Source organism: Saimiri boliviensis, chromosome 15 (assembly GCF_048565385.1).
Source record: "Saimiri boliviensis isolate mSaiBol1 chromosome 15, mSaiBol1.pri, whole genome shotgun sequence".
Taxonomy (NCBI): Eukaryota; Metazoa; Chordata; class Mammalia; order Primates; family Cebidae; genus Saimiri; species Saimiri boliviensis.
Genome location: NC_133463.1, coordinates 9,987,910 through 10,059,998, shown reverse-complemented (window position 1 = coordinate 10,059,998; position 72,089 = coordinate 9,987,910). Strand labels below are relative to the sequence as shown.

The 72,089-nt window shown below is 41.0% G+C and overlaps 1 protein-coding gene across 1 annotated transcript; it reads left to right on the top strand.

The window, feature by feature from the left end:
- The first annotated feature begins 64,076 nt into the window (after positions 1–64,076).
- Positions 64,077–69,826, top strand: PENK (proenkephalin). The gene is made up of 4 exons (XM_003935508.4): positions 64,077–64,195; positions 64,282–64,338; positions 64,807–64,947; positions 68,846–69,826. The coding sequence occupies exons 3-4, from the start codon at positions 64,810–64,812 to the stop codon at positions 69,509–69,511; spliced, it is 804 nt and encodes a 267-aa protein (XP_003935557.1). The 5' UTR covers positions 64,077–64,195; positions 64,282–64,338; positions 64,807–64,809; the 3' UTR covers positions 69,512–69,826.
- The last annotated feature ends 2,263 nt before the right edge of the window (positions 69,827–72,089 follow it).

Below are 72,089 nucleotides of genomic sequence, written 5' to 3'. Positions count from 1 at the left end.
GTGAATGACTGATGTTGTTGTTGTTGCCTCTCTGCACACCAGGGTGTGGTTTCCTAGCTCGATTTGCCCAGAAATGGGTCAGAGACTGTACAACAGCTTATGTTCAAGGTCTAACTCACATCAGGCTGATTTGGATGAAAACCTAAATGCGAAATCACACTTTCCAGTAGGAAATCTTGCTGGGACATCAACATTAAGATCTAAAGATATTTGAGGGAGAATGCATAACAGCAATAGTAGTAGTAACAGCAGCAATAGTAGTTAACTGACCTAGAGAAAGAAAAGACCAATATTTGTACTCAGCTTTTAGGGGTTGTGCCCCATTTCCACAGTGAACCTTGGAATGAATTGGTCCCCAGCTTTCTTCATGTCTCTCTTTCTCAGACCCTGAGTTGCCTCACTTTTTCTTCTGACTACAGTAAGCACTACTTCCTTCCAAGAAGACTGCCAAATCTTCCCTTAGAAAAGGCAAAAACAAACATAGATTCAAAAAATCTTAACTGCAAAAATATGCTTCAACTCAGTATTTAAAGTAGTGAAAACTAGAGAATACATGGTAGGCACAATGGAAAGAGAACAAGCTTCAGAAAGCCATCTCATTATTTGGAGTCACACACCCCCATCCAGAATCATACCCCTTGCTCAGAATCACAGCCTGATATGGTTTGGCTCTGTGTCCCCACCCAAATCTCATCTCGAATTGTAATCCCTGCATGTCAAGGGAGGTACCTGGTGGGAGGTGATTGGATCATGGGGCAGGTTCCCCCATACTGTTCCTGTGATAGTAAGGGAGTTCTCCTGAGATCTGATGGTTTTAAAAGTGGCTGTTTCCCCTGTGTGCCCTCTCTCTCCCTCTCTCTCTCTCTCTCTCTCTCTGTCTCTCTCTCTCTCGCCACCATGAGGAGATATGCCTTGCTTCCCCTTCTTGTTCAACCATGATTGTAAGTTTCCTCAGGCCTCCTCAACCATGCAGAACTGTGAGTCAATTAAACCTCCTCTCTTTGTAAATTACCCAATCTCAGGTAGTATCTTTATAGCAGTGTGAGAACAGACTAACAGAAAGGATTGGAGGCTGAGGCAGGAGAATTGCTTGAGGTTAGGCATTCAAGACCAGCCTGGGCAACGTAAGAAGAGCCTGTATCTACAAATAATGCAAAAATTAGCCAGGCATAGTGGTGTGCACCTGTAGTCTCATCTACTCAGGAGGCTGAGGCAGGAGGATCACTTGAGCCCTGACTTTGAAGCCAAGTGAGCTATGAACGTGCCACTGCACTCTGGCCTGGGTGACAGGACAAGACCCTGTCTCAAAAGTACACACACATACATGCATACATGCATTACACACACACACCCACACACACACACACTCACACACATATGTTTAATCTGGTCTTCTCCATCAGTTCTTAACAGGGAGCTTTAAAACTCCTTGGAATTTCCTGAGTGATGTGAGTGTCTTTGTTATGCTAATGAGGTGACTAGTGGTGGGCCCCTGGATAGCTTCAGGAAGGGGAGCTGGTCCCAGAGAGACCACGTAGGTACTAGAGAGCTGGGACTTTCAGCCACCTAACCTTTGGGAAGACGAGCTGGAGACGCAGTTCAATCATGTGGCCAATGGTTTAATAAAAACCCTAATAAAAACTCTGTGCATCAGGGCTCAAAAGAGCCTCCTAGTTGGTGAACCGCTGATGTGCCAGGAGGGCAGTTCTCTGAGGGGAGGGCGTGGAAGCTCTGCCACTCCTCTGAGACCTGGCTCTGTGCTTACCTTTTGTAAAAAGAAAATAAAAATCTTTAGACGCCACGCTTGATAGACCAAAAAGTTAAACTTGGTAACTCAAGTGAAACAAACAAAAACTGCCTCCTTTTGTCACCAGAAAGCTGTGATTCCATGTGCTTACTTTACCTGATTCACATGTAGATCTGCTAAGGGCACGATGCATGCATAACTGACTCTCCCCCCGCCCCCACCCCGCTTCTCTGCTTTGAACAGGTAAAACGTGGATTCAGTGAGCAGTAGTCAAAACCTCACAAGAATGTAGCCACTGGCCTCATTGCCTATCTTCTTTTTCCTATTTTTCTTTCCGATTTCCCCTTCTACCCACTCTTTCCCTTTTAAATAGTGAAGTCCTCCGCCCTCTTTGGAAAAGGCACAGGCCGTAGATCTCACTGTGATTTGTGTTTCTTTTTCCCGGGTGCATCTTCAGCCTTTGCAAACTAAACCTCTATACTGATTGAAATCTGTCTTGGACACTTTTTGGTTTACACCCTTATAATAAACCTATAAGAGTAAATACAATGCTTTTCTGAGTTCTGTGAGGGACTCCTGTGAATTATCCAAACTGAAGGGCTCATCAGGCAGATTGTGGGGGCCCCAGGGAGCCCTGAACTTGCTGCTGGCCTCTGAGGCGAAGGCGGTCTTACAGGAGACTGACCCCTTCACTGTGGGGTCTGACGCTAGTTCTGGATTCTTAGGGTCAGAATTTAATTGCACCACCCCCACAGCTGGGGTGGAAAAGGAGCTAGAACAGTCATACCTGGCTTTAATTATTATATAAATCTCACCCAGGCTCAGGCAAATTCTGTTTCCCCACGTTGTCTCAGAAAATCTCTTCGTGGTTCCAGATTACAAGTCAGGGTGGAAGTCAGGGACGTCCAGCAAAGATAAATGAGAGAGACATCCCCAGCAGGGCAGGGAGGTCGGCATTCAAGGCAAATGTGGACCCTCAGTTTTTCCTAGTGTGATAGAAAGCCACAAGAGTGGCTTTTGAAATCCTCAGGTGTTACAAAATCAAAAAATGACTTTTAGGACAGAATGTCCAGGCCAGTGAGCAGGCCCGTGCCTAACCCTAGAGGACAGGCTGGGGGTGCAAATAGCCTAGCAACATGCAGCTTTCCTTACAAAAGCCAAGGATCGCCGTCCTCAGGAGGGAGCCAGACCTGGGAGGTGCTCGTTTTTCAGATGTGCAAAGAAACAACAGTCTGACTTCCCAGTAATAGGGGAAGTTAATTAAATTATATTAATGATTATATTACATGAATTATATTCATAATTATATCATATAAATCAAATTATAAGACACCATCTAAAGTTAATTAAATTATAAGACATCTAAAGAACACTATGTAGCCATTTACCAATTATGTTGCAAAAGTGAAATCCTGTGGAAAGCTATCCACCATCCATTAAGTAGAAGAACACAAGAGACTGAACAGTGCATTCAAATGAGCCCCGGAGGACGGGGCAGCCCAGACCCTGTCCCACAATCCCTTTCCCTCATTCCAGCACATTCTCCAGGCAGCCCTCCTGTGGCCTCCTGGCCACTATTCCCAGTCTCCCAAATGCTCGTCTTCTCCAGGTCCTCTTCTCTCTACTAGAACAAAGATAAAGGGAAGGAAAGGAGGCAAGGAGGAGGAGATAATTGGTCTTGCTTTCTAAAGCTTCATCTAGGTAACTTGCTACCTTAGTATACTTATAACTGAGGAGCTCCAGGGAGCTGGAATGTTTATCACTCCAGGTAAGATGCTTGATTTTTACTTGAGCCAAGTGAGGGATTCATTTATTCAGCGAATGGAAATTAGGCATCTACGTAGTACCGAAGAATGAGAGGACAGCAAAGAAGACAGACATGGAAAAGACCGTCCAGCCTTCCAGTGAGCAAGGTGACAGCATCACGATCCCATGCGTTCCCAACTTTAGAACAAGGAACAAGCAGCTCTCTGCAGAAGTAAGGAAAAACCTCACAGAGACAAAGTCCCCTAGGATCTGAAAGATTGAGCAGGAATATCATGCAGGAAAGGGCGAATGGAAATTTCAGGAAGGAAAATCAGAAAATGCAATGCTAAGCTCAGCCTGCTTTGGAAACAGGAAGACGTCCAGTATACCAGGAGTATAAAAAGTGGGTGGAAGTGTGTCTTCTTCCCAGCACTTCACTCATTATTCTTTGCTTTTGTAATTTTTTTTTTTTTTTGAGACGGAGTCTCACACTGTTGCCCAGGCTGGAGTGCAGTGGTGCAATGTCGGCTCACTGCAATCTCCGCCTCCTAGGTTCAAGCAATTCTCCTGCCTCAACCTCCCGAGTAGCTGGGACTACAGGCACCGCCCCCCCCACCACCACACCCAGCTAATTTGTTTTTATTTTTAGTAGAGATGGGATTTCACCGTGTTGGCCAGGATGGTCTCCATCTCCTGACCTTGTGATCTGCCTGCCTCGGCCTCCCAAAGTGCTGGGATTACAGGCGTGAGCCACCACACCCGGCTCTTCACTCATTATTTTTAAATCACCAGTTCTTCTGTCTCTCTACCACTTCAGACTGCAAGTTTCCTAGCAGTGTCTTACCCATCTTTATTTTCCCTGTGCCTTGCACACATTAGGTAAACAATAGTGTGTATTGATTTGAACTTAGGCAAGAAGTAAGTGGGGTTGGATGTGAAGGGCTCTGTGACATGTGGAGTTTGGACTTCATCCTTATAGGGCAAGGTTGGAGGCCCTCCTGAAGACTTTGTTAGGGTGAAGGAAGCACATCCATCTTTTGGGGGGAAAATCTGTTGGCTCTGTGTGTGAGTGTACTGGGGACTGCAAAAGTGAGGGATGGGAGGCAGGAAGGACAGCAATGGAACTGTGATGATGTCACGGGTTTAGGATATATATGTTACAGAAGCAATGGTGCCTGGTGACCAATGGACTGCTAAGAAGTTGCAGTCAAAACTAACTCTGTGGCTGCAGGCATCCATCATGACTGGGAAGGGAAAAGGCAGATAAATGTTATGCTTGAGGAGATTAACCTAAATTTTGGATTAACCTAAATTAGCTTTGATATCTATAGCTCTTAGAGGAAGCAATCAGGAGGCAACTGAAAATCTGGGTCTGGGACGAGACAGAAAGTGGAAGCCATGCAGATTTGAGAGAAATCCTGCTAGAATTCGGAAAAAGGGCTAAAGACATGCCCAGAGCCAGCCACATGAAGGTCAGGCCAAGGAGGCTGGACAGGAGGAGAAAAAGGACGATCCGATGTGTACGAGTAGGGAGCGCCGAAAGCCGTCAGGGCATTGTGAAGCTCAGCAGAAGGGGTATCGAAATAACTGCGTAATGAGTTGCCAAGTGTATGAGGAACTGCAGACTCTCATGAAGAAAGTTACAGTAAACCAATCTCTGCATGATACGTTGCTGCAGGAACACGGTCCTGACTTTCCACCATCCCAAAGGCTCTGTTTTGCCTTTCTGCGTCTAACTTGCCTGCCATCTGCCTCCGTCTTCTATAAGCCCAGGCTTGGAAGCAGAATCACAAGGAAATTCCTGCAATTCCCCAGTATGGAAAAGCTTCAAAGGAAAGCCACATCTCCCAGATTAAGGGATAAGAGGCGAAATGCATCCACGTTTTGCTCTTTGCCACGGCTCTTCCCGTACCTGGCTAGTTCCATTTCCAATGCCCAATATTTGTCACTCTGAGCTGAAGCAACACAAAACAAACTGATTCTGAGGACTGTTTCTTTCTCTGCATTTTCTTTTGCTCGTGCGGAGTACAGTTTAGACCCTTTGGGTGCAAGAAAGATAAACCACTTGTGACAGAGTAACATTTTGAAGATCAATTACTTGCCCCCCCCACCATACTTCACAATCATTTACTTGTGTACTTCCACCTCTTTGCTATTTAGTATGCACAGCCTAAAACAGCAATGCTATGAAAAGTAAATTCTGCCTTACTTCTAAAATTATATATATCCATCTATTATAAGTAATAAGACTCTATAATAAGTTTAGAACAGACTCATTGTTCTAACTTAAATATAAGCATAAATTTTCCTTTAACATATTAGGTAATATTTTTGAAAGTTTTAATATTTTTAACTACGTTATTATGAAAGTAACTTCATACTTCAGTTACCACAGTTCAGGAAAAAGGAAAAGAACTGTTACTTCAGAAAAGAATGAAAGCTGTCTGAGTAATAATGCTGTCATACTTTGAAATTGAAAGCAATGCCTTTGCTATCTTTATCAAAAAGTAAAATGCCACCTTATTTTGAAAATTATTCAGAACTTACTGAAAACAACAAAGTAGATGGAAACGGCTTCTCTATAATAAAACAGATTCAATTGATAGATTTTTAGGAGAGAAGGATTATAAACCTTCAAAAGTATGTGATTTCTAGGGACATGCACATTTATTTTCACCACTACTTTTAAAATAAACCTATATTCATGGTCTTGGGTAGAACAGAGGAAAAACAAGAAAAAGCATGCGCACCTGTATCTTTAATCAGATGTTAACATTAAAACTATGTTTTGTTTCTAATTAAAAGCAGCTCCAAGAGAAAAAAACAAAAATAAAGAACAACACAACAGACGACTTAGCATTCTCTTTATCCAGTGCAGGATATTATATTGGAAAATCAGTCCTTCTACTTAGCCACACCTAATATCAAAATCAAGTGGGGATGGGACCAATTATTTCGCACAAAAACAAGCCTCTGAAAGAAAAGTAAGGTAGCTGAAAGATTTACAGTCTCTTCAATGGTGACCCAAATCAGGTTATTCCCAGAGTGGAAAGGGCTTCAGCATCTTTGCAGCTGATGTTTCCTCTGCCAGGAATGCTAGACCTTGGTTCCTCCCACTACGAGTTCCTTCTCATCCTTTGCAATGAGATCTACATCTTCAGAGAGGTCTTCCTGAATCACCTTACCTACATTGTGTCTGAAACAAGTTCTTGTCTCCTGGAATTCTGTTAGTGTCACTATTGCTCTACTCTGTATCTGTCATCGTCTCTATCTTTATCTTATTATTCTCTTGTTTCCTGGCATACTGTCTGCCTCCCACCATAAAATGTCACCTCATCCAGGACAGGAGCTGGCTCAGTCTTACTGTTAAGATCCTCAGGGCCTGAAGCAGGGCCTGGCCCAGAGTGAGCAGGCACTTAGCAAACTTACGGGCTCCACTGAAGTGTAGTCATCACTATAAAAGAATATTTCATGCATTTTACCAAGAAGGTAGGCCTTCTCTGTTCAGTTTCAGACCCTGGAGGCCCATGCTCCTGCCCAGGCTGTGTCTCGTCTCCGCAGGTGGAGCTCAATTGGCAGGAAATACTTCTCTAGAAGCTGAAAAGCTGCCTGGCAAAGGCCTTTCATAAAGTGGTCTGCATTTGGGACCAGAAGACAGAGGACTCCTCAAGAAGAGAAATGGAGCCTTAACCCACTTTAGACTTCCTAATGTCTGAAGCGTATTTCCACCATCCCATTGAGAACCAAAGAAGCGAGCTCCTTGGAGAACTGGCTCCCACCTGGACCTTCTGTTGATTCCATCCAGTAGCAGCTGCCTTTATCCTTCCCGCTGATGACACTTCCAGCCTTCCCTGTTTCAAAGTCTCACGGACTTTTCAAACCATACCCGGTTTATATGGAGCAGATACTACTTTTAACAATCGGCATGTACATTATCATTTCCTCCTAAAGCATACTTAGACAGCAATGTGTGCTGCAGCAAGGCAACTTATCTCACCCTCACAAAGGTCAGACCTTCGGAATTTGAACTTGTTCCTTTAGGGTAAGTTGCATCACCAGCACTCACTAACAAAGTGTATTTTCCAGTGAGGTTTCATTCTGTTTCAGATACTCTGCACTTTCAGTGACAAAATTTTAAGGAAAAGGAGACAAAAGGAACACAAATTATTGTCATCTTTCCCTCCCAGGAAGTGTAGGAATCATCCAAGGTGGTAAAAGAGCAGCGCTTCTAAACTCTGACTTCACATGGAAAATAACTCGACTACTAAAACTGATAACAATAGCAGTCCATGCCATTTGACAGGGGTGTGTAGGAGAGGTGGTGAGCAAGCTGAAATCCCTTCAGGTATTTGCAGAACTTCTGAGCAAAAGCTAAAGCTAAAATTAACATTAAATATGCAAAGTATTTTTAACCCAACATAAATTAACAATGTTCCTATTTCAATTCTGTTGCTCTTGGGATGACTATGTCCTTTGGAAAATGTTTAAATAACTTAAGATTTCCGTCATGAGTTTACTATTTCAAAACTTATTTTTTTAACTGCAAGATACCTTTTATGTGACCAGGAGTGTTGCCAGCTAGCTGCCAAAACCTGGTTGAGGTTCTCCTACTTTATATTCTAAATGACAACATTGTTTATTAGTAATTGTGTCCCCTGTCTACCCACTGGTCCCTTTGGATGGGAAAGTTTCAAAATAACTTCATAAGAAAATGATACAAAAAATGTGGTCACCAGGTTCAGGAGGAACTTCCAGACAGCTCAGCTCAGAAAAGTTGGTTTTAAAGTCCTCGAAAATGTTGCTGTCATAAGCTTCGACTTCTTTAGAGTAGCCTTTGTCCATAGATCCACTACAGAGTAAGATTATACAAATAAAAGTCATTTCAAGAAATTTCCCATTGCTTGGCTGGGTGCAGTGGCTCACACCTGTAATCCCAGCACTTTGGGAGGTCGAGGCAGGTGGATCACGAAGTCAAGAGATCGAGACCATCCTGGTCAACATGGTGAAACCCCGTCTCTACTAAAAATACAAAAAAATTAGCTGGGCATGGTGGCGCGTGCCTGTAATCCCAGCTACTCAGGAGGCTGAGGCAGGAGAATTGCCTGAACCCAGGAGGCGGAGGTTGCGGTGAGCCGAGATCGCGCCATTGCACTCCAGCCTGGGTAACAAGAGCGAAACTCCGTCTCAAAAAAAAGAAAAAAAAAAAAAAAGAAATTTCCCATTGCTTTATTACATGAACAATGAGAGCAAAGAGCAATGGGAACTGAAGGGACAGGAATGAAGGGCCTGCTGGGAGTGATCAGAATATCCGAAGGAAACTTTAAATGCCTGTTGGAAAGCAACACACGGCCTTAGCATTGTCACTAACACAGAATCATCAGATAAAACTGCCCGCCTCCTGGCACCTCTTGTCTCTTCAGGTTAATCGAAGAGAGGCCTGTGTTGCTTTGGAACAAGGTGCAGCCTCCCTCTAAGCTACAGAGAGGCCCCCACCAAGAACCAGCCCCCAGGTTGCAGCTTTGCCCACCCTCCACAGGCTCCAGAGCAGACGGGGTGGCTCTAGAGAGCAAATTGTCAAAACCTCTGGCGCTAAATAGAGCTTTAGTGTGTCTCAGATAATAGCAAAATAGAGAAGCCTCGGATGGCTTTAGATCTGGAAGTATGTTGCTAAAAATGCTAAAAGTTTAACAACCCTCATAAATTCTTATGACATCTTTTTCAGTTTTGTGAAGCACCATGAATTGCCCATGTGTTTCAACTTGCAGTCAGGCAAGAGTTTTGCTTTTTATGTTTAAAAATCCGTACATCTTGGTTCATAATGATAATTTATTTCCAAAATGGTGACTCATACTAGGATTACATATAAAACATCCTATATGTAATAATGTATAAATATAGTATATTAATTATTCTGACATAACCTCAGCAGAGATTTATATTAATTTATTTTATTTCTATTTCATCTAAATTAATATTTTACTTAGGTCTAAAACCTTACATATGTATATATATTGACTTATTTATCATTGTATGTATAAACATTGTATCTATTGAGCTGAGCAATCTGTAGCTTATCTTAAATTCTGATAAACTTTAAAAATGTGGAGGACTACATGTAGTCAAAGGGAATTTTTCATTCAAATAAAAATTGCAAAGAGCCATTCCTAAATGGCAACCTGGTTTTAGCTGCAAACAGTGAAAGTGATAAGAAGAGACCCCAAAAATCTAAGTTATGCAAAATGTCAGCTTATCCCTCGATGGCTAAACTCAGGATTCACTGTCTAGACTTAACAGAGAACGTGATTGCAGAAAAAGAAATGGAGGCCAGGCATGACGGCTCACACCTGTAATCCCAGAACTTTGGGAGGCCGAGGCAGGTGGATCACCTGAGGTCAGGAGTTGGAGACCAGCCTGACCAATATGATGACATCCCATCTCTACTAAAAATACAAAAATTAGCCAGGCATGGTGATGCATGCCTGTAATCCCAGCTATTTGGGAGACTGAGACAGGAGAATCGCTTGAACCCAGGAGGCAGAGGTTGCAGTGAGAGCAACAGAACAAGACTCCGTCTGAAAAAAAAAGAAAGAAAATGGAGCCAAGTTTCATCATCAGGAAAGATCAAATGATGAAACAAATAGAAATGGGAGTCTCTAGATAAAAATTACAAATTCACATAGCATCAATTCTAATTTCAAGTTTGATTGTCTGGTCCCAGCAGCCTCTATCTATAGTTCAATTATGCTGTATGTTGCATGTTGACAAAACCTGAGAAAGGTGCCCTGATGAATGCTTAAATAGGTCTCACACAGAATAAGAAAAAGGAAAAGAAGAAAGAAAAAGGAAGAGGTGGAGAAGGAGGGGGAAGGGAAGGGGGGGGAAGAGAAGGGGGAGGAGGGATGGGGAGAATTAAGCTATCTATTTCATTAAAGCCATCTCAAACAGCAAACTTTTGACTGTGTGTCATCACAATACTAGAAATAGACTATGTCTATACACTAAGTACACTGTAGGAGGTTTCCATTACCAAGCCAACCCCCAAGACCACTGACTTAATTTTCTGCTATTTAAAGTCATGCATAATTGAAAATGATCAAATAATTCTCTAATGCTCTATTCCTATCCCAGATGTAATAGTAATATACCTTTCTATTCCTTGTCGGCTCTTAATAGTAGCACCAAGGATGCAAAGTTGCTAAAAGTGCATCAAAGCAAGAAACAAATTTCTCTTCCCTTTATTTCACAAACACTGTCCTCGCCTGCCTGAGGTTTCCAGCAAGGGAACTGTATTACATCAAGCAGGCGCAGAAATTGTCCCTGGTGTTCAGGATTTGCAATCTAAGAAACAGCATGGTAGCAAAAGTACTCCCCCAAAAAGTCATCTTAGCCTGTTTTGATTAAGTCCATTTCCTTTTTTATTTATAGCGGAAGTGGTCCCAGATAACTCGTATGAAAGCACACTGTATCACTTTCCGTCTGAAGAATGTGCAATTCTTTCCTACCCCTGGATCTGGTTTCTAAATTAACATTTATGGTCCTCCATAATCTATCTCTGCTTTCTTCTGCCCATATTTATCTTCCTGTACTTCTCAAAATGAATCCTAAGTTCTAGCCAGGACAATCCTCTAACCGTTTTTCCTACTTACTCTTGTTTTTTTTTTTTTTTTTTTTTTTTTTGAGACAGAGGCTGGCTGTGTTGCCCAGGCTGGAGTGCAGTGGCATGATCTCTGCTCACTGCAACCTCCGCCTCTCGGGTTCAAGTGATTCTCCAGCCTCACCCTCCCGAGTAGCTGGGATCACATGGGGTGTCACCACACGTGGCTAATTTTTGTGGCCAGGTTGGTCTCCAACGCCTGACCTCAGGTGATTAGCCTAGGCCTCCCAAACTGCTGGGATTACAGGCATGAGCCACCTTGCCCGACCTACTATTGTTCTTGTTCATTTAAACTTCCCACCTCAGGTGCCCCTTGGTCCCGTCCTCACCACCTAACCCACATACTCCCTCTATCCGCATGCCAGACCTAGGAGCCATCCAGACCCCAGGGTGAACTCCAGCTCCTCGCCTTAGGGGTAGGGGAATGGTAACAACTCCAATCTCAATGTCATTAAGGGAAGCGACATGTGAAATGTGCCTGGCACAAAGAAGACCTTCGGTAAATGGCAGTGTTCTGTCCCTTGCTGCCACATATCAAAACTCAGCCACCCTGACCTTGCTTGGGTGAAAATCAGTACTTCTTCCATAATTCTGCTGTGGTTCAAGACATGTTTAGACTGCTTAGGAAATTGTCTTCAGTACTCTGTTAGGAATATAGTTGGTTGTAAAGCACAGACAACTGGGTGATCCGATGCTTAATAAGTCAAAGGCATATTTTGTTTGCGTAACAGGACATCCAGTGATCTGCAGTCTGGGACTAGGATGGCGGTTCTGTGACATTGCCAGAGCCCAGGCCCTCCAATTGTTCTGACCGAGCACCCTGAGGAAGTGGCTTTTGTCCTCAAAGTGTCCTCATGGTTGTAATCCACTTAATACTCCTCCTATATCCCATACACAGTCGTGGAGGATGACCAAATGGCCAAAAAACTTCCTTCTCCAAGGCTTTGTCTTCTAATTAAAGAAGAGAACCTTTCGCAGGAACTTCCACCTAAACATTATTGGCAACCGAAAGCTGACAGACTGAATATTCAGCTTCCCTGTGTCTAAGATAAGGGAAGACAAGGGGCTGGGAGGTTGAAATGCATGTTGAATAAGCCAACCTATAATAATTGCTGTATCTCTGGAGTCAGCTTATAAACCTATACATTTATCAAAGAACCTGCCCCAAATCTACCCTTGAAAAAAATGCATTAACTGTGGATATTCACAAGGACATGTTATGGACTCTGCAGGCAATTCCAAAAGAAATGCAAACATAATTTGGACAATAGCAGCAACATTGGAATAATTATTCGGATTCCAAGAGCAACTAGATTGAAATGGATCACATTCCTCTAAACAGATGTCTTCTTATATGGTTGGGCTTTAAACCAAGTCAGCATGTCACTGCAGAGTGGCATGCTTACTGTATTATTCCCGTAGGATGCATATGCACAGAAACGGGCGTCCTGAAACGGTAGGAAGCTCTTTGAGGGTGGCCTGTGCTCTGTGCCTTTTTGTTACCTCTATTGTACCCAGAAGGGTGCATGATAGAATCCACTGAAGTGTACAATTTTACTCACAAGTGAAGGGTGAGAGGCAGCTACCAATTTTTGCTGGGCACTTAATGCATTTTATTTTATTTTATTTTTGCTTTCTGTTTCATTTTTTCTTTTGAGATGGAGTCTCACTCTGTCGCCCAGGCTGGAGTGCAGTGGCGCAATCTCGGCTCACTGCAACCTCCACTTCCCAGTTTCCAGCGATTCTCCTGCCTCAGCCCCCTGAGTAGCTGGGATTACATGTGCCCGACACCACACCAGGCTAATTTTTGTATTTTTTGTAGAGCAGGGTATCGCCATGTTGGCCAGGCTCGTCTTGAACTCCCAACCTCAAGTGATCTGCTGCTCTCAGCCTCCCAAAGGGTGGAGATTACAGGGACGAGCCACTGCGCCTGGCCCACTCAGGGAATTTTAATGTTATAGTTGCACCTAGCAGAGTTCTGATACGTGGCAACCACTCAATCGGTCTTTTCTATAGGAAACAGGCAATTCATCTGCCGTAGGCCAAACAGGGCTGACCCTTTTGCTATCCATCTGAGAAAGCGCTCTAGAACTGTGTGCTAGACACTTCTGACATTTCTCATTTTCTAGCTATTTGGTTGTCAACTTCTTTGAGTAGGGAATACAGATAAGTAAAAATAGAAAGAGAGCAGCATTGCACAGCTCCACAGACATCATTCTTATCAGAGCTGACGTGAGGGGCATCACAGAGCTGTTCTGTATATGACCCATGTAGCTGCATGCGGCGGGACTTTGGGGCCACTGCAAGGGACGTGGCCTGCACTGTCTTTATGCGTTTAATGATGAATGATGGCTTAGAAAGAAAAAGTATTCTTCAGGATCAAACTTTAATTCAAAGAAGGCTTGCTATTAGATCCATGGCTAATTAGATCCATGTTTTACTCATCATATGGCAAACTAGTGTTCTCCCTTTGATGAAACACCCTGAAAAGCAGACAAATTTTGATGTTTCTCACTGCAACAACCAGGATCGTGAGAGAGACCGGCAACACTGCCCGCAGTGCTGCGCTGTGACGTGCAGGATGAATGTCAGATGTGAATTCGGATTCCACTCAAGGTCTCATGAAAGTTAAATGCCACTCAGGACACCAACTCACCCTAGTGAATTCTGACATCAGTGTGAGACGCCACTGAAGTCCCCTGGTTTCTACTTCTAGAGGAGTCCATTTGCAGTATGTAGGTCGAGCAGCTCAGGAGTGTTGACTGCAAAACTTTCAGGGTTTTTGCGAGCCAGTTCATGTCATGATGGTAGCTCACAGTTGACCGCGGTAAAACTATTTACCCTGAAAGCAGTTGCAGCCTCAGGGTTACCTGGGCAGCAACATACAGGTCACAGTCAAAAAAGCCAGTGTGTGCTAATAGAAAATCATTAAACTCTAGGGAAAAGAGTCAAATGACAATATTCAGCGTCTACAGATGTTCTACCCCATGCAGAGTCCTGCAGAGACGAAATAGAAAGCTCAAAGCCAATTCCCTGACTTTAAAGAGCTCTCTACTGACTTCAAACTACGATCATATCCCTAAGAGCAAACACTCAATGAATCCTGGCTGTGTGCCAGATGTCTGTCACCTTATTTCCTCCTCGAAACCTGATGGCATTGTTTCTGTTATTAGCCTCATTTTGTAGAAGAAGAAATGGAGCTTAGAGAAACTGAGTCTGTCACTCCAGCTTGCACGGAAAGTGGGCAGAGCTGGAGGCCAGCCCCAAGCAGACTGAAGCACCTGATGGTGACCCCCACAACCCAAGAGCACAGGGCGAGTGAGGGCGGGTCCGTGCCAGCGCTGTATGTGTGGATCGAGGGATACCCCAGTGACACAGGAGGACAGGCCTTAGTGAGAGGAGGCAGGAATGGCCGCAGGGATGAAGGCAGAAGAAAAGTACAGAGCTGGGGTGAGCATGGGATGGATGCCGGGCCATCTCGAGGATCTCCTCCAAATGGGCTTTCGGAGGCAGGCGTGACCCCGCCTCCCTGAGAGAAGCTGCCCAGAGGCAATGCTTCAGCAACCAGCCCGCCCACGGAGGACAAAGGAGCGTGCATCTGAACACACTGCCATGAAATTGCCCTTTCCTTAGAAACTCTAAGTCAATGCTCCAAATTCTCATTCCCCACAATTAAAAGTGAACTAAAACGAATGTTTTTTCAGTGTACCAAAGCATATTTTAATAAGATAATTACAAAAACTCTGGTGGTAGAAATTACACTTTGTATTCATGTCATGGTTTAAAGCTGACGAGGCTGAAAATTGTGAGACTCTAGTCTGATATTAATCTAAAAGCCGATTAAGTACTAATTAATGATTTCCTCTCTAGCGAGCCTGACATCTCATTAACTAATTATCATCAATCTTTAACTTTTTCAAAGCATGATGTTCTGCCTGCCTAGGTTCTGTGGGCTGTCTTCTTCTTCCTTTTTTTTTTTTTTTTTTTTTTGAGATGGAGTCTCACTCTGTAGCCCAGGCTGGAGTGCAGTGGCGTGATCTCAGCTCACTGCAACCTCTGCCTCCCTGGTCCCGGTTCAATCAATTCTCCTACCTCAGCCTCGCAAGTAGCTGGGATTACAGGCACATGCCACCATGCCCAGCTAAGTGTTGCATTTTTTAGTAGAGATGGGGTTTCACCATGTTGGCCAGTCTGGTCTTGAACTCCTGACCTTGTGATCCTCCCGCCTCAGCCTCCCAGAGTGCTGAGATTATAGGCATGAGCCACCGTGCCCAGCCTGGGCTGTCTTCTTAACCATGTGGCACATATCTCTACCCTGGCTCCAGCATAGCAAAGCTGTTCTACATGGAATCAGATGCTTTGGAGCCAGGCTATACCCTCTGAGATACATAAACGCCACACAGACAAGCTTTAGTGAAATAGCTACTACAGTAGTTACAGTGCTTTCCCTACCCACAAATGCCAGAACTAACTGGGCTCCACTGGTTCTAGAGAGGCACAGTAGACAGAGAAGAGAGTCCTTTGCCTGTGGAGGGCGGGGACTGTAAGGTGGGAAGGGGCTCTCCCAGCCTCCTTTCCTTCCTCTGACATCAAGCTATTTGGAAAGCAATTCTACTAGCTCACTTTGGAAATAATTTCTTGGCCCAGTTTCAGAAAGACACTAAATTAGAACACAATCATCCCTGCTTTTGACTTATGGAAGAAATGATAATTTAATATTATCGAAGAAACAGACTAAAATCTAAGCTGAAGTTCACTCATTGAAGCATTTTTATAATAATGCATAGAAACAATATAAATGGCTGAAATCAAGTTATAATTCATTTTGATCATAACATGTCATATAGATATTAAAAAGCATGTGTTTGAAGAATATTGAATCTCATGGGGAAAACGTCACAATGTAATGACAGGTAAAAAAAGCAAAATATAAACTTTTAAAAAAATTTATGTGTGTTTCTCTGTATATATGTGCACAGATATGTGTAAACAGTGCTATTTTGTGTATTTTCAGCATTAAATATATTACATATTTTAGCATATAAACATGATATAATCTGTTTGTATATTTACGTACAAATAGTATAACAAATATTTGCAATAATATATATTTAATATACATTTCGTATTGGAAGAACATATATATATTTGCTAGTTATTTCTGAGTAGTTGGTTTACAAAGGATTTTTATATTATTTTTCCTATTTTAAAATAGTTCTTAATGCTCTGTGAGAAGCACATATAATAGTATAGTTAGAAAAAGTAACCAGCACACTCTTCCTAGACATAAGTATCTCATACCTTTGAAAGATCTATTCTCAACTCCTCACTGCAGAAATGAGCACAGGTGTCTACCAAAGTCAGCTGGCCTCCCCACAGTCCTAATTCTAGATGGGGGTGCATGGGCTGCAGCCCAGTCCCGTGACCCCAGAACTGGAAGCAATGAGAAAGGTATAGTAAGCACAAGGTGCATTTAAAATAAACGTTCATGGCCAGGCACTGTGGCACCTGTAATCCCAGCTACTCAGCAGACTGAGATGGGAGAAGTGCTTTAGTCCAGGAGTTTGAGACCAGCCTGGGTAATATAGCAAGACCGTGACTCTATAAAATAATTAATTAATTAAATGTTCTTTGCGGTATTGGGCTTTTATAATAATACGGCCAAGTTAGCCAGAATTAGACACAAGTGGAACACAACCAGATGTGAGTAATGGTGTTCAAGTCGCCTCACTGATAAAGCCCCAGCAGGCACATATTCTCAGCAAAGCTAGTCTGGTCGTTAATCTTTTTGTTGCCCAGACTGGAGTGCAGTGGTGAGATGTTGGCTCGCTATAACCACTACCTCCTGGGTTCAAGCAATTCTACTGCCTCAGCCTCCCGAGTAGCCACCATGCCAGGCTGATTTTTGTAATTTTAGTTGAGATGGGATTTCACCATATTGGTCAGGCTCACTCCTGACCCGAGGTGATCCATCTGCCTTGGCCTCCCAAAGTGCTGGAATTACAGGCATAAGCCATCGTACCTGGCCTGGTCCTTAATCTTTACAACCACAAATCTATCACATGTGAACATAGTACTTTGTATTTAAAAAAAAAATTAATATGTATGATTTCATTTGGTTCACATCACCTGTGAGGGCATTGGTGTTCCCTCCCTGACCTGCCACTGGTAATTACGATACCTAAAACACAGAGAAGCAACCTGCCTGTGGTTAAAAAGCCAATCAGTAAGAGAACCTGGATTCCTTCTTCTGGGTTCCACATTTTCCTGCTAAAATGTCCTGTTTCCTAATTTTTTTTTTTGAGATGGAGTCTCTCTCTGTCGCCCAGACTGGAGTTCCATGGCGATCTTGGCTCAATGTAACCTCCGCCTCCCGGGTTCAAGCGATTCTCCTACCTCAGCCTCCCAAGTAGCTGGGATCATAGGCACACACCACCATGCCCAGCTAATTTTTGTATTTTTAGTAGAGACGGGGTTTCACCATGTTAACCAGGATGATCTCGATCTCTTGACCTTGTAATCCACCTGCCTCAGCCTCCCAAAGTGGTGGGAAGTCAAGTAAGCACAAGGTGCATTTAAAATAAATGTTCATGGCCAGGCACTGTGGCTTGCACCCATAGTCCCAGCTACTCAGCAGGCTGAGATGGGAGGATTGCTTAGGCCAGGAGTTTGAGACCAAACTCCTTACAGGAGTGAGAGACCAAACTCCTTACAGGAGTGAGCCACTGCACCTGGCCTAAAATATGCTACTTCTAAAGTTTACCCTTGATGCTTTCCCACAGCCACAATTCTACTCTTCCAAAATGATGCCAAAAATGTTGACAGACTACAAGAGAGTCACACAGATGATGAGGATGATGCTGATAGTTATGTCTTAGCGGCATGCTTAGTGCACACAAATTGTGGCTCATTTAATTTTTACAATCAACCTGTGAAATGGGAAGCATCATTATGCGAATTTCCCAGATGAAGAAACCAAGGCTCAGAGGCGTTAACTAACACAAGCCCAGCCGGTTTACAAGTATCAGAGAACAGATTCAAACCTAGATCTGGCTCCAAAGCCTGACTTCCACCACCAGCACCTGTTTCCCTCGTCTAGGGAACCCAAGGATCTCAGCCACTTCTTATTTGTCTATATAAGAGTCACACATGAAACAAGCTTCATGAGCACAAGCAGCCTCATGCAACTTTTGTGATCTCTTTTCTGCTTGTTTCATCACACACCTAACAGACCTAATACCACATTTATACAAACTATTTTGTCAAGGTACATGTCATAAATAGACCATGAACACTCATCTCCAAAAGAAATATGTCATTGAGAATTTTCTTGCTGTTCTTTGTTTTTGTTTTTGTTTTTTGAGACAGGGTCTCACTCTGTTGCCCAGGCTGGAGTGCAGTAGCACAATCTCAGCTCACTGCAGCCTCGACTTCCCAAGCTCAAGCAATCCTCCCACCTCAGTCCTCTAAGTAGCTGAGACTATAGGTGGGCTCCACCATGCCCAGATCTTTTTTTTTTTTTTTTTTGTCGTATTTTTAGTAGAGACTAGTAAAGTCATGGGTTTTGCCATGTAGTCCAGTCTGGTCTCAAACTCCTGAGCTCAAGCAATCCACCAGCCTCGGCCTACCACAGTGCTGGGATTACAGGCGTGAACCATAGTGCCCAGTAAGATTTTTCTTTCTGAACTGCATCTTCTGTTACAGTAAGGACAAATTTATGTGATATTATATAAGATAGAATATGAGGAGGATCAATTTAGGGGTTCAGGGGAGTGTTTGGTTACTTGGGATAACTGTGATGTCATGAATGTTTGTTCTATACTGATGGCTTCACAAATAAGGCTGAATACTTTGCCAAAATTACTGCAAAGACCAATTAAGCGTAAAACATCCATCCAATCCCAGGATCCCGACTGATTCCAACTCAGATATTCACTAAATCTGGGAAGGACAGTGGAGAGCCAAAACTAAGCTAGGAAGACACACAAATATGTCCAGAAACCAAGCAATTTCATATGAGCAATGTCAGTGTATTAATAAAGTCACTAAAAGCAATAAATAGGTGACAAACCTTATCATGTAAACAATAGCAGTTTTGATCATGAAAAAGGGTTCTATTAATAACTGTCAGGACAACATAAACTGAGCTGTTCCAAAAAATAATTTGTAATATCACTCTCGTTAGGTAGAAAGAGGGTGGGCTACAGAGAAGCACACATCAAAACAGGTGTGTATAACTAAGAAACAGTTATGAATGAGGAAACGATGGCATGACAGGAAAGTTAAGATGAGTTGCTAGGACAGTCACGAGGCCACGGAAGTCCACAGCAGAAGAGAACCAGTTGAGCTGCTCAGAGACAGAGGCAGATTTGACTAGAAGTTAACCATGCTTAAGCTTCAAGATCCCTTCCAAGATCCTAGCAATTTGTTTGCATCATTCGATAGTTCGTAAATAAGAAAAAGTGGTCGGGCACAGTGGTTCATGCCTGTCATCTCAGCACTTTGGGAAGCTGAGATGGGAGGATTGCTTGAGCCCAGGAGTTCAAGACTGCAGTGATCTATGATTGTACCACTGCACTCCAACCTGGGTGACAGACTGAGACCCTGTTTCTACTTAAAAAAAAAAAAAAAGAAAGAAAGAAAGAAAGAGTAAGAAATGTTTATATTCTTTTACTTAAAGAAGCTCCATTAGGTGGTAGGACCATCAGGCCCCACAACAGCTAGGTGCGTTTGGCTAACAAAGCTGATTCTTCTACATGGTTGCCACTGGGTTCCTCAGCTTCAATGCCAGGCTTAGACCACTAGAAACAAAGGTTTTTAGAAATGCCAACATTACTCCTGTAAATTCTTAAATTTTCCTCAGGCCACAATTATCAGAAGTGGGCTGAACAGTCAACGTTAGAGAGCCCGCAAACTAGCTGCATCCAACTAGCCATAGAAACATCACTGACTGAGTGGTCCATGGAAGAAGGTATGCCCTGAACTTGAAAGAGAGGGTTGCAGGAGCTCTAGGTGAGGATGCATAATGGCTCAATATCCAAGTGATTCTGCTGGTCTTCTCTGTGGATGAAGCTGGATCCTATCCATCAGTTTTGGAAAGTCTCACTTGACTGTCTTAGGACAGGTATTCCCCAGTACCTAAGGGTCAGCTCGTGGGCTTCCTCCCAGTGGTACCCAGCAAGCTCTCCCTTTCACCCACTCCCCCTGAACCACAAAGAGGCTCTGAAGACTGAAGAGCAGGAGAAGAGGATGAAGAGTTGGAACTTTCTAAACAAGATCTTGGGATACTCCAGAATCAAATGTCAGCCTATACTGAAGCCCAAAAAAGACCCATAATCTGCCTTACTTTCCAGTGGAGGGAAAAGGGGAGATGACAATTTCTCCCTCAGAACAATGAACCTCTGAGAGTTGAGTGGGAGGAATTAGTGACAATAACATGATGTCTGTCAACTTTTGAAAAATTGGAATCAGGAAATATAAAAGTAAAGTTGAAAGAAGACAAATTAGGTATATCAAGATTTGACACATTACTGAATACCTGCTAATGAAAAAAAAGATTTCCTTTTAACTTTCTTATTGTCTTTATGCATAATACTTTAAAAAATCACAAAACATTTTCATAAAAGCATGAAGAATATTTTTTAAAACCTTGCTTCTAACATGGAAAAGAATAAAACAGCCGAAGCTCATCCTCTAAAAGAGACAGTAGCTAATTCTTGAGCCTTCATTGCTTCATTTTCTAAAGCTTTCCTAAATAATTCAGATGGAAGCAGAGAGAGAAGCCTTAAACCATGCCAACTGTGAGAGTTGTTGCGCTTCTGGTGGAAGTTTTAAGAAATGATCGCGGTAAAGCCAGAGATGTGACAGGGAAGCAAAAGGGCTGATGATTTTCCAATCTGAGCATCTTTCCCAAGGGATTGAAATATAATTTGTCAGGATAATGGACTGAGTCATTTTCTGTGGTCAACAGATGTGACACGGCTTCTTAAATGTGATTGGACATTTAATAATGCTAATGCCAGTGATGACTTAGAGATAATCAGCAGTTGCTTCAGGAGCAGCCATGTAACCTACACACCCCAGAAGACCTCACTCGAAGATCCTCACTGGCAATGTATGTCCATATGCAAACCAGGGACCTAGTTTGGAGGACTTGGGCCACACAGGAGGCAATCTAAAGATCAACAATCCTCTGTTTCAATTTCCTCTGCATCTTAAGAGTTTCATAACTTTGAGCCAGTTACATAACCCCTCCAGTCTTCAGTTTGCTGTGTTGTGTTGTGTGGAACCAGTGAAGTAAACACTTGGCGTTCAACCCAACACCGCATAAGCCCTAGACTGCTAGGGAAACTTCAAAGAAATGGCTTTCAGGCTTAAGGAGAATGCATGAGAAGAAGGTTTTCTTATCAAGGTTAAGTCTTTTACTCATTCTTCAAGTTGTGCTGGCAAAGGGAATAACATAGGTCAAATGTCTCTGTAAACACGTAGAGTCTTGATAATTAAGTGAGCAATTATCTTGGAAGCATCTACGAAAATGAAGAATCCAAATGTTGGCAGCTAAATGACACACTTCTTTTTTTAAAATTTATTTGCTGCACTTTAAGCGCCGGGGTACGTGTGCAGGTCGTGCAGGTTTGTTACATAGGTATACACGTGCTATGGTGGAGGTTTGCTGCATCCATCGCCCTCTCATCTACATTAGATATTTCTCTGAGTGCTATCCCTCACCAATCCCCCACCCACTGCTATTCCTCCCCTAGGCCCCCGCCCTCCAACATCCAGTGTGCGATGTTCCCCTCCCTGTGTCCGTGTGTTCTCATTGTTCAACACCCATTCATGAGTGAGAACATGTGGTATTTGGTTTTCTGTTCTTGTAAATGGCACATTTCATGTGAACCATAGATACTCAAAGGTCTAACTGTAATTATCAAGATTCCTAGACTCCGTTTGTCTCTCTCATGCTTAATGTTGGGAACTCGGCTCTGCATTTCAGTCTCACATTCTTTCTTTCTAGGAAGGAAGAGGGAAACGTGAGAAAAAGAAGAAAGGGTTCCTGAAACAACCAACTTTATTCTTTGTGAATAGCTTTCTAAAATGCACTAGAGCTACTAATCAATATCGTATTGATGAGTTTGGCCAATGTAATAAGACAAGAGAAGCGATTAGTAGTCTGAGAATTAAAAAGAGGTATTTGTGTGTGATAGAATTTTACATCTATAACATCCCCCTAAAAAATAAATCAGTGGAAAACCATTACCAACAAAAGGTCATTTATTCTAGTGGTTTAAATGGATACTTTTAAAAGTAGCTCTCACATGTAAAACAAAAACCAACTGAAAATTAATGGGAATCGAAAAATATAATGGGAAAGATTTGATTTATATTTAGAAAAGAAAACATTGGGCATAACTTTAATATTAAGATGAAAAAGTATACAAAGCCTAGATGAGGAAAATCATAAAACAGTCCTAAAAACCACAGAGCTTCCTTAGCAGAAAAGTGAAAGACATGCAGTATACCTCAGCAGAAAAACTCATTGCAGTAAAGACGTGAATCATCTCTAAGTTGATTAATATGCTTACTGCCATCTCAGTACAATATCAGCAGTCTTTTATTTCTAGAGCTAGAGAAAGTGGTAACAAAGTTCATTTGGAAGAACAAACAAGCAATGACAACTACCAAAGCCCTGGGAAAAAAGTGCACTGTGGGTTGGTTGGGGTGGGGAACTTTTCCTACCGTATACAAAATGACATCACAAATTATTGTCACGTTAGAAATGATGAAATCTATGTAATTAAAAATAGCATGATATCGGTTCACAGACTAATGTAATAAAACAGAAAATCCAGAAATAGGCATGGTCATATGTGGAAATTTAGTGTATAAAAAAGCAGAATTTCAAGTCAGTGGGGAAAGGATGGAATTCTTAACAGGTAATACCGGGATAACTCAATAGCAATAGGAAAAGTGACAGGGCCGGGCGCGGCGGCTCACGCCTGTGATCCCAGCACTTTGGGAGGCCGAGGCAGGTGGATCACGAGGTCAAGAGATCGAGACCATCCTGGTCAACATGGTGAAACCCCGTCTCTACTAAAAATACAAAAAATTAGCTGGGCATGGTGGCATGTGCCTATAATCCCAGCTACTCAGGAGGCTGAGGCAGGAGAATTGCCTGAACCCAGGAGGCGGAGGTGGCGGTGAGCCGAGATCGCGCCATTGCACTCCAGCCTGGGTAACAAGAGCGAAACTCCGTCTCAAAAAAAAAAAAAAAAAAAGAAAAGAAAAGTGATAAAATGGGATTTTTCCTTACAATAGACACCAGGAAAATTCAAAATAATTTAGAGACTCAAATGTAAAAAATAAAACCGCACAAGTATGAGAAGAAAACAGAGATGAATTTCTTCATTACCTGAAAATGCGGAAATATTCCTAATCATGATTCAAAACACAGAGGCAACAAGGAGAAATAGTGATAAATTTAACTCCATGAAATTAAAACACATTTACAGTAGCAAAGTACAAAACAAATGACAAACTAGAGAAATAAATTTGCCACATGTAACAAACACAAAGAGCTAACTAATGTCCTTAACTTACAAAGACTTCTATAAATGGAGAAGAAAAATATCAACAATGAATAGAAAAAAAATGGGCAAGAGGTAACAATAAGAAATTATTTTAAAAAGAAGCACCAGTGATCCTTAAACATATAACAAGATGTTCAAACTTGCTCATAAAAAATAAATGTACAGTAAACCCTACTCTTCTAACAAATTGGCAAAAAAAAAAAAAAAATCCTACTAGTAGCTACAACATGTATGAGGAGAAATAAACAGGTACAAAAAGCCATTAAATTTGTTTCCAGTTCTTTACTTGCTAGATGGAGTTGTCTGCTCTCACTTAACCAGAAAGATAAGAAGACTGAAAAACCCAAGGTAATCAAAAAATTTGGCTTAGATATATGTTGCATCATGTCCAAATCTAATTCTTTTTTTTAAATGTTCAGTTTAAATAGTAATAAAGTCAATGGAGATGAAGTTTGGCTTTTATTTAGCCAACCAACATTGACCATCTACTACATGCCAGACCCCACCTCCTTTCCCTGTTCAAACCTATATCTTTGCAGAAGCGTTAATATTATCAGCATGTCCTGGATATGCAAAGGGAGAGAGCTACTGAAGAAGGAGAAGAAAAGGTGCAGAAATGGGCAGAAACTGGCCAGTCTTGAGGCTGAATAGGTGGTCCTGGGTCCTACCCTGCTGAAATATTCCTGAAAATGGTTTGAAGGCTAGAAAAATCCCTTATCAAAATTCTTCAGTGGTTGTTTCTTTCCCTCGTCCTCACAACTGAGATTATTAAAATATCTTTCTTGTTTATTCATTGCCTGCACCTGGGATTTCCAGGATCCTTACAAGGGCGTCCATCTCTGCTGATGACCGCTGTGCATGGAACCCTAGCAAGACTGTGGTAACTGTGAGCAAAATAGTGGCCCTCTGTTTGGAGCAGAAGCCATTTCACATTAGACGCTGCCTGTGTTCAGTGGCACATAAAATCCCACATAAAACAAGACGGCATTTTGTTGTATGTCTTTGATCATTACAGTAGGGTAACGAGGTTGGGGAGATTTTGTCACTCACCACCTCTCAGAAGGTGGACCCAGCATGTGAACCCCTCCCCTCTGTTACCAAGGGTGAGAGACATTGTAAAGTAAGTATTCTGAAATGAGACAAATTAAAAAAAAAAAAAAAAAAAAAAAAAAAAAGGAAAGGAAAGAAAAGAAAATTTTTTTTCCAAAAAAACCCTACCTCAACTGGACAGATTTGGAATGTAAGGGCAGTTTCCTGAAATAGGCATTTCTCTAATTCAATCTGGTACACTTGAATCAGAGATGTGCAGGATAATTGGCTTTTTTGGACATTTGAAAGCAAAATAGCCAGGTTTGCTAATGGAAGATCAGGTGCTGGGTCTTTCAAAAAATTATTCGCAGTCATTAAAACCGTTCCAGCAAAAGCACTCCAGGATGATGTCGTGCCCATCATCCTGGCGTTACGCAGCGCCGTGAGATTAAACTGACAGGCATAGCATCACAGGCATCCACCAGCTGCCAGCACAGGAGGGGAATCTCCCAAGGCCTCAATAGGCTTTTCCAGAACTCCTGTCAGGGCCCCATCCTTTGGCCAAGAAAAAGAAAAAATAGGGCTTTTATGTGAACTGAAGGAGAACTTGAAAAGAAAAATGCCTAAAATATGGAATACTGATGGTTCCCAGTTCGCTGTGTTTATAACTTTAGAATTTCTTCTTCTTTCAAGTATGGAGTCTTTCAACGGTGTGATCCCCTCGGGGCGTTAGGTGTACTTGAACTCACCCTAACAATAAAATGAAAGAACAGCCTAGCTGGAAGTCACCACTCTCAGCAGCCAAGAATAAAGGCTTTATTTCCTCCCTTGATCATTACCCAAGTTTGCTTTTGATAGATCCCACTCACCAGGGTTTGCCATATTGGCCTATTACAAGGGATGTTTATTTTCTTCCAAACGCCGTCATATGCCTTAACTCCACAGTGGCAGCAAGAAAGAAATGTGTGATTGGAAACTGTAGGCACACTGCAGACTTGGATGGACGATTGCGGCAGAACAAAAGGAGGCGGGAGGCCGGACTGGCGTCGATTTTCCACTGGGGGTAGAAACCCAGACAGTCCTGCGGCGAGATAAGCCTAAACAAACCCTTTTTTCAAAACACATTTTATTTCTTTAAACATGCATTGCAAAAGGTATTCACATCATATTTTTAAATTTTTTCCTGATTTCCTCATGGGGCTCATTCTCAACCATCAAAAATTCATTTTCAAGGCTTTTGTGCTGCAAGAGGCAAGAGACGGTTACATTAAAAATGTTGTCACGCACAAGGGAAAATGCAGCAACGTAGCTCGCAAAGCCACACGGCACCATCCACCATGTAATTTTTCCATTCTCTATTACTTCCACTGATGAAGTACACTTCCTTCCTCCTTAGCCACCCAGAAACAGGATTATGTGTGAAACACATTTCTTTTGTGACCCATAATCAGACTTCTTCTGAAAATCTTTGCAGTCACCTTGCCTGCAATAAGCTAGATTAGTTTGCATAAAAGTTACATGATGCTTTTTTGAATCGATTTAACATTTTTTTCAGAAGTATCTATGATTTTTTTTTTAAAGAGACACAGTATCAATCTGCTGCTCAGGCTGGAATGCTGTGGCACAATTTTGGCTCACTCCAGCTTCAACCTCCTGGGTTCCAGCCATTCTCCTGCTTCAGCCTCCTAAGTACCTGGGCCTACAGACATGTCACCATGCCTGGCAAATTTTTTTAAAAATGTATGGCAGTGGGGGTCTCACTATTTTACCTATGCTGGTCTTGAACCCCTGACTCAAGCAATCCTCCTGCCTCAGCCTCCCAAAGTGCTGGGATTACAGGTGTGAGCCACTGTACCCGGCCATATCTATGATTTTTATTCCCTGTTCTTATATACTTAACATCATAGGTTTAATTATTGAATACTTTAATTATGCTATGCAAGTGTTAAGATTGTACTATTTGGTTTTGCCAAGGAAGAGAGTGTAAATGCATACAATTTAACAATTCTGTAAAGATGTGCCTGCATGTGGGTTTTGCTGGTGAAACAGAGAAGAGAAAGGCATCAACTGGGTGGAAAATCCACCACATCCAGAAATGCAACAAGCAGCTAAGATGAAAGAAAATTCCAAATGGCTTTGGATTTTTTTCTAGCTTTTTCTCCAGTTTGATTTTTAGTGATCTGCACATAGCTCTTAGTCATCGATATCAAAGCTATTCCTTTGTATAGATGTTTTAGTAGATTTCCTTGTACAGATGTTTTGTGACTTAAAAAAAAAAAGTTGGTGCCTTATCTTTTAATTAAAAGATACACAGTACAAAGGAAAATTGGCACTGACTACAGACATGTTCATTGCAAACATGGTCAGGCTATTATTTCAAAGACGAAGGTGTAATCTAAGTAGATGTTTTACAGACCGTTGCTTGCCAGGATGTGTTACAGCTCCTCAGAAGAAACACATGAAACCGAAATCACAATTCTTTGTTCAAAAAAGATAGAAAATATAGCAAAGTACATTTTTTTACTGGGTGATTTCCTAAACACAGAAAGTAGAATAATTCTGGTGGCACAGAAAATATACTCCTCAATATATTATGTACAGGTTATAATTCTTGCTAACTGCTTGTAACAGCACACATATCATTTAGGTTCTTCAAAAAGTTCATGGAAATCCATATTATAATAAAATTATGCATGGATTTCAAAACTTGTTTGAACTGAAATAAACTTGTGCTAACTTGTTACACATGTTATTCTCGTCAAATAGTACCAAATATTAAGTGCACTTAATTAAGAGATTTTTCAAACAGGCTTTGTGTGGGCAACAAGGCCATTTTATTTCTCGCTTGGGTACAAGTGGGACGAATCCGAGAAAGGAAAGGCGAAGGGGGTAAGGTGGGAATTGACTTTATAGGTTGGGGTAGTTTTTTTTGGGGGGGGGGGGCGGAGGTGTTGCAGAGTAAAATCAGTTACAGTAGTGGGAGTTAGGGGCAAGGAGTATACAGGACCACAAGTTCAGTTACAATGGCAGGGTTAGGTGAGAGGTATTTACATTATCATAAGAAGAGTTAAGATGGCAAGATTGGGTGGGGGGCTTGTCCCAGAAGCTCTGCTGGGTGACTGGGGACAATGGTGAACGCAGGCAGGGGATGAGAGACATCAGCCGGAGCAGGCAGGACTTCAGGTTTGCATATGGACACCTGACATTCAGGCTCCGGCTTGCATATGGAGACCTGACAATACATGTACGTCTGGGATCTAGTTTGTGGCACTAAGAAGAATTAGACCTCAGTTTGAAAAGCATTTCTATCAGAGCAACATGAATTCTGACAAACTTAAAGGAAGAACAAACATCAAATTTATGGTAAAGCTTGGATGGAATGGTGAAATCATTGATACTTTACAAAAAGTTTATGGGAACAATGCCACAGAGAAATCGGCAGTGGTCAAATAGATAACTTGTTTTAAGAAGGGACAAGATGATGCTGAAAATGAAGCCCACAGCAGCAGACCATTCATATCAATTTGCAAGAAAAAATTCATCTTCCTTGTATCCAAATTAAAGAGGACTGATAATTTGCAACAGAAATGATAGCCAACTCCATAGACATCTCAAATGATTCATCTTACGCCCTTCTGACTGGAAATTAAAGTTGAACAAACTTTTCACTCTATTGTTGCAAAAGCATTGCATGACAGATCAGCTGAAGACAAAAGCAGAGCTTCAATAGAAACTAAACAAGTGAGACCAAGATCCTGAAGCATTTCTTTGAAGAATTATCACAGGAGAGGAAACATGGCTCTATTATGTTTGAAGTATGATACTGAAGACAAAGCACAATCCAAGCAATGGCTACCAAGTGGTCCAGTCAAAGCAAAAGTGGACTGGTCAAGAGCGAAGGTCATGGCAACAGTTTCTTGTGGGGTGCTCAAGGCATTTTGCTTATTAACTTTCTGGAAGACCAAAGAATGACAACATCTACTAAGTATGGAAGTGTTTTGAGAAAGTTAACCAGTGCTTTCACAGACATGTGCCCAGAAAAGCTTCAATAGAGAATCCTCCTCCACCTCAACATGCTTGCCCATTCCTCTCATCAAACAAGGGCAATTTTATGAGGGTTTCAAAGGAAAATGATTAGGCATCTGCTTTACAGTCCTGATTGGATCTTTTTGACTTCTTTTTTTTTCCTAATCTTAAAAATATCTTTAAAAGGCACTTATTTTTCTTCAGCTAATAATGTAAAAAAGATTACATTGGCATGGTTAAATTCCCAGGCCCATCGGTTGTTTAGGAATGGACTAAATGGCTGGTAACATCACTTATGTAAGTGTCTTAAACTGGATAGAGCTTATGTTGAGAAATAGAGCTTATATTTTTTACTTCTACCTTTTTGTTTTTTTGAGATGGAATTACACTCTTGTTGCCCAGGCTAGAGTATAATGGTGCAGTCTCAGTGCACCACAACCTCTGCCTCCTGAGTTCAAGCAATTCTTCTGCCTCAGCCTCCTGAGTAGCTGGGATTACAGGCATGTGCCGCCACGCCCAGCTAATTTTGTATTTTTTAGTAGAGACAGGGTTTCTCCATGTTGGTCAGGCTGGTCTTGAACTCCTGACCTCAGGTAATCCACCCACCTCAGCCTCCCAAAGTTCTGGGACTATAGGCGTGAGCCTATAATCCATGAGCTTTTTGAAGTCTCCTTGTATATTACAGATGAGTAGTCAATGCATATTTATTCAGTTACGTTAACCTGAATTAATTGTATCTCCAAGCAAAAGTGTTTGGTTAGAACCAGTAATGTTTTAGAAAATAACACATTGCTTTCTAAAGCACAAAAGCAAAGAAGTGCATAGCCTGTCTTCTACAAAGTTTTTTTAATAATATATATTTTTCAGTTAATGACAGAGAACCAATTACTAGAAATAAATAAACTGGGACTTTTAGAAATGCAAGAATATGAGGACTATGTACCACTCAATCTTCTGTGTGGTGACTTGCCAGGTAATCACTGGAGACATCTGGAGGCAGAGAACAAACACTTCTGCGCACTCCTCTGCTCAAACTTGAGTCATCTACTGTTTGTACTTAGAGAGGCAAAGAGCAAAACTATCTCAAGGCAGAAACTAGCTTCAGGCATTTACCTGTCCAAAGCTGAGCACGCACTATTTCTTTTCCACCAATGCCTCACCCCCACTTTGGGAGGCTAAATATTTTATATGTTTGCCTTCCCATTCACCCTCTTCACCTTGTTTCACCTGCTTGGCCTCAATCTTTCCTGTGGGATGTGAAAATGATCGAAAAATATAAGCAAAGATCAACATCTTATTTCTAGCCTCTCTTATCTCAACTTATAGAGTAGAGGGTAGGGAGGGATGGCAGGGGATGGAGCGGATCTGCCTTACTTTTTTCTCTTGCCTTGCAGTTGAGAATTGAGTTGTCAAGTTGAAGAAAAAGAAATAGTGTCTCCTTTCTGATTAATGGTTCAGTGTTCTTCCATATGACTTTCCCAAAAAGATGGGTAGAGAACAACCCTCCAAATAGATCCTCTTCCTAACAGTATTCTCTGAACCCAAACATAGACTACTAAGAAATAAATTTGTTTTATTGTAAATCTTAGTTAAGAGACTGAAAGAGATTTACTTAATTTCTAATACAGAATATAGGTGCCAATAGCTACAAAACAGTTCAGGCAAATATAATTAAGGGGAAGATTCTGAGTGAGAAGCAGGAAGGTTCTTAGCTTTTAGGACAAAATACCATCCGTCCGTCCTCCTGCCAATGATGAGATCCCAAAATGCTCCCTATTCTTTATTAATGACAATAGTACCGTTTTCAGTGTTCTGGTTACTTTTGACCTTGTTGAATCCAAGTGACTTCAGGGAAACTATCCTGGAGAGTTACCGTATGGGTTGGAATCCAACACAGCTGTTCCATGTGAGACCTTAGTTTCCTCAAACTCAATAATTTTCCAAAATCAGCATAGTCATTTTTCTTTTTTCCTTTCACACCCCCCACCCCTTGTTTATGGATGGCAAAGGCCTAGATGGCAGTACCCAAAAACTACCAACCCATTTTCATGCTGAAGAATTATCTGGGGACAAACAGGAAGCAAAATGCCAAATAACTTAATTCCCGTGTTAATGTCTCCATTCTTTGTGGGTAGCAATAAAGAACGATCCACCAGACAAACCACTGGAATAGAATTAAAAGAGCAACAACAAAAAAGTGAAAGAACAAAATTAGGAAACCAAGTCCAAGATATGCTAATGGATGGTAGTCTCAGCCCATAGGAAGGAGCTAGTCGGAGATCTCTTGTGCATAGAGCTGAGTCAGCCCTGGCTAGTGAGATGGTGGTTATGAGGAGAGCAGTGGCGGAGGTGTGGTCTAGATGGGAGAATATGATAAGAGAGATGTTCACATGTCACAGGAGGAAGGTGAGAGAGGGAGCTGGTTAAGGGCTGGAGACTTGAATGAAAAGTTAATGAAAGAGTAAGGTACTTGTGAGCAAGAAGGATACGCTAAACGAGAGATAGAAAACCTGGGCCTATCGATGGAAATTTGTTTCAAACTGACCATCCTTTAGGCTTACCATACAATTGCTGTATGACTGCCATAGTTCCTCGTATTTGAGACAAAGTTGACTTCAATTCTCATGCAAAAGTACATTCTATTTGGCTAGTTTCTACATGCAGACACACACACACACACACACACACACACACACACACACACGCATACATAGTAGCAACATCTTACTGAATTTTCTTAAATCCAACAGGTGGCTTCCTCTTGGATCTCTGAATGGTGGTGAGATCAGCCTCTGGGACAGCCAAGTGTGGAGCGCAGTCCAAAACAACAGACTCCTTTTGCTTCACATCAGTTCAACTTCCTACAAACAAAATTAAAGCAGCATTGGGTTAGTGATTGGAAATGCATATCAAAGAGAAGAAGCTTAACTGAAAACAGATTTTCCTAACCATCTTCAACGTACACGTGTAGGAGGAACGCATTCTTTATTTGTAACAGTGCGAATGTCAATGATTATAAACATGTGTGTGACTGTTTGCCAGCAATTTGTTCTTGCTCTTGGATGATGAGACCCTTACAGAATCCAGGCAGAATGTGGAACTCCCATCGGCTTCAGTGTGAAATACAGAGATATGAATGGTGGTGACAAAAGGGGACAAGGGAAAGGCTCGTGGGAATAGCCCTTTGTGGGGAAGCATGCTGATCTCTTGCTCTGGGGTGCATGCTTGGAATGGTACATACACGTCTTCTCTCACTAGGACTGGGACTACTTAAAGAATGCAAATATAAGTAACTTTATTCAGGAGAAAAACACATTTTCAAGGACTGGTAAAATGACTTGGAGGAAGGGAGTGGTCAGGGAGCCTTCTGATGAGTATTGTTAGGATGTCTCTTCTCTTTCAGCCACCTGGGTATGTTTCACATTTTGTTTCCCAAACGAGGACTAGATTGGATCCCAGAAGGGAATGGTTTCCTTAGTATACATCCTGAATTCCTTTGTAAGGGAAAAATAATAATAAGTAAGAACAAATGAAAATGTTGTGGCTGGAGATATTCCTGAGTTAATATCAGGATGTTTGCCTGTTGGTTTCTGTTTCATCAAATAACATAGCTGCCAATTCATCCATCTGTAAAAGTGCTCCTTGTGGACCCCCTCAGGAGAAGCACTGAGCTGTTTTCTTTGCAGAAAAGGTTTTCTTGGGAGTTGTTTCCTTTCTGTGGTTGAAGTGGGGAACATGTGGGTCCCTTTACCAAGCCCTTATATTCCATATGTACTCTGTATTTTAATGAGGCTGTTTCCCGGTCAGAACAGCGTCTCCCTTTTTTTTGTCATTCCAAATCTTTCAGTGTTTTCAGGGCCTATCTGAGGGCCCTGGAGAGCCTTACCCAACCTCTCATCCTTCCCTGGCTGTCCCCACCTCTGTGTACTTATGAGGCAATGTTGCAGCACTTCATTACATGTTCATGTTACAGCGTTGTAAGATATTTTTCTTCTAAATGTCTATCCTTTTTAATCGAGTAGTAAGACCATTGCGAGTCGAGGCATGTTTTATACTTCCCACATATCACTCTAGACTTAAAATGGAACCAGAAATACATGAGGAGCTCAAATAAGAATTCTTTTTCTGTTCTCTACAAATCTCCAAATGCATAATGAACAAATATGCAGGCTATTCTGATATTTTACACTATTATTTGATGAAAAAGAAAATTTAAAAATATGCAATAATAGGGAAAATCTTATGCTCATTTAATGATTCTGGTAAGTTAAGGAGAAAAAGGTATAATTAATTAGTAAAACCAAAGTGCACAACTATGTAACCACGAATAGAAATTGAAAACTGAATAACATAGACTTAGATAGTGGGGGATGCAATTATCTGGAAGGGGAATTTTTAAAAGAATTTCTTTGGATTTTATAAAAGTTATGAGCTTCAAGAAGGAGGATCCATCTCCCACTGTTTTGGAAAACAATTCAGCACTCTACTTAAAATATTTGAAGCAGGTTGGGTGCAGTGGCTCATGCCTGTAATCCTAGCCCTTTGGGAGGCTGAGCTGGGTGACCACCTGAGGTCAGGAGTTCAAGACCAGCCTGACCAACATGATGAAACCCCATCTCTACTAAAATATAAAAATTAGCCAGGCATGAAGGTGGGTACCTGAAATCCCAGCTACTCAGGAGGCTAAGACAGGAGAATCGGTTAAACCCAGAAGACGGTGGTTGCAGTGAGCCAAGATCGTGTCACTTCCAGCCTGGGTAGCTGAGTAAGAGTCTGACTCAAAAAAACAAGACAAAACAAAACAAAAACCCAGAGACTAAATTCTGAAACGTTAGAGTGGGTTTAATCAGAAAACACAGTCTTTAAGAAGACAAAATTTCTGGCAATGTGGTAGATCACCTATTGTAAGACAGGCCTGTACCTGCTATAAACACAAAATACTGGATGATGTTAAGTGTAAAAGGATTTCCAAATAGATCATCAAGCTTAAAATACCGAGAAATGTCCATCCCATTGTCAGGTATTAAGAATGAAAGAAAAGTTTGTACAATAAAGGGAAGCCAATCCTACCAGAGCAGTGGGGGTGGAGACTTTAGGGTCAGATATGATGATTCTGACACCCACGTAGAGAGAGGGAATGTTGCTACAAGCCTGCACTAAGGAGAAGGAGCTCCGTACCTTCACAGACACACACACACACACACACGCACGCACGCACGCACACATACACGCACGCACACACACGCACGCACACACACATGCAGACACACACACACTCACACACACTCACACACACTCACACAGAGGCAGCCCACCACCAGCCTTGGGAAGCAGCAAGAAATGCTGTTACATTTCCAGGCCTTGATGTTGCAACAAAGGCATCCGTAGACCTGTACTGAGTGCAGTTTGAAATTACACTATCTTCCTGCCATGAAAGCCTCAAGCCAATAAATGAATATAATCATCGTTCCAGGAACACTGACACCTCCCCGCGCCAGCCTGTTTAAACATCAGTTTGGGTTAGGCAAAGATGCCTTGGTTCTTAGGAAACGAAAAGCACAAAACATCAAAGAAAAAAATTGCTAACTTAGACTTCTTTAAAATAAAAAATTATGCTCCTGAAACATACTGTGAAGCAAATGAAAAGAGAAGTCACGGAGTGGGAGGAAACACTTGCAAAACAGATACCTAGCAAAGGACAGGCATTTAAATTATGAAGAATTCAATTTAATAATAAAGAGGCACAGAACTCAATTTTTAAATTGACAAAGGATTTGAACAGACACTTCACCAAAGAACTTTTTTTTTTAATTTAAAACTCACAGTATGAAGTGCTAGTAAGAATGTACAGCAGCTAGAACTCTCATACATTGAGGGTAAGGACAGAATGGCACAATGACTGGAAAGTTGTTTCTTTCTTCTAATACCCAGAAGCAATTTCACATCTAAGATGTGACCATAACAACCCAGCATCTCTACTTCCAGGTGTTTACCCAAGAGATATAAAAACACACAAACATAAATGTCTGTAGCAGCTCTATTCAGAATTGTCAAAAACAGAAACAACTGAAGAAATGTGCACCACTAGCATGGATCAACAGACTGTGATATACCCATGCTATAGAGCACTACTCGGCAATGAAAAAGGAACTCCAGACATGCCACAGTCTGGGTGAATCTCCAAAGCATTATACTGAGTGAAAGAAGCCAAATATAAACAGCCATATCCTCTATGATTTCATTTATATGACCTTCTGGAAAAGGTAAAACTATAGGAACAGAAATCAGATCAGTGATTTCCAGGGACTGAAGTGGGGTAAGGGGATTCAATACAAAGGTGCATTAGGGAACTTATTCAAGTGATAAGAATATTCTACATCTTTACAGCACTCACGTGAGTGCATACGTTTGTCAAAAGTCATCGAGCAGCGCACCTAAAGAGGACACTTTACTGTGTAGAAATTGTTCCTCAATTAACTTGAAATCATGTTAAATGAGTGTAGGTTATGTTTCTGACTTTGCAAATACTCTGTGGAAGCCACAGTTCAACACACATAAATTGAAGTCCCAGAAGTAACGAACAAGATGAGTGGGAAGAGGCAGTATTCAAAAGTATAATAACTGAAATGTTTACAAAATTAAAGGAATATATTTCTTCAGATTAAAGAAGCACCTTAGGTCCCGAGCAGACAAAACAAACTGCAGAATATCAAGATACAGAAAAGTCCAACAGCCATTAGAGAAAAAAGATTCACAGTAATGACAATTTTCTCAATGGATACAGGCTATCTGAGCTCCTGTTTTATTGTCTGCTTCCTATACACCTGTTAAATGCTGTGCTAACATAAGTCAAGCTCCTTTTCTCTCTCTTCCTAATAAAAGAAAATCTCTTTGCTGCAATATAAGAGTTGTTCACACTCGAAGCTTTGCTCTTTATCTTTTGACTGATGTTCAACTCCGATAAAAATCCTAATATAACATTTAAAGATGAGTCAGAGCTTGAGAATAAGGTATTCTTTGTAATTATATGTTATAATTTATAAGCACGTTCATGTAAAATATTGTGCTCTAATTTTACTCAGATAACTCAGATAACTCAGATATGGACATAGCACCTCCCCGATATTTAAGAGTAAATGTACCACTAATATATTTTGCTTTTGGAGTTATCCGTGATTTCAGCATGCTATGGAAACAAGGAAGTTTTCCAACTTAGTCATGCACCTCGCCACTGAAAATTCTAAAATAAATTAAGAGTTACTCATTAGAGACAATCTAACATCCAAAGAAAATCAAACTCAGTTATTTAGATTAAAGCCTCCTTTTTTTTTTTTTTTTTTTTTTTTTTTGAAATGGGGTCGTCCTCTGTCACCCAGGCTGGAGTGCAGTGGCGCAATCTCTGCTGACTGCAACCTTTGCCTCCCAGGTTCAAGTGATCCTCCTGCCTCAGCCTTCCAAGAAACTGGGACTCCAGGCATGCACCACCGTGCTCAATTAATTTTTGTATGTTTTGTAGAGATGGAGTTTCGCCATATTGCCTAGGCTGGTCTCAAACTCCTGAGCTCAAGCAATCCACCCTCCTTGGCTTCCCAAAGTGCTGGGATTACAGATGTGAACTACCACACCCAGCCTTAATGCCTACTTTAAAGATATATATTTTTAATTAATTATTTTTATTTTCAGACAATTATAGATGCACATGTATGCCTAAGAAATAAAAAGAAAGAGTCTATGTACCCTTTATCCAGCTTCTCCCAGTGGTAACATTTTACAAATCTATAGTACAATATCACAATCAGGATATTAACATGCAATCAAGATACAAAATATTTCCGTAACCCTAGGGGTTTTGTTGCATATTCTTTGGAATTTTCCATGTAGATAAGCATGTCATCTGCAAGTAGGGATCATTTTCTTTCTTTCTAATCTGTGTGTATGTTTGCCTGGATTGCCTTATTTTATTTGCTAGAACTTGCACCATGTTGAATAAGAGTGGTAGTCTTCAGGTGGACTATTAATGACCTGTACTTTAAAACACGCTGCACTTCAGAGCCTAAAAAAATCTTTAAAAGAATGTATTTTATGCATACATCGGCTTATTTGCTGAGGGATCTTGTCATAGATGCTTACCATTTCATAAAAACCTACTTTCAAAAAAAGCATAGACATCTATGCCTGTGCCCAGTCTTAAGGGGAAAGTATTATATTAGGTGTAGGTTGTCTGTAGATGCTCTCCATGAAATTGAGGAAGCCCCTCTCTATTTCTAGTTTTCAGAAAATTTTTAGCATTAATGGGTATTGAATATTGTCAGATACTTTTCTGAGTCAATTGATACGATGATGTGATTTTTCATCTTTAGTCTGTCAATATGGCAAATTACATTGACTGACATTTGTTTTTAGAGACAGGGTCTCACTATGTTGCCAAGGCTGGCCTCTCCAAGGTTCAACTGACCCTCTTGCCTCAGCCTCCCCAGTAGCTGGAAATACAGACATGTGCCACCATGCCCAGTGATATTAGCTGATTTTTGAATAATGAACCAGCTTTGCATCTCTGGAATAAACATCACTCGGTAATGGTGTCTGTTTTGCATTGCTATAAAGTGATACCTGAGGCCAGGAGCAATGGTGCATGACTTAAGTCTCAGCACTTTGGAAGGCTGAGATGGGCAGATCACTTGGGAGTTTGAGACCAGCCTGGGCAACATAAGGAGACCCCATCTTTACAAAAAATAAAAAAAAATAGGCAGATGTGGTGTCCCAGACTCTGTGGTCCCAGCTACTCAGGTGGCTGAGGTGAGAGGATTACTTGAGCCCAGGAGTTCAAGGCTGCAGTGAGCCATGATCATGCCACCATACTCCAGCCTGAGTGACAGAATGAGACCCTGTTTCAAAAACGACAGCAACAACATAAATAAATAAATAAATAAATAAATAAATAAATAAATAAATAATAACCTGAGACTGAGTAACTTATTTTAAAAGATTTATTTGGCTCACAGTTCTACAGACTCTACAAGCATAGTGCCAGCATCTGCTTGATTTCTGGTAAGGCCCCAGGAAGCTTTTTCTCATGGCAGAAGGTGAAGGGGGAGGTGTCACATGGCAAGAAGAGGAGCAAGAGAGAGAGAGAGGGAGAGGAGATGCCAGGCTTTTTTAAACAACCAGCTCTTGTGTGAACTAATAGAGGACTCATCACCAAGGGCATGGCACCAAACCATTATGAGAAATCCCCCACTATGATCCAAACACTTTTCACTAGGACCTATCTCCAATATTAGAAATCACATTTCAACATGAGGTTTGGAGGGAATGAATATCTAAACCATATCAGTGTACATGTTTTTTATATTTGTTAACTTCTATTTGTCAATGTTAGTTTAAGGTTTTTATCTTTTTATTTGTGAATCTGCATGTTCTGTGTGTGTGTGTGTGTGTGTACTATTTCTGGTTTTGTGTCAAGATAACACTAACTTTATAAAAAGCAGTATTCTCTCTTTTATTTTCTGGAAGAGAGTGTATAAATCTGGTGTTAATTCTTCTTTAAATATTCCAATGAACTTATCTAGGTCTGGAGATTTCCTTTTGGAAAAGTTTTTCAATTGTAGATGTAGTTTGCTTAAGAGTTACAGGGCTATTCAAATCATGTTTTACACTGGATGAGTTATAGTAATTTGTGTTTTTCAAAGGTTCATTTCATCTAAGTTGTTACATATGTGTAGAGCCTTTAGTAGTATCTCCTTATTATTTTTTGGATATTTTAATGTCTGTAGTAGTATTTCCAACTATAACAATAGTCTCCAACTATAGTTGTGGATTTGTCTAATTCTACTTTTAGATCCTTTAGTCTTTGTTTTACACATTTTGCAACTCTGTGGTTTGGTATATATACATTTACTATTGCTATCCTGCTTGGTAAGTTGATTCTTTTTGATTATATAACATCTCTCTATATCTTTGATAATATTCTTTGCCCTGAAGTCTACTTCATCTGATATCAATAGAGCTAGTCTTGATTTCTTTTAAAAATTTTGCATGATATAATTGTTTCCTTCCTTTTATTTTCAACTTGATTATATCATTGAATCTTAATTGAGTTTCTTGCAGATAGCACATAGAAGGATTGTGATTTTAATTCATTTTATCCATGTCTATTCTTTAGTTGGTATATTTAGATCATTTGCATTTAATGTAGTTAAGAGATTGTACAGAGCTAGTGTTAATTCTTCTTTAAACATCTTAGAAAATTTCCCAGTAAACCCTTCTGGGTCTGGAGCTTTTTGTTGCAGGGGAGTTTTAAAAATTAGGAGTGTAATTTTCCTTAACAGTTATGGGATGTTCAAATATTTTAGGGCTTATGTGTGCTGTTCTACTTTTCTTCTTTATTTTCTTATTTTTTAATGCCTTTCTGTGGGCTACTTGGACATATTTTAGAATTCTGTTTTGATTTATCTACACTGTTTTGGAGTTTGTCTCTGTATAATTTTTTTTTCAGTAGTTGTTTTAGGTATTTAGATATATATATTTGGATAATATATGTGTGCATGTATATGCATACATATGTGTGTGTACACAAATGTGATATAATGTGGTTTGATCAAATGAAGGATTGAAATCTTATCTCCTTTTGTGTTCCTTTATCATCCCCCACTTAAAATACATTTCTTAAGTATTTTATGTACATGTATTTAGAACCATATCAGGCAATGTTAAAACTTTTGCTTCAACTGTCAAACACAATTTAGAAGTCTCATAGAGAAAGAAAACTTATTATTGTATTTATTTATATTTTTGGCCATATTATTCTTTCTTCCTTTCTGATGTTCTGAAGTTCCTTCTTTTATCATTTCCTTTTTATTTAAAGAAATTCCTTCAGCATTCTATTACGCTTATCAACTATAGGACTCTAGGCTGACAGGTATCTTTTTTAACCTTTGAAAAATATTGTGACATTTCCTTCTGGCCTTCACGGTTTCTGATGAGAAATCCTCTGTAATTGTATTGTAGTTTTCTCACATGGTTAGGTATCATTTCTCTGTTCCTACTTTTAAGACATTTGTCTTCAGTTTCTATAAGTTAAATTATGATGTGTCTTGGTATTGATTTATTTAGGTTTATCTGGTTTGGATTCACTCAGCTTCTTGAACCTAGGATTACATCTGATGCCAAATGTAGAAAATGTTCAGCCTCTACCTTCTTTTACCTCTCCTTCTGGGACTCCAGTTATATGACAGTTAGGTATTTTGTTATATTCCCAAAACAGAGCCCGCTGAGGCTCTGTTCATTTCTTTTTAGTCTATTTTTCTGTGTTAAATTGAGTGATTTATATTATTTAATCTTGCAGTTCACTGATTCTTTTCACTTTTCCTTCATCCTGTTGTTGAGTCTATCCATTTAGCTTTTATTTTGATTATTATATTTTTCAGTTCTAACATTCGTATTTGGTTATTCTTTATTTATTCTATTTCTTTGATGAAGCTTTCCGTTTTCTTGCTGTTATGGATTAAAATTGTGTCTGCCAAAAATTCATAGGTTAAAGTCCTAACCACTAGTATCTCAGAAAATGCCTTAGTTAGAAATGGGGTTGTTGCAAATATAATTAATTAAGAAAATGTCATACTAGAGTAGGTTGGGTCCCTAATCCAAAACAGTCAGTGTTCCTATAAAAAGATAAAATTTGGACACAGACATGCACATTGGGAGAAAGCCATGTGAACATGAAAGCAGATATCATAGTGATTTGCCTACAAATCAAGGAACACCAAAGACTGCCAGCAAACCACCGCAAGCTAGGAGAGAGAGAGGCCTGAAACAGACTCTCCTTCAAAGCCCTCAGAAGAAATCAACCATGATGATACCTTGATCTTGGATCTCTAGTTTCTAGAACTCTAAAATCTGTTGCCACTTGATTTGTGGTACTTTGCTATGGTAGCCAGCAAACTAGCATACGTGCTAAGGCTTTCTCTGTTGTAATTTGTTTCCATTGTTTCTATATAAATATAATATATAATATACTCCATGGAATACCACTCAGCTGTAAACAGAAACTTCCTTGAAACCCTGGGGAAACAAACCAATGATATTTTAAAGTAAAAATACTAAGGTCCTAAAGTTTCACCTCCTGCACTAATGATAACAACCACCATATACATCTCATGAAAGATGTACATCTAGAAGATTGAGTATGTTAAAAGAGTATGGAAAGTGAGCCTTGAAGCCCCATTAGAAAGAACTACTTCAGCTTCTCCTAATTACAAATGTTGTCCTTAAGCTTCAGGACACGCATCTATAGATATGTGCATCCTAATGCAAATATTGTTTGAATTCCATAGCCTGGGCATCAAGTACAAATGAAGATCTGACCTTGAGGCTCACAAAAAGATCCCCGGAAGCAGAACATATGTTAAAGTAGACAGATTCCTTTCAAGATTCTGTGGATTAAGAAGGCGTCTTCATGAGTAGAGAGCTTCCTCCGAAAACCTTCAGACTGAAATCCTTGAGGAACCATCAGATTTATCTTTGCATTTTTATCATATTATGCATCTCCTCATTCTCTTCTTTTCTTTCGTAACAGTCCTTTTTAAATCTTTCCTCCACAACCATACCTATCAACTGTTAAATTTAATAACTGGCCTGAAAATATCCTATAAAGTATTAACCCTCATATATCTATGAGAGGGGGTCTGGCTCTGTCACACAGGCTGGAAGTGCCAAGTCATTGTCACAGCTCCCTGCAGCCTTGACTTCCTGGGTTCAAAGGATCCACCCACCTCCAACTCCCAAATAGTTGGAGCTGCAGGTGTATGGCACCACATCCAACAATTTCTTACTACCACGAATACTTGTAAAGCTTTACAGGAACCCAAGGAATACTGCAGAGAAAGGGACATAAACATACTGATGCAAACTTCAGTTTAATTATTTTCTTCTAAAGCAATACAATATTGCTATATAATATTTAATTCTAGCTCTGATTATCTCCCTCCAAAATCAGACAAACTAAATTTAGGCACGTATTTTGGATACATTTATTTGATCTTTCCAAATATTCTAAAGAAGCTCCTTAATTAGATGTTATGAGAAATCAGACATGATAATTTTAGAGAGGGTTCTAAGACATTGGATTTTACTAGTTTGTAAAAAAAATTCTACTCTAGTTAAACTAGCTACTAAAGTAGAGTGTGTCATTTCTAATTTGCTTATGGCTTAAATAACAAAATTTAATTATTTAAATAACCAAAAAAAAAATAAAGATTATCATGAAATCGTTAACTAAAATAGCCCTAGGTAATAAAATTATCCTTGATTATTAAGCAGCCACTATGCAATCTGCATAATAATTTTTTAATAGATGGTTAAATAAAAACAATCAATTAGAGGTGAAAAGGCCACTTTGTTAACTGAAGTTGATCGGACTAATTCTTAAGACTTACTCTCCTTATTAGGCAAAAAGTAAATTTTAAAATTAATACAGGCCAGGTGCAGTGGCTCATGCCTGTAATACCAGTACTTTGGGTGGTCAACATGGGAGGGTTGCTTGAGCCCATGATTTTGAGACCAGCCTGGGTAACACAGCAAGACTACATCTCTACAACCAATTTAAAAATGAGCTGGGCATGATGCCACGTTCCCGTAGTCCCAACTACTTGAGAGGTGGAGGTAGGAGGATCGTTTGAACCCAGGAGGTCAAGGCTGCAGTGAGCTGTGGTGGCACCACTACATCTCCAGCCTGGGTGCCACATCAGACCCTATCTCAAAAAAAAAAAAAAATCAAACAAACAATGAATACAAAATACCTTCAAAATATCATAACGTTTACGATTTTTCTTCTATGTGTTTTCCTTCCTCTCATGTCTAACGTCCAGTAAACTTCTAACTGAAGAGTCTGCATCACAGAGACTAAACATTCTTAAAGTCAGATTTGCTTCTTTGGGAGATTCTTTGACCGAAAAAGGAGAAACTGAGAAAACGTCGTTGAGTAAAACAGTGCAGATCTTGCCTAACTAAAGTGAAGATGCCAACAGAAGGACATTATGCAGACTTTATTCGGAGATAGCCTGTCAGGTATACTCAACAACGAAACCCCCAAAGTTTTGGCCTTGTTTTGTGGTGTCAGCTACAAGTTATTCAGTGAGTTTACCCTAAAAATAAAAAACAAGACTTACTGCTCCCGAACTTCCTAGTTTTTTCTTTTCTTTCTTCCTCTTCTTTCTCTCTTTTCCTGTTTCATTTTTTCTTTCTCTTATAAATCCTGTTTTTTTCCCTTTGTCACTGAGGAAAGGCTAAAAGCTCTTCCCATCACAAACAAAAGTAAATTGCTGTCTCCCTGTTACTCTTTAAATTACTAAAAAATTAATCAGTAGGGAAAAGTATCCCCCAAAATTCCAAGCCCAGTAGATTTTACCCAAGAATTTTGCCAAATGTACAAAGAACAAATAATCATGACCTTGTACAAATTGTTTCAAAGAAAGGTACTAATTTATTTCTTAAAAATAAAAATGAAAAATGGACTAATATTACTTACAAACATAGATATGAAAATTATTTTAAAAAATTAATAAACTGAACCTAGCACTGTATGTGATACATATGTGTGTATGTATGTGTATATGTGTGTGAAATTGAAAGTTCTTTATATTAAAAAGACCTAGTAATAAAATTTCACTCATTAATAGACTAAAAAATAAAAACAATACAATCAAACTTGGAATTCAGAAAAAGCATATGAGTATATTAAGCCCCTATCATAACTAGAAAAATAATATTAACCCATTTATGCTGGAGGTTGCTATAAGGTTAGTGCAAAGCAAAATAACTATGAGGTGTCATTTCACACCCATCACATGGGTGCCAATTTTAATATCTGGCAAGTTTTGGAGAAGATGTGAAAAATGGAACTTTCAATACTGCCATTGAGGGCATAAGTTGGTACAACTGCTTCACAGGGAATTTGTCAATAAACACAATTAAAAAGTGGTTGGGCATGTTGTCTCACACCTGTAGTCCCACCACTCCAGAGGCTGGGGCAGGAGGATCACTTGAGGTCAGGCATTGGAGGCTGCAGCAAGCCATGATCACATCACTGCACTCCAGCCTGGGTGGCAGAAAGTGCCCACGTATCAACACCCTGGTCACCCAAGGTAGATGTATTTCCTGAGCAACTCTGGAGCATGTGAACAATGAGATACATTTAGGAATATTTACTACAGCATTGTTTATAACAGAAATGCATCTAAATGCTCATAATAAGGCAATAAATCACAGATTGTGGCTTAATCATTCCAGAAAGCAATTTAAATGATTAAAATAGAAATAATTGTATTAACATGGATAAATCTCAAAAACATAATAATGTCCTAGAACACATAAAATCTGATATCATTAAATGTGATTTTAAAAACACATAACACAATCCTGTGTATTTTATGAACCCAAAAGGACAGAGCAAAATATAAAAATATGAATAAGAAGACCTGCATGTTCTAATAGCTAGCTTACTCTGAAGGCAGAGATAGGGAAGCAACACAGAGAAGGAGAGCAAAATACTCTTTACAATCTGAACAATTTGTTCCCTTAAACATGAAAAATATCTCAGTGTTTATTATGGACATTGCATCTAGGCAGGGTGTATGTGTTTGTGTTATTCTGTTTTCTACAAGTATTATTTCCATGATACAATGAATATGACTTGACAAAAGACACATTTAAATTTGTCACTATTCCATGGGCTGCTGTTTAAGGGTCAGGTTTGTATCTCATTTCCATGTACTTAGAATCCATCATTTATTTCACAGGGAAACAAGCTTTAATAATTAAAAATTCACATCACTTTCTACCACAGCTGTCTTTATAATATTTAAAAATTCAAGTCACTCTTCTACCACAGCTGTCTTTCCATAGCAGCTTCTCCTATCCTTGATGGCCGCATTGCTTCTTATATAGATAAAATGTTTCATTTGTACAAAACACAAAGTACCAAAATTATAGTTTAACTTTTAGAGAGATCAGAGGTATTTTTTTCAAAGAACTGCAACTACATTAAATATATTTTAACTACATTTTCTCACTCGTTTGACAGTTCAGCCTCCTGGGGAACAATCTCGACTGTGCTTGTTCATTATACTTTGTCAAGTATCTGCTATCCAATAATTGTGGATTGTGTGTGTGTGTGTGTGTGTGTGTGTGTGTGTGTGTGTAAGAAAATCTAATCTTGAGAACCCCTCACTTCCTGATTTGCCCCAGCAAGTAGGATAGCCAACCTAGCTACCAATTCATTTCCTGACTCAACAAATATTTACTGAGAGCCCACTCTTTCCGAGGCACAAAAGTTAAGTTTAGTACCAAATACAACAACCAAAATACTATGAAGTGAGTATAAAGTGGAGACTACCATTGGAGTTCAGCAGTGGCTTCTCCTATCCTTGCTGGCTCTGAGCCTCTCAGGGCTATGGTCCATGGAGATGAAGGAAAAGAAGCAGAAGGGAAATGAGGGTTAACAGTGAAGCCTGGCATCATGTCAGCCCCATGCTAAATGCAGTGTTCATAGCTAAAAGCAAATTTTTAGAACTGCAAAGGTCCTGGTTCATTTTAGCTCATTTTATACATGAGTAAACTGAGAGCAAAGAGATTAAGTCCTTTCTCTAGATTTTCTGGTCCCTCTAGATCAGGCACTGCATAAAGCTTTTAGAGCCAGCAATAGAATGCAAGACTCCAAGTAGATTATTAGGATGTGTCAAGCAAGCCAGGTGGGCCTGGGCAGGAACTGCGGGAGCCATGGCCCTCCCGGGGCCCCTGCAATCCCACCTTCACCTGTGCGTCCAAACCCCCAGGCAGGAGCCAGCTCTAATTCCCCAAGTAAGCTGGAAATTTCAATTTTTATGTAAGATCTTTTATTCTTAAATGCTGGAAGCCAATTCAAAGCTTTCAAACATGCCATGTGAGCCAAACAAAACACATCTGTGAGCCGAGTTCCAAGCGCTGGTCACTATTTCACAACATCTGCTCTAAAGAATTGGGTCTGAGGCCTTCTCCTGGCTAGTTTTTATGGCTCCTGAACGGAGGAAAAGAAAACAAGTTGTGTTCAAAGCTGCTCAATGTTTGAGACATCTGAAATTTATCTTGATGCAAAGCAGAAGCCATAAAACTGATTCGTTTGTACCTTTGAAGATTACAAAGAATAAAATTGGCCACCTGGCCCATCCAGAAAGACCATAATTGCCAGGGATCTATTATCAGGTGCTGCGGTGGGAAGGAGACAGGACCAGGCCACACTCAGTGACCCCGATGCACTCACAACGTGATACTTCATGCTCCCGTATCCCCTCTGCCTCATCCTCCCCACAGCCTTATTCTCCCAGCTCTCTCCTCTCTTCTCTTGGTCACTGAGAAGCAGTTAGAAGAGAGACTGATAACTGAGGCCAGTGTAGAGAAAGTCTGGGAGCTTAAGCAGGTCCAGGCATATTTCTGCTTATTAACAGAAACAAACATTTATGGAGTCTTTACTATGTTTCTCACCCTATTGTAAGCATCTTCCATTTCAATTCTTAGAATATCATGAGTGAGATACTGCAATGATGCTCTTTATAGAGGAGGCTTGGAGAGGTTACCACCTTAGCCAAGAGCTAGGAAGGGACCAGGTGGTTCCAACCCAAAGCCTCAAAGCCCCGAAGTGGAGGGCTCCATCACCACCCCACATTGTCCCGTTCACATGATTTCATCCTCTTTGCTTCAATTCTCTCAACACATCACGTCATTCAGCTTCCTCAACCCAAAACAGAGTAAACATGAAACAAGTAAAAGGTTGTGTGCATGTGGGAATTTGCTTTAAAAACAAACATTTTAAACTGAGATTTGGAGTCTGGCTCATCTTTTCCTTCTAATAACAGTAGAGTCTGTCTTGCAGCAATGAGTGAGTGGCATCTGGGAAAGACACAGAGATGAGCTCATTCCTGAGACCTGCACTTTGTTTTTAAAAAGTTCAAGAGCAGACTTGGAGGAAAAGACCTCTGCTTTCTAAAATACCACTGCTTGATAAACAGCAGTGCGTTCTCTGTATTTTAAATAAAAAAGAATGCTCACGTACATGTGTATATGTGTAGTATGGTGTGTGTGTAGAATAGTATATGTGTGGTATAGTGGGGGGAGGATGCATGAGCGTGGTGTGTGTGCATGTGTGGTGTGTGCATGTGTAGAATATGTACATGTGTGATGTGTATGTAGCATGGGATATGTGTGGTGTAGTGGGGGAGGATGTATATGTGTGTATGAATGTGGTGTGTATACATGTGTAGTGTGCGCATGTGTAGGGTAAGTGTATGTGTGATATGTATGTAGTATGTGTGGCATGTGTGTATGGTGTATGTCCCTTTGTGTGTGGTGTGATATGTGTGTGATTTAGTGTGTGTACCTGTGTGGTGTGTGTGCATATGTGTGCTCTATGTGTGTGGTATGTATTTGGGGTGTGCTCTGTGAGGTATAGAGGGTATGGTATGGGATGTGTGAGTCGTATTTGTGTATTTAGGGGAATGTACATGCATGATGTATGTCTATCTGGATGTGTGACTTTTAAGGTGACACTCAGGGCAATCAATTCAGCCATATGATCTAAGGTCCTGAGGTTACGTCATCATTCGAGGCCACATCCATTTGTGTGTTTTCTTCCTGCAGACAATCCTTTTCTAAGTATGATCTGATGGTTCAACTACATGATACTCACATGAGGAAACTGTCACAGTGCATAACCCTGGACCCCCTCCGGGTCTCCAGCATCAGAGCCCCTGGGCATGGGCTGAAGAATATGCACATTTATCTAACAGGTGTCCCAGTCAATGTCCATGCACTCCTGTGGGAAAGCCACTGCTCTAAGCCGTGGTTATATACATGTATGTCCCATTCAAGTATTTCAATTGCATATACTCCAGATAAAAGGTGAAAAAGAATTTGGGCGTAGTCAATCCTTCTCTTACTTTTCCTGCATTAACTAAATAAAGGGGGGGAAAGAATCTTAGCCCGCATTCCCATCACACACATACACACACACACACACACACACACACACACACACACACACACATTTGCACATATGCCCAGAGAGGCAAGCCCATTTATGTTCTCAGCTTCTGAATGTGTTTATTTTTTCTGAGACAGAGTCTTGCTCTCTTGCCTGATCTGAAGCACAGTGCTGCAATCACAGCTCACTGCAGCCAAAACTCCTGGACTCAAGCAGTCCTCCTGCCTCAGCCTTCTGCAATGCTAGGACTACAGGCAACCACTACACCTTGCCTGAATTCATTTTTATTTGACAAGCACATGAAGCCTTATCAGACAAAGGCCTTAATTCTTTGGCTTGGGTGTAAAAGCAGATAGTGCCAGACCTTCCCATTCTATATAAGCTGATTTTAAAATCAGTATAATTAATGTTTAATCTTTATTTAAATATAGATTTTTTAAATTTTTATTTTAAATTTGGGGGCACATATGAAGGTTTGTTACATAAACGTGTCACTAGGGTCTGCTGCACATGTGATAATATATTATATTATTCATAATATACCCATGTCTTAAGCTCAGTACCCAATAGTTACCTGTTCTGTTCCTTTCCTCCTCCCACCTTCTGCCCTCAAGTAGACCCCAGTATCTATTGTTTTCTTCTCTGTGTTCGTAAGTTCTTGTCATAAAATATAGATTTTTTTAAAAAAAAATTAAAAACACTATATAGACCAAATAGAACACATTGTGGGGGAAGGTAGGAGCTGGATGTAGCCTGTGGCTTCCGGTTTCAAGTCTCAAAAATAGATGCTGAGACTCGCCAAGTGGTATGGTTTGAAGTTTGTGCCCTCTCCAAAATTCATGTTTAAATGTAATCTCTGATGCAATAATATTAAGACACAGAACCTTTAAGAGGTGATCAGGTCATGGAGGTTCCTCTCTCATGAATGGGATTAAGGCCCTTACAAAAGAAGCTTCACACAGAATTTAGCTCCTTTTGCCCTTTCCAGTCCTTCTTCCACGTGAGGACACAGGATTTATCTTCCAGAGAAAGCTGCACCTTGGAATCAGAGAGTCCAGTTCCTCACCAGGCAACAAACCTGTCAGTGTCTTGATCTTGAACTTTCCACCCTCCAGAAACATGAGAAGTAAATTTCTGTTCTTTTTTTTTGAGACAGAGTCTTGCCCTGTCGCCCAGGCTGGAGTGTAATGGCATGATCTCAGCTCACCACAATCTCCATCTCTCTGGTTCAAGCAATTCTCCTGCCTCAGCCTCCTGAGTAGCTGGGGTTACAGGCAGGCACCACCACTCCTGGCTAATGTTTTTGTATTTTGATCAGGCTAGTCTCTAACATGAGTTCTGCCAGCCTCAGCCTCCCAAAGTGCTGGGATTACAGGTGTGAACCACCATGCCCAGCCTCTGTTCTTTATAAATTATCGGTTTCAGGCATTTTGCTATAACAGCATCAAGATAATAAATTCTTGGACACCAAGGTAATAAATTCCTTCTCTCTCTAGATAATGTAGTTTTAAAAAAAAATCAACAAGGTAAGATAAATCTATAATCTGTTCCAACTACCATAGAAACTCAAGATCAGAGAGGAATCTGCTTTCATCTGATTCAACTCTCCCTCTGCTTCTTGGATTCTCTCTGCTTCTGTTTGCCTGTAACCCTGAGATTCCACTACTCGGTGAATGCTGTAATGGCCCTGAGCTGCGTCAGCTGCCTAAACTGTAATTCTGAGTGCAATACTGTTGCTTTGAAATTCGTAGTTACCTGTATTTTTTCTCTATTCTTAGGCTTATCTGCTGAGATAACATAAATGAGGATGTGATTTGACACTTACTTTGTTAAGATGAACAATGGATAATTTGAATGTCAGTCAAGTGTAGAAAAATGTCCACATTTTAAAAATCAGTCGAATAATTGTCACATCACTTCACTCTGCTTCACAGATGTAGCTCAAGCTATGAACATCCTCAGAGTTTTATATTCTGAGTGCTTTTTAATGGTCTTTAGAAACCTAAAACAAAATCAGCTTCATTTTGAAAGTGATACCTACATTCAGAAAGAGTTATTGAGTGCCTATTATGTATCAGTACCTGTTCCTACAGATAGAGAATTAAAAAAAAAAAAAAAAGAGTATGGGAAATCACACATAGAGTAGGACAGAAGAAATTCACCATTAATTTTAATCCCATGTAGAACAATGTTAATAATTATGAGTTTGTACCTTCTTAGTAATAACAAGACAGAACTAGCAACAAACTATTGAAAAACAAACTCTTAAAATAGTACTATTTGAAAAAGAACAAAATGTATAAAATGCTTAGGGTTGAACTTTACAAAATTTGCACAATGCCTGCATACTTAAAACTACAAAACATTGCTGAAAGAATTCTTAAAAGATCTTAACAAATGAAGACATGTACCATGCTCATGGATTGGAACATACAGGTATGAAGACGTCAATTATCCTGAAGTTAATATACAGATTTAAATAAATCAAAATTTAATTTAATTTAATTTAATTTAACTTAGATTATTAGATCCAATTAAAATCCTAGCAGGCTTTTTTTGGTAGAAATTAACAAACGAATTCTAGTATTTAATAGAAATGTAAAGGATCTATAATAGACAAAGCAATTACAAAAAAATAACAAAATTAGAGGATTTACACTGTTTAATTTCAAGATTTAATACAATGTCACAGTAATAAAAATGGTATGGATTTTTGGCAAAAAGACACATTGATCAGTTGAATAAAGAATCACAAAGAACTTAGACATAGATCCACAGGTATATGGTCAATTGATTTTTTTACCAAGTTGCAGAAACAATTAAATGGGAAAACAATGTTATTTTCAATAAGTGGTGGAGAACACTGGGTATTCATTTTGGAGGAAAAATGAACTTTAATCTTTATCTCACAGCAGACACAAATATTAACTAGGCATGTATCAAAGACCTAAACATGACACCTAAAGCTATAAAACTTATAGACCAACACAAGGAAAGGACATTGTTTTTGCAACATTGGGGCAGGCAAAGATTTCTTAGACAGGACACATTCTTTGTTCTAAATTTGTTCCTGAGGAGCCTGGAGGGAGTCACATTCAGGGTCTGGTGCTAACATTCTTTTCTAATGACCCCACATTTTTAAACAAAGCTTCTCTTCCCTTAAGCAACTGCAAATCAGAAACTCTAGGGATGCCAATCTTGCATTCTGTGTGCCTGCAGACTTAGCACCACACAAGCTGCCAAGGCTTACAGCTTGCACTATTCTGAGTGGCATCCCAAGCAGCATCTGGGGCCCTTTGAACTGTGGCCATAGCTGGAGCAGCATCGCAAGTATCATAGGGCAGCAGTGCCCAGGGCTTGGCCCCTTAAACCATTCTGTCCTCCTAGACCTCTAGCTTTTTTTCCCATCGTCTTATATATCAGCACCTAGCTCCCTTTTAGTCATGTTACTCTTTCTCTAGTGAGTGGTTGCTCCATAGCCTTCTTGGATTTCTCTTTTTTGGATTCCTCTCCTTTGGATTCCTATAGTGAAAATTTTCTTTCCTTCCCTACCAGATGGCCAGGCTGTGAATTTTCCAAATTTTTTTGCTCTGCTTCCCTTTTAATTATAATTTCCAACCATGGGTCCTTCCTTTCCTCCCATATCTGATCATAGGCTGTTGGCAGCAGCCATGAAACTTCTTGAGTGCTTTGCTTCCACCAAAGACCTTGGATCATCTTTTTTTTTTCCTTTTCTTTTTTTTTTTTTTGAGACAGAGTCTTGCTCTGTTGCCAGGTGCCAGGCTGGAGTGCAGTGGCGCAATCTCAGCTCACTGCAATCTCCACCTCCGGGGTTCAAGCAATTCTCCTGTCTCAGCCTCCCGAGTAGCTGGGACTACAGGTGTACACCACCACGCCCAGCTAATTTTTGTATTTTTTAGTAAAGATGGGGTTTCACCATGTTGGCCAGGATGATCTCGATCTCTTGACCTCGTGATCTGCCCACCTCGGTCTCCTAAAGTGCTGGGATTACAGGTATGAGCCACCACACCCAGCTGGATCATCATTCTTAAGTTCAGCTTTAGAATGATGAACTTCCACAAAGCCTTCCACAAAGCCCTGCAACCTAGACACAATGGAGCCAAGTTCTTTTCTAGGTCACTTCTGCTCTGGTTTCCTAAGTTCTTCACCTCCATCTGAGATTCAGTCAGCCTGGACATCACTGTCCACATTTCTATCAGCATTTTCCTCACAGCCATTTAAGCAGTCTCTAATAAGTTCCAAACTTTCCCCATCATCCTGTCTTCCAGGTCCTCCAAACTCTACCAACCTCTGCCCGTTACCCAGTTCCAAAGCTGCTTTCACATTTTTAGGTATCTTTACAGCAATGCTCCCCTCCCCAGTACAAATTTTCTGTATTAATCTGTTTTGTGCTTTTATAAAGAAGTACATTTGATTGGGTTATTAATAAAGAAAAAGTTTATTTGGCATATGGTTCTGCAAGCTGTAGAAGCAGCATGTTGTAAGCATTTTCTTGGCTTCTGGTGAGGCCTCAGAAAGATTTTATTTATGGTGAAAGGAAATGGGAATCATGGTGTCACAGGATGAGAGAGGAATAGGTAGAGAGGAAGTAAGCCAGGCTCTTTTTCACAATTAGTTCTCGTATGAACTCATAGAAGAACTCACTCATTACAAGAAAGGTACCAGGTCATTCCCTGACGGATCCATTCTCATGACTGAAACATCTCCCACTAAGCTCCACCTCCAACATCAGTGATCACATTTCAACATCAGATTTGAAGAGACAAATATCCAAACTATATCAAAGGTCAAGTCCTGGAGAGGATAGGTTTTCCAAAGAAGATTCTGTAATTTGAGATGAGATAAACCACAGAACATAACCAGATGGAACATTACCATTTAAGGGACAGATACAGGAAGAAAAATCCAGGAAAGAGTAAAAGGAAAAACCAAAAATGTAATAGAGAAGAGTGTCAGGGAGAATACCTGGAAAGAGGAGCGGGGAATACCTGGAAGCGGGAGGGGACAATGATGTCCAATGCTGAAGACAGGACAAGTGGTGTAACAACAGAAGTAGGTTTGCTGGGTTTGCATCTAAAAGGTTATTGCTCACGGCAACAAGTACAATGTCACAGGAGTGATAAGAATAAAAGCACATTTTTGGTGAAATAAAGAAATCATAGAAGATAAAGGAGAGCTACCAAAAAGATTAGACCATTCTTCAACAGTTTTAACTGTGATCATAGAGTTAGGATAGAAGTTGAGATAGAAGTCCTTAGGAAAATCATTACCGATTTTGGAAAGTGCTTTTGTAAAAAACACAAACAAACAACAACAACAAAGGAGAAAAATAAGCAAGTTTATATGTTTATAAGGACATATAAGGAATAAGAAGCAACAGAGAGACAAACACTGGCGAGTCAAGAGGGAAAAGAGTAAGTAATTAGCTACTCTCTCTCAGCAAAGACCAAAGATCCCAGGGAGGCTTCATTTTCAGAACCCTCTGGCACATTTTCAGAACCCTCTGGCACATTTTCAGACATCTGCATACTTTCAGGCCTGAGAAAACATCCTTCCTGCCCACTGCAGCTTCTCACTAAGAGTGGCTGAGTAATCTCCTTTCTTCCTATTTCACTCACACTACCTCCTACCCTGTCCCACCAAAGGCTTCCTATATCAAGCCAAAGCCCATTCACACTCCCTTGCATCTAGACAACTCTCATCACTGACAGGCTCCTTCCTGTCACTCTGCCTTGTCCTAGGATCCTCTCTTGTGCCTTTCTCACTTATTCAAATCCTCCCCTTCTGTGGAGCCTCTGAGTCCTGGTCCAAACACACTTTACTTCTCCTAATTTGCTCTCTATCTACAGATACATTGGAGGTTAATACGATATAATATATCCCAAATAAAATAACTTTTCATAAGATTTAAGAAGTCATTTTTCTAGGAATATCTTGTTTCCATTTTATGAAGCAGCTTTCTACTAATAGTTATAAATTATTCTATTATTGTAATTTTTGATATGGAGCACTAGATCCACGCAGATAAATAGCCTGTTTCCTTCCATCATTACCAGAATATTCCCTTTCATGATTTGAGCACTCTACTGAGGCAACCAAATCATAGCTCAAAAAAAGAGGTCAAGAATATGATAATACAGGAACTTTTAAAAAGTCCATTTTGCCTCAGAAATTTAAGCTTAGCACAGCACAGTAAAAAGGGTTAGTGAAAAAGAAGTCCACACCAAAATATATTATAAGCAAATTGTAAGAACAAAAAAACAAAAAAGAGAGAGAATTTTGAAAATACCAAGAGAAAAGCAACTCAGAAAGGAAACTCCTACAGACTATCAGTGGATTTCTCAGCAGAAACTCTGAAAGTAAAAGAAGGGCCGGGCGCGGTGGCTCAAGCCTGTCCAGCACTTTGGGAGGCCGAGGCGGGTGGATCACGAGGTCAAGAGATCGAGACCATCCTGGTCAACATGGTGAAACCCCGTCTCTACTAAAAATACTAAAAATTAGCTGGGCATGGTGGCGCGTGCCTGTAATCCCAGCTACTCAGGAGGCTGAAGCAGGAGAATTGCCTGAACCCAGGAGGCGGAGGTTACGGTGAGCCGAGATCGTGCCATTGCACTCCAGCCTGGGCAACAAGAGCGAAACTCCGTCTCAAAAAAAAAAAAAAGAAAGTAAAAGAAGGTAGGATGATATAGTCAAAGTGCTAAAATGTTTTTAAACTGTCAATCAAGAATACTATGTCTGGTAAACTGTCCCTCAAAAATGAAGGAGAGGGGCCAGGCTTGGTGGCTCATACCTGTAATCCTAGCACTTCAGGAGGCCGAGGCAGGAGGACTGCTTGAAATCAGGAATTCAAGACCAGCTGGGACAACATAGTGAGGACCAGTCTCTATTAAAATAAAGAAAAAAAAAATGAAGGAGAGATAAAGGTTTTCCCAGATAAACAATCACTGAGAGAGTTCAACACTAGTCATGCCTTACAAGAATTGCTAAAGTGAGTACTTTAAGTTGAAAAAAAAAGATAAACAAATACAGTATACTGCAATACTATAAGAGTGGAATATAAATGGCTTTTTAATTTTGGCATACAATATAAAAATATATTTTGTGACACCAATAACAAAGATGGAGAGAATAAAAGGGTAGAGTTTTGTATGTGATTGAACTTATTGTCAGCTTAAAATAGATAAAATAACTACAAGATGTTTTATGTGGGACCTATACTAAACACAAAGAAAATGCCTATGAAGATCCACAAAAGAAAATGAAAACATAAAAACATGTCACTACAAAATGTCAACCAGAAAAACAAATAAATAAATAAAGACCACAAGAAAGGAAAAGAGAGACAAAAGTACTAAAGACAGACAGGAAACTATTAACAAAATGGCAATAGTAAGTCCATCCTTACTAACAATTTATTTAAATACAAATGAAACAAACTCCACAGTCAAAAGGCTGAGAATTACTGAGACAATCCAACACTATGCTTTCCACAAAAGACTTACTTTAGATTTAAGGACACACACAGATTGAAAATGAAAGAATGAAAAAAGATATGCAAATAGTAACTTCCAAAAGAGACCAAGAATGGCCATACTTACATCAGACAAAGTGACTTCAAGTCAAAAATTGTCACAAGCAAAAAAGAAGGACGTTATATAATGATAAAAGGATCGGTTTACTAGGAAGACATAACAATTATACACACGTACACACACATATAGATATATATACACACACACACACATATGTACACACACACATACATATATGCAAACAAAAACAGTAACAGAGCATCTAAAGATACAAAAGAAACATTCACCAAACTCAAGAAAGAAATAGATAGAAGGAAGAAATAGAAATAGACAGCAACACAATAATAGTAGAAAATTTCAATAGCTCACTTTCAATAATGGATAGAACACCTAGAAAGAAAATCAATAAGAAAACAAAGAATGTGAACAACACTATAGACCAAATGACTCTAACAGGCATATACAGAACATTCCACCCAACAGCTGCAGAATACACATTCTTCTCAAGAATGCACAGAATCTTATCCATGACAGATCACATTTTAGATCACAAAACAGGTCTTAATGAATTTAAGAAAATTGAAATTATACCAAATATCTTTACTGATCACAATAGAATGAAAATGGAAATCAACAGCAGAAAGAAAACTAGAAAATTCAAAAATGTAGAAATGAAACAACACACTTTGGACTAACCAGTAGGACAAAGAAAAAAATAAAAAGGAAAATTTAAAAATATCTTGAGACAAACAAAAACAAAACATGGTATAACATACCAAAACTTATGGGATGTAGCAAAGGCAGTACTTAGAGGAAAGTTTATAGTGTTAAACTCCTACACTTAAAAAGAAGAAATATCTTAAATAAAAAACCTAACTCTACACCTAAAGAAATCAGAAAAAAAGCAACCATGTGCAAATTTAGCAGAAGGAAGGAAATAATGTCAAATGTGGCCTATCTTGGTGAATGTTTTGTGTTAGCTTGAGGATGGATATTCTGCTGATGAATGAAACAGTCTGTAGATATCTATTATATTTAATTGCCTGATGGTATTGTTGAGTTCAATCTGTTCTTACTAATTTTGCCCCTGCTAGATCTGTCCATTGCTGACAGAGGGGTGTTAAAGCCTCCAAATATAATAGTGAATTCATCTATTTCTCCCTGACGTCCTACCCATTTCTGCCTGTGTATTTTGATGTTCTGTTATTAGGTGCTGCCTGTGTATTTTGATACTCTGTTATTAGGTGATGTTCTGTTATTAGGTGCATATTTTTATGTCTTCTTGAAGAAGTAATACTTTTATCATTATATAATGGTCCTCTTCACCTCTGATCATGTTTTCTGGTCTGAAGTCTTCTCTGGTTGCAACTAATATAGCTTCCTTTTATTAGTTTTAACATAGCTGTCACCAATCATTTACTTTTAACCTATACATGCCTTTACATTTACATGGACTTTTGTGGACAACACATAGTTGAAACTTGTTTCTTGTTCCACTTTGACAATATCTTTTAGTTAGTGTATTTAGATCACTGAAATCCAAATTAGTTATTGATACAGTTGGATTTCTATCTACCATATTCGTTATTGTTTTCTATTTGTTGCCTTTGTTCTTTTTGTCTTCTACTCTTTTTCTGCCTTTTGTGTTTTTAATTGAGTATTTTATATGATTGATTCTATTTTCTCTCCTGTAGTAGCATATCAGTTATCATTTTTTTTTAACTTTTTAAAGTGTTTACCCTAGATTTTGCAATATACATTGACAAGGAATCCAAGTCCACTTTCAAATAACATGGTACCACTTCACAGGTAGTATGAGTACCTTACAATAACAAAATCATTATAATTCCTTCCTCTTGTTTCTTCTATCATTGCTCCCATTCATTTCACTTACATATACACATACCTAAACATATATCTGCACATAAGCATACATGATCAAATACATTGTTACTTTTATGATTTTAAAGAAAGCATTGTCTATTAGACCAATCAAGAATAACAAAATAGAAGTTTCCATTTTACCTTCACTTATGCTTTCTCTGTATCCTTCCATTTTTTTATGTAGATCCAGGTTTTTCACCTTTATTGTTTTCCTTCTCTCTAAACAATGTAACATTTCTTACAAGGCAAGTTTACTAGTAATAAACTCTCTCAATTTTTATTGGTCTAAGAAATTGCTTCTCTTTCACTTTCGAAGGATAATTCCACAAAATAAATAATTCTAGCTTGACTGGTTTTTTTACTCTGAATATTTTAAATATTTTACCCTGTCTCTTCTTGTTTGCATGATTTCTGAGAAGTCAGATGTAGTTCTTATCTTTGTTCCTCTATAGGTAAGTTGTTCTTCACCTCTGGCTTCCTTTAGGATATTTTCCCTATGCTTGACTTTCTGTAGTTTAAAAATGGTATGCACAGGTATAGGTTTGGGGGCATTTATCCTGTTAAGTGTTATCTGTGCTTCCTGGCAACATATCCTAATAGAAATGGCTTCGTGTCTGACAAAATCTGAGAAAATTCTCAGTTATTATTGCTTCAAATATTTCTTCTGTTTCTCTCTTCTCCTTTTGGAATTCTCATTACACGTGTGTCACTGCTTTTATAATTGTCCTGCAGTTCTTGCTTTTTGTTTTTTTCAGTCTTTTTTATCTTTGCTTCTCAGTTTTGGCAGTTTCTATTGGCATATCCCCAAGCCCAGAGAGTCTTTCCTCAGCCATGTCCAGTCTAACAATAGGCCCATCAAAGGCATTTTTCATATCTGTGACGGTGTATTTGCTCTCTAGCATTTCTTCTTGGATCTTTCTTAGAATTTCTGTTTCTTTGCTTACATTACCCATCTGTTCTTGCATGCTGTCTACTTCATCTTTTAGTGTTTTAATCATAGTTGTTTTAAATTTCCCATCTTGTAATTCTAACATCTCTAACATATTTGAGCCCGGTTCTGATGCTTGCTCTGTCTCTTTACACTGCGGGGATTTTTGTTTTGTTTTGTTTTTAGTATATCTTAAAATTTTTTCTTGACAGCCAGACATGATGTGCTGGGTAGAAGGAAATGTTATAAATATGCCTTTAGTAATGTGTTGATAAGTCAGGAAGAAGGGAGTATTTTACAGCCCTATGAGTAGGTCTCAGTCTTTAGTGAGCCTGAACTTTACATACGTTCTTAGTCCGCAGGCTTCTTTTCAGTGGAATACAATGGCTGGAGGGGGTTGCAGTTGGATATTTCTAGTCCCTCAGGTCAGCTATTTTCTGATAAAACCCCAGCAGATTAGGCTCTGGTTAACTAGGTTCCCCTGTGAGCAAATCTTGTTAAGAATAGAATATTCCAGTGTATTTCAAAATGGCTCTTTTTTCCCCTCCCCCTGCTGGAAGCACAAGGGAAATTTTTTCCATTATTCATTGTGAGAACCTGGTTGAACTCCTGTAAGTAAAACTCATGAAAGTGCAGAGACTGGGTTCCCCTGGAATTTTCATCTCAGATTTGTTCACACAGTCTCCCGGAATTTGTCAGCTGTAGTTCAGGGTTTGGTTTGGTTTGGTTTGGTTTGGTTTGGTTTGGTTTGGTTTGGTTTGGTTTGGTTTACCTCTTAACTGATTCTCTGGGAGGTTTCTGCACCAGCAAGCCACGACCCTCTGCATTTGCCTAGGGTCTCCCCAATTTGGAAGGACAGTGGTTTTCCCTGTGACTCAACCTCTATGCCAGATCTAAGAAGGGTCACTGGTTTTTCAGTTTGCTCAGTTTTTATTTGATAGCTTTGAAAGCACTTAGTTACATATGAGTGCTTTCCATATGTAATTTTATGAAAACATTTTGATGTCTTGTGTCTATCCCACCATTCATCGTCACTTGGGAGCTATCGAAGATGAAACACATTTTTAAAAAGCAACTTCACTGAGTCTCTACTATGTGCAAACATCTGCTGTGGATCATATGCAAAGGAATTCCCTCAAGAACTTGGTAACCTGCAGCCATTGCATTCACTCCAATAATTTACTATTGACCAAAATCTGTTAGAATTTCTCTTCTAGCCTTCCTTCAACTGTGGAAATTATCACTGGTGGACGAATACTTTTGAATACCTTCTATACAGGTCCCATAAGTGGGATCTGATACTTGATTTTGGAAACAACCCAAACCAAATCGAGTTGTTAAATAAGATTTGGATCCAGTGAGGCAACACAATTTTGGGGGGCTTTTTAAATTTGTTGTTTGTTTCTTTGAGATGGAGTCTTGCTCTGTCACCAGGCTGGAGCACAGTGGCACAGTCTCCGCTCACTGCAAACTCTGCCTCCCAGGTTCAAGTGATTCTTCCGCCTCAGCCTCCCGAGTAGCTGGGACTACAGGCGTGTGCCAAATGCCTGGCTAATTTTTGTATTTTTAGTAGAGACGGGGTTTCACCATGTTGGCCAGGATGGTCTCGATCTCTTGACCTCATCATCCACCTGCCTCGGCCTTCCAAAGTGCTGGGATTACAGGCGTGAGCCACCACTCCCAGCCGCAACACAATTTTTTTTTTTTAACACTGACTTGTTCTCTGATGTGGCTATTAAATTTCTCAAGGCAATTTCAAAAGTCATTATTAAAAGTCAAGCTGCTCAAGACATTCTTTGTTGGATTCACGGCTATATGTTCTTCTAATCTAATGAGTCACAATAGGACTTGCTTTATTCATTGTCTAATTACCTATGCTTAACAGTAAGACTGATCTTTTCCTCGTTGGAGAGCAAAAGACCAAAGTTAGGAAGTGTGTTTCAGTCCTCCCTCAGTTTACAGTCCATAAACAGTATGTTTGATATCCTTGGTTGAATTTACCTTCTTTTCTCCCCACCTTCTCTGATACATTGAAATGCTTTCTATTATTTAAACCCATTTATTATTTAATTTATATTATTTAAACTCTTTCTATTATTTCATCTGGCAACTTTGTACCAGATTACCTTTTATTCCAAGAATTTTATTCTGTTTCCTGGATTTGGGGAAATGACAATGTACCAACACTCACTTTCCTTAAAATGGGGTTTGTCACACCATAAAACATCTTGTTCAAGCCAACTCCACTTCCAGCTGTTCTGTTATCGCGTTCTGGGCCAGTATGAAAAAGAATCCCTACTGCACAGCAACACGCCCAGCTCACAGGACCACATTTTGCAAAGTGTGCACTTTAGATGGTAACTGAAAACGGGCAAGTTCCCGTGATTCTGGCATAACTCCAAACATCTGAAACATTATAACATGGCACTTTGATGCTGAACCATCACACAATTGCTAGAATGCATACGAGCCTTGTTTCCACTACTGCTACTTTAGAGAGAGGCGAGGGAGAGAGAAATGGCTTTCTGTAATAAAATATTTGTGCTTGGGTGACAGGAAGGGGAGGGGAGCAGAGGAGTGGGTACCAGAATGACATAATCCAGTTTAGGCATCTTCCATCTGAAAATAATGGAAGAGGACACTAAAAGAGCAATATAAAATCCCACCTTTTACGCTCCGAGAACACCTAAGAACTGAGAAAAACAGCATTCATCATCAGGGCTTAAAAGGTCACATTTCTTGGTTTCTAGGATGAATCCCTTTGGACTAATGCTTGGGACTCGAGGATCAGAAGATGAGTTCTTGATCCTAAACTGAGAATAAACAAATCTCTGGATCGTATGCTTCAAGACATAGCCCCTTCCCTTTTTGAATGTGATTTCTAGAACAGCTTTCTCCCAGATCATAACTGCGAAGTCTACTCATTCTTGATAAATATTTAAAAGATCATTTAAAATTAATTTCTTACAACTCATTGCCACCAGAATGACTTTTAGTTTCTCTGGCCGATGGGGGAGGATGATGGGAAGAGATGTCACTGATTTGGAGTAGGCAACCAAGGTCGACCTCCTATCACTTCATTCATTCAATCAGACAGCCAGTGGATACACATTTACCAAGCAACCACTATGCCCCAAGCATCTCTATGAGCCAAGGAAGGTCTCCTGGAAGACTAGGTACTCTTGCACTGCTTCTAGGGGGTGCCTCTCTTTCCTTTTCTGTTTCTCTCTGCCCAGACATTTACAAAGCCCCAGGTGAAAACGGAAATTCGCCAAGAGAACCTAACTCAGGGCAAACATGACTAGTTTCAACAGAAACAAACTAGGCTGGCCGGGCACAGTGGCTCACGCCTGCAATTCCAGCACTCTGGAATACTGAGGCAGGTGGATCAAGAGGTCAGGAGTTCAAGACCAGCCTGGCCAAGATGGTGAAACCCCACCTCTACTAAAAATACAAAAATTAGCCCGGCGCGGGGACAGATGCCTATAATCCCAGCTACTAGTGGGTCTGAGACAGGAGACTCACTTGAACCCGAGTGGCAGAGGTTGCAGTGAGATGAGATCACACCACTGCACTCCAGCCTGGGGGACGGAGTAAGGCGCTGTCAAAAAAAGGGGGGAGGGGAAGGGAGGTGAGGGGAGGAGAAGGGAGGAGAGGAGAGGAGAGGGGAGGGGAGGGGAGGGGAGGGGAGAGGAGGAGAGGGGAGGGGAGAAGATAGGTGTCAGGGAAGGAACTCAGAGGCTGTAAAGCCTGGTCGGCCACTGCCCAGGCGGATTGCTTGGACTTTCTGAGTCTTGGTTTCTACCATCTGTACAACGGGTGAGTGGAATAAATTATCCCTATAGCCCTTTCCAGACTTAAGCTTCTACTTTTCTAAGATCCTAAGGAGCCTTTCTGTGTCGCCAGAATGTAGAAATGACGTTTCCACTACTGCGCGCTGTGTACCCTCAAAACTCATCGCGTGGTGTGGTCATTCCAAACGTGAGCGCGCGCACACACACACACCACACACACTCCCCTTAGCCTCCTTCTCCTGATTGTATGTTTAACATTCTTAGGTGATCCTAGGTTCGCAAGTGCTCAGCTATAGCAAGTTTTCTTTAATTTTAGGTAGAATCTGTTCATGCGCTACTTTCGCACTGAGTCCCGCAGTGGAGTCAGCTTCCTTTACAAAGCCCAGGCAGCAGGGAAACTCTTAAGTAAAGACAGAAGCTCTCCGTTGCTTTGGGGAGCGGGTAAGGAGCTAGCAAGGGGCCCCATGATGAGAAGAACCCAAATCGGGAAACATTGCGTTTTCCTGCTCAGAGGGTAATGCTGGCTCTTAGGGCTTTGTCCAGGGTTCTCCCGCCCCCGCTAGGGTTCTGCTTTCCCGACCTTGCTGCCAGGATGCCCCGGGCCGGGAGGAAGGCGATGCTCGGGGCTAATGCGAATTCTGGGTCCCGAGTCTGCACAGTGAGGCCTGCGGAGAACTGAGACCCCAGTCCCCGCAAACCCAGCCTACGCAGGAGAGCGCTGCCCTCTAGCGACTATATTGGGACATAAAGCGTGGCACGAGCCCCGCGGGAGCAGCTCGGCGGCAAGTCCTCGCGACGGTAGCAATCGGTCCTTTGCAGAGGGCGCAGAGAACCAGGAAAGCCCTGGGACCTTTTCCCTCTGTATGGGCCCAGGAACTGTTTATGATCTCTCCCTGGGTCTGGGAGAGATAAATGGGTTGGATACATCGATGATAGATGTAAAGTAAGCAGACGATGGCCACAGATGGAAAGGTGGACGGATTACAGATGGCCAGGAAGGAACACGTTTCGAGGGCTTGCTATAGTGCCAGGCACAAGGCTAAGAGATTTCGTGCATTACTTCATTTGATTCTCTCCAGAACCTTATGAATGGCATATTACCTCTGTGCCTATTTTTCAAACGGGGAAACTGAGGCCTCAGGCAATGTAAGCAGCTTGCCACTTAGCAATCCTTTGCAGATCCAGGAAGCGGGAAAGTGTCTTAATGGACAGTCCCAGCCTCCACCGTGTGCCCTCGGCCCCCTCCTTGTGGAGAAGATATTCGAAGCCGTGGTGTCACGGGTAGAGCGTCCCTCATGCCTCCCTCGCCACCGCACTCCCGGCACGCTGACATTACACCCGCCCCGACACCTCCTCTCACACTTCGAACACCCTCAGGACACCCTGGACAGCGCGCTCGAGGCAGGGGGGGGTCTTCGACTCAGGAGCCCTTGAGGAGCTGGATAAACATGGATCCTCTCCCACAGTGGCTGAAAAGCGCGCAGACCCGGAACCTGAGGGTTTACCTGCTTCTACGCTTGGCCAAGGGTCTCTCTAACTGGAAAGGTGAAAACTCTGTCCCGAGATTTTAAGATTCCCAGAAAGTTTCAATCGTTCAGTTCCCGTAACCATTAACTGAGCACCTACTGCGCACCTCGAAGCTGTTAGATGCTGCAGCAAGGAACTGGGAGTCAAGCGTGGGGACAGGAGGCTGGATAAACGAGGCCATTCCGGACGGCTGTGCTTGGTGCCCACGGGGACCCGCGAGGGGGCCCAGGGAGAAGGCGGGAAAGCGGCAGGTTCACTGGCCCGCTGGGTCTCTAGCACATTCCAGAAGTCTAAGCCAGTCCATCCGTCCTACCAAACGCCTCAACCTCGCTTCCTCCCTCCTGGAGCCCGAACCCCAAGGTGCAATTTCGTGACTTTTTGCAGAGAAACTTGATCCTATGTCACTCTCCCCAAACTTCCTAACTGCCTCGGGCTTCTCACCTGGCCGTAAGGGGAGCCACCGACTCCCCTCTCCCGTGGCCCCCACCCTCGGCGGGGGAGCGGCGCGCGGCGGCGGCGGCGGCGGCGCGGGGCTGGCGTAGGGCCTGCGTCAGCTGCAGCCCGCAGGCGATTGGAGCGCGCGCGCCTCCTTCGGTTTGGGGCTAATTATAAAGTGGCTCCAGACGCGGTGAAGCCCCGGGACGGCTAGGCAGGCGCTCAGAGCCCCGCAGCCTGGCCAGCGACCCCGCGGGGACGCTGAGGACCGCGCCGGTGAGGCCCGCGCCCGCCAGCGCAGCCGGGCCCGCTTCTCCCCGACGCCCGCCCTTCTCACACTTGCCTTCTTCTCTTTCCTCCAGAGTCCGGTCTGGAACCCGGGTTTGCCCGTCGGCTTGCTCCGTCCGGACGGCGTCAGCGTGAGTGAATTTGCCCGAAGCTTGTCTTTGCTGCGCGGGTTTGGGGACGTCCGCACGCCCTCTTTTCCTCCACGTTTCATGGCATGGGCACCTGAACCGCATTCCCTGGTTCTTCTTTGTGACCCCAGTCAGTGTCCTGCCTCCCCCGGCGCCCGCTCTCTTGCCCTTGACCTGCGGCGTTCTCTTCAGAATCTTGCTTTGGGCAGCGGACGCCCAATAAAACAGCCGGGTGCCGCAGGCAGCCTCGTGTTGGGGGTGACCGCGCCATCCCGGGAGCCCCGAGGCGATCTCAGTCGTCCCGGGGTCCCCCTAAAAGCTGTCGGCCGGGAGGGCGGGGCCCCAGAAAGGAGCCTTCCCCGGGGCTTTTGCTCGACGATCCCCTCCTGAGGCTGCCGCGGCGAGGGTCCTGCAGAGGGACCCGTTTTGCGCGCAGGCAGATTCCAAGCGCGCGTCCTTCTCTCCTCGCAGTCCATGGCGCGGTTCCTGACACTTTGCGCTTGGCTGCTGCTGCTCGGCCCCGGGCTCCTGGCGACCGTGCGGGCGGAATGCAGCCAGGACTGCGCGACGTGCAGCTACCGCCTGGTGCGCCCCGCCGACATCAACTTCCTGGTGAGTGTTGCGCGCGGCCAGTGTTGCGCACCGTGCGGGACCGAGTCTCCGCGGCAGTCCGCGGACAACCACAGGCCCACCGCGCGGCACGTACGGTGGTTCTCGCCGGGTCGGAGCCGCAGTGGCGCGAGCTCGCGGTGACCTGGGTATCTCAGCTGTTCCTGTGACGCTGACTGAAGTCCTGCCCTGGCTCTCAGCTTCGGGGACCCGCGACTCTCTGGGGACTGGTAAGGGTGGCGGTGTAGCCGCACAAGCCAAGTTTGTTTTAACCCTGGGAATCCGGGAACCCCGAGGAGTGCTCTGTTCAGCACCTCGGATAGCACTGGCTTTTCTCCTGGGCTGTCAGAAGGCAGATGCTGTCACCCCCAATTCCTAACACATCCCAGCTAACCACCCCTCCACATGCAGCCGTGTTCCCATCCTTCCCGCAAATAATGTAATTTTTTGTTAGCCACATTTCGGCGCCTTTCTTTGGATTTATGTTCCCCAGTTCTCTTAACCTCGGGTCCCTCATTCCCTACTCTCAGCTGTAAATAGAAGAGAGCAAAGCAATGGGAAAGGGATCGGGGAGAGGAAGGCGAAATAACAGTAGACAGGGAAGAGTGTATAACTGTCTCACAAGCCAGTGATGCTGTAATTCAACTTGTTTCCACTGCCCCTTTGTAATACTAACTAAAACAACAGTTTAATTTGGCTATGAGAAGGGAACTAGAGAAGTGGCCAGTGTCCAATGGGTGACAACAGTCCAAAGATACACTACACTACAGGGGGTAGGGGAAAGAAAAAGCTGAGGACCAAATAACTTTCATTCTGATCATGGTTCCCCATGGGCTCTCGAATCACCTCTGGTGCTCTACTGAGTCTGAATCTCCAACCTTGAGATTCAGGTAGCTTCACTTAAACCAACTCTCCTGACTATTCCTTTGCATTGTTTTTGAAATTTGTTGAAATTTTGTGATGACTTTAAAAACTCATAGAGAATAATGTATTAATCAAAGCTGCTTTAGGCTCCACGTGGAATTGAGGAAATTTTACTTTATGTAGGTGTTTGAAAGGGGGCGAACACTAAGAAACAGATTCTAAACATTTGCAGTATATATTCAGGTTAAATGTTTGTTTGTTTGTTTGTTCGACCTGTGGTAACTTGGCATTAAAGAGAAGACACATAAGAAGGTTGTATATTTAAACTATGAGAAAAAAATGTTCCATTTTCAATAGAGGAATCAATTCCCTTCATCCATCTTTCTTCTTTCTCCTGTAGTCATGAGCTTTTAAGCCATGCCTAAAAATTGAGCCAGTGCTACAAATTTAAGGATAGATCTTGTGGGTAAAGGACTTTAGACACAAAAGGAGGAAGAGAAACCCAAAACATGCCATATAGAAGACCCCACTTTTGGACTTGTGCCCAGCCACGCATATTTTGAGCTTTGCCTGCTCAACATGTGGGGGGCTCAGCCCCCTCCCCTAGCTTTCTCTGCCATCTGAATAAAGGTTATATGGCTTCTAGTTTAATTTTTCAAATTGCATGGTCTGGCCCCAAAGTAGTATCATATTTACTTAAATTATGTGAGTTAGTGAATTAATATGACTGACATTTAACAACACCTATTCAAATGGTTTTTTCATATTTAGTCTGCTTGATTCACCAAGCTCCCAAAATGCTATTAATCTTCCTTTTGCATTGTTGAGGAACTTGTAGCACCTAGCTCTTCCCTGGGTAGCACCTCATGTCTTGACTTCTCTCTCTCTTACCCTCATCTCATCATGTAACAGGATTGTAGGGGAGGACAAGAGGGAGGCTGCTCTTTCCAGAATTTTCCTCACTGCTTTTTATGCTCTTGTTATCACTTATTACTATTATCATTACTTTAATCCAGATGATGGAATGGTACACATAGAATTAGCAACTTGAAAAAATAGATAATAAGCAACCATCAATAAAAATAGTTTCATAAGAAGGCATTTTGCATAATAACTGATTTGGGTTGGAGCCTACATTTAGGGTTGTTATTGTCTCAGTGACAAAAGGTTTACTTAGTGATGGTCTCACTAGAATTACAGCAGTTCTGGGATTTGGGCTCTGATGCAAGACATATAAGAAATGAGGTTGCCTAGCCACAAATATATAGTGATATCAATATAACAAGTACTTATTGAGCTTCCACCATGTGAAAGACACTTATGCTTGGTACTGTGGTGGATGCAGAGATGAACAGGCATCCTATACCCAATGTTCAAATAGAATTTCCCATCTAATGTGATCTTGGCCATACCACAAAAAGTGTAATAAATACCACAAAACATGCATACATGGCTGGAGGAGCCATCAATTAAATCAATGCCTTAGTATCAGTACATTATTCTGATATTTGTTACTATTTGGTTTTGAAGGAATCTCACATCACATACATTTAAAAGTCTTTTGGTATTAGTATGCAAAATATTAAACATTAATTTTTAGCAACGAGATCCCTTAGATACAATTTTAGAATGGAAATATTATTGCCCTTTGAACAACCTAAACTTTTAATGATATTTTATTTTGTTCATTATGTGTCAGGAATAAAATAGGACATTTTAATTATTAATAGATCATCTTTTGATTTTTATATAGTCATATATTTGATTTTCTCAGACACAAAGCTTAAATACTCATTAAGAGCTGGCTAAATATATGCCCTCAAGATTTTGTTGCACTAATAAAATGCTTTCTTTCATTGTGAAAATAATATGCGTATTTAACATCACTTAATATACCAGTATATTTTTAAATACCAAGAAAGAGCCTGGCCTTTCTGTCTAAGTTAAAAGTCTGTAACCTGGGCTCTAGATTTCAGAGAGGTATGAAAGAAACCTTGAAATGCTAACAAAAAATCACGCATATTTTGTAAATGTTCAGATATTACTGCTCTCTTTATTGTACCCAAGTGATCTGTTAAATAGAAAAAAAAATCTTAAGATCATTCAAATGTATAGACTTACCATGATTTTGAATTTAATATTTGTATAAGAAAAAGGAAAGAATGTATGCTGATGATTCCTATTTTATCAAATACAATGATTTACGTTGAAAAATACTTTTGCTGTACAACAGTGACTAAATGTGAAGAAAATAAATGAATAATTTGTGCATTTGCATTTGTACAATTTTATATCTGATCTCATTGTTATAGACATTTTGTTCAAGATAATAAAATCTGTTATATCCAGCATGGAAAAAAAGGCAAAAACAGACGATCTGTACTTTCAACAAATTAATGTATCAGAAAAATGCAAATAATTCATAAGATTTAAATTGAGTTTTTAGGATGCCTTTCTTTATAAATTTATTTTTAAATTGTTGTTTTTCTTTGAAGATTGAAAGTACTTGCAGGAATATTGTATACCATTTTAGGTAAAATATTAACACAAGAAAGTAAATGACCCATATGTTATTAATATTGATTTTATTTGTAAGACAAGAAGATAAAAGGAATGTTGAGGAAATGTCCCTTATTAGGTAAATAAAAATGTCTCCCTTTTGGTTAGAAAATTCTCAAACAAAATGATATCAACAGTGGAAAATTATCCAGTGAAATTAGACTGTGAAAGCAGCCTATCTAAGTTAAAACTAGGCAGAATTTTTTTTTAAATCTTTTAAAATTTCAATGGTTTTAAATCCAAAGGCAGATTCCTAACAGGATTCAGTTAGCTCCTCTCACTTTCGCCTTTCTGATTTTTATTTGTCTCATTTGCTTGCTCAGCCTGATGAAAAGTCGTGATAAGAAACTGGAGATGACCTTATTATAATAAGGGAGTTATGATGTCAAAGCAAGCCTATTTTGGTCCACAAAAAGTGCCTTTACTTAATGAAATCGGAGAAGCTTCTTTTTCTCATGACGTCAAATTGTTTTCCCAGGCTTGTGTCATGGAATGTGAAGGAAAACTGCCTTCTCTGAAAATCTGGGAAACTTGCAAGGAGTTCCTGCAGCTGTCCAAGCCGGAGCTTCCTCAGGATGGCACCAGCACCCTCAGAGAAAGCAGCAAACCGGAGGAGAGCCATCTGCTAGCCAAAAGATATGGGGGCTTCATGAAAAGGTATGGGGGCTTCATGAAGAAAATGAATGAGCTTTATCCCATGGAGCCAGAAGAAGGGGCCAATGGAAGTGAGATCCTCGCCAAGCGGTACGGGGGCTTCATGAAGAAGGATGCGGAGGAGGACGACTCGCTGGCCAGTTCCTCTGACCTGTTAAAAGAGCTTCTGGAAACGGGGGACAACCGAGAACGTAGCTACCACCAGGACGGCAGCGATAATGAGGAAGACGTGAGCAAGAGATACGGGGGCTTCATGAGAGGCATAAAGAGAAGCCCTCAACTGGAAGAGGAAGCCAAAGAGCTGCAGAAGCGGTATGGGGGCTTCATGAGAAGAGTGGGCCGCCCAGAGTGGTGGATGGACTACCAGAAACGGTATGGAGGCTTCCTGAAGCGCTTCGCCGAGGCTCTGCCTGCCGACGAAGAAGACGGGAGTTACTCCAAAGAAGTTCCCGAGATGGAAAAAAGATATGGAGGATTTATGAGATTTTAATGCCCTTTCCCACCAGTGGCCCCAGGCCCCAGCAAGCCTCCCTCCACCCTCCAGTGAGAAACTGTTGATGGTGTTCTATTGCCATGTGTTGCTTGCCTTGTAGAGTTGACCTCATTGTCTGGATAGCTATATAACCTGAAAACTGCCGTTTCAGGTTCTGTGCTCTTTTTGAAGTCTTTAAGCAAAGTATTGGTCTATTGCAGCTATCTCATGTTCATGCTAAAATAGTTTTTGTAATCTTGTCTCTTATTTTTGACAAACATCAATAAATGCTTACTTGGATATAGAGATAATAAACCTATTACCCCAAGTGCATAATATCCTTGTAAGTCTCTCTTTCTCTAAGGTCCTCATTGACCTTTGGGTTTCCACATCAATCCTAGACTGAGGGACAGTAGAACCATCTGCTTTTAACATAATAATCATTGTCCTTCTCTTTCAGCCAAGGCCACAAAGACTTTTTTTTTTTATTCCTCATATACGAAATTTTAGATGAGTAAACACGCGGGAGCAAAATAAAACGTATTTTCACTCCTCGTTTCTGGAAATCAGATACATGAAGAAAAACCAAAGCCTAATAAAGGAGCCGGCTATGCCCTCATTAAACACACACACACACACACCACTTGCATTTACATCAGATGTATATGTCTCCTTTCTTCAGTAAAGTATTTTAGAAGTTAGTAAGAAATTAAAGATAATTTAGCCGAATTTTACACATGAAGAAAGGGAAGCCAAGAAAGGTTGTGTAGTTGGCCCAAGGATGTCCAGCTGTTGAAGGATAAAACTAGGATTAAAACCCCAAACTTTTTGTGCCCAGTCAGGATCCTTGCCACTGCAGTTCCTTATCTCCTATCCAGGTTGCTTGTAAGAATTGTAAGAACGTGGAACTACATCTTGGTCACCACTATACACCTCTGCACGATGACCGTAGGAGATTCTCCAGTATTGGATGAATGGAGATATGAATGATGATTGAATGGATTTGGTGACCAGATAATGAGGAGAGATATTGTGAGTGTTTAGTAAGGTAAATCTCCAAAACACAAGGTGCTTATGACTACTTCTTATTAATGAAACCACATTCAGATATAAGAAATGAAACTTTTCTTCATTTTTCTAATTGAAACAACATGCAGCTCAACCCCTATTTACAAAATTATTTTCCAGGACCCCCACCAACCTTTCTCCTGTGTTTCTCAAAACACTGGAATTTAGCAACTCAGTAAAAGTGGGGGATGAGTCCCTGGTCTGCAGTCACCAAGTTTGCTGCCAAGATGCTCACTGTGCTAGCACGCGTGCCCCATTTGATGAGGCAGCTGCACTGTGCTTGGCAGTGTACCCTCTATGTACAGCCTTGCCAGGGCCCCCCAGGACATCCACATGTTAGGAGAACCATCTCCCGGATTAGCGCAAGGAACCACAGGTCCCCACATTCACAGAACCCCAACACCATCAACCTTCCTGATTTTGGGTAAACTGATCTTTTCTTTCAGGCAAAGCCCTAGAGGAAAAAAGATAATACAGTGATTATTGATAAGATAATACCATTATTATCTCACAATAATACAACATGTATACTTACATATCTCATACAATATGATTGAAAAAATAATGCAAGTTCACCATCAGACAAATACATTTTTTAAAGCAAGCATAGTTCTTCTATTTATTTTACTTTATTTTTAAAGAGATGAGGGCTCACTTTGTTGCCCAGGCTGGAGTGCAGTAGCTAGTCACTCAAACAATCCTCCTGCCTCAACCTCCTGAGTAGGTGGAACCACAGGTATGCGCCATTCCACCCAGGGTTTTTGTTTGTTTGTTTGTTTGTTTTTTTGTTTTTTTTTTGTTTTTTTTTTTTTTTTAGCGATAGGGTCTTCTTATTTTGCCCAGGCTGGTCTTAAATTCCTGGTCTCAAGCGATCCTCCCGCCTCAGCCTCCCTAAATGCTGGGATTACAGGCATGAGCCATAGGTGCCTGGCTAAGCATAGATTTTTTTTATCTAGGAGGCTTTCTTCTCTTTTGGGGAAGCGAGCTAAGACACTCATGGTAGTTAACAGAGAGTTGCCTGCTGCTCCATTTCACCCCACTGTCACCTCTGCCAAGGGCCACATAATGCTTGGGATAGGACAGCGTCACACACTTGCAATTCCTCATCTGTCTCATGTCTGGTGTAGAATCGAGAACCTAGAGGATGCTTCAAAAATGCCTAGGGAAGGAAGGAACAAAGGAGAGGGGCCATGACATGAGGAAAGGGGGAAGGGACAATGGGAGATGCGGAGGTGATGCCAAGGCCGTGAGCACGCCCCGGGCATCCCAGGACGCAGGACCACCTTCCCAGATGTCCTCACCTGGAAGTACCACAAAACGTGACTCGAGGGGGCTGAGTAGGCCTCACTCACTCTCCGAATTTCTCCTGAGCCTTCTGGCCTTCAATCTGAAATTCCATCATTAGAGGTTTGCTTTCCTACTCTTAAAAGGGCTTTGTTGTTTGATATTTTTTAAGTATTTCCTATTTAAATTCGGAGGGTCCCAGGCCCCCTGGGTTGCTATTGTTTAAGGGCGGCTAGCCGGACTC

What these genes read in the sequence shown, in the direction of transcription:
- PENK (XM_003935508.4), top strand. Translation starts at nt 64,810, where the DNA reads ATGGCGCGGTTCCTGACACTTTGCGCTTGGCTGCTGCTGCTCGGCCCC. An exon ending in CCGCCGACATCAACTTCCTG is followed by an intron (nt 64,948 to 68,845) that starts GTGAGTGTTGCG and finishes TTGTTTTCCCAG; the next exon opens with GCTTGTGTCATGGAATGTGA.